We start from the raw sequence: 72,089 nt of genomic DNA, 5'->3' as shown, positions 1-72,089 counted from the left end.
AGTCAGATGGATAAGTGGGTTTTGCGAATGGAGGGTTTTATTGAGGAGGGATAATAGTATGGGGCTATTTTTTAGGGTTGGCTAGACCCTTTATCTCCAGTGAAGGAGAGTCTTAACACTTCAGCATACCAAGTCATTGTGGGCAATGCTATGCTTCCACCTTTGTGGCAACAGATTTTCCGTTTTCTATTCAAGCATGACTGTGCCCAAGTGCACAAAGCAAGGACTATGAAGACATGGTTTGATGAGTTCAGTGGGGAGGAACTTGGCTGGCCTGCACAGAGCCTGACCTCAACCCCACCTTTGGGATGAACTGGAAAAGAGATTGTGAGCCTGGTCCTTCTTGTTCAACATCGTTGCCTGAGCTCATAAATGCTCTACAGGGATGTTCAATTAGTTTGAAAGGAGTGGCAGTTCCTGATTGACCTCCTCGGCTGATGCAAGCTTACATGCCTTAATGATCACTCTTATTCTCTACAAGGCCATAAAAGTGGACCATGTCTTTGCTCCTAACACGAGGTCTGCCCCAAAATCATCTTGGGGGAAAAATCTAAGCCAAGTGGTGGAAAAATAAGTAGTCTTAAAATGCCTTCTCCAGTTGTATTCCTTGCACGCTAATATGAACTCTATGAAGAGTAAGCACATAGACCACAGAAAGCTCATTATTTAACCTGTCTGTTCCCTGCATGTCTTCTTTTAAGTAAAAAGGGACATTTTGTCTGGTTTACTGTTTTCTGCGTTTGCAGATCAGATGCCAAAATGTGTACATTCGACTTTAGACTCTGTGGCGGAGAGCAGTGCATGTGTCAGGCAGGAATAAGGAAATTTGTTTAACCAAGGACAACAGCAACACAGTGAGGTGACAAACAAATTGTGACATAAATGTGACTGATGAAAAAAAAATAATAAAAAAATCTATTTTAAAAAACATATGTGGATCATCTTTAAGCATGAAAGGGCCACTAAAAATGACCCTAGGGGCCGGACTTGGCCCCTGGGTCTCCAGTTGAATATCCTGACAATACAGAATGAATTGGCACAAACTTATTGATAACTGAATGGAAGACAATCTTAGAGTGCAGGTATCATCACTCACCTGGCCTCTTTCCATTGGGCCTTGTGACTGGCACCCTTCTGTCCTGGCCTGTGGTTCCCTGTCCTCGACCTCTGGTGGGCTTCACTGGTCTGGGTCTCTCTGTGGGGGCGGGTGGTGGTGGTGCCACAGTAGTGGTGCGCCTAGGTGCAGCAGGCTTGACTGCTGGAACCAGAGGGATCGACCTTGTACCGGCTCCTGCGTTGGTTGTAGGTATCTCAGAACCTTGTGGGACGCTGTTGTAGAAAGCCAGGAACCCGTCTGATGTCACGCTGAGGTCGGACACAAACTGGACCAGCAGCACGTTACCACTGGTGATAATGGGCCTGGAGAGAAGACAGACAGAAGATACAGTACGGTGGTCTGTTTTTATACTGACTTTGCAGGTCAACACTGCTGTAGAAAGTCACTCACTGAGGGGTTTCATCGCCGCAGTATTTCCCAATCAAGCGTGCATCATCTGCCTCTCCACCGTTAAAGAAAGCCACGTAGTCAAAGCGGCAATAGGTGTCAGCCTCCAACACGAACTTATCAAACTTTACCTGGATCACCTGTTACCCAAAGAGACACAGAATATCACTTTGTGAGATCATAAAAGAGGTTTTATCTTTTGGGTACGTAAAGACTATAAATAAAAACATTGCATGCTGGGAGTGAGTGTTTTTCTGACCATATCAGGCTCCACAGTGATGAGCCAGGAGCAGCTGGTCCCAGGTGGATACTTCTTATCAGGCCAGTTTGGGGTCTTGATCTCTCCCTGGGACTTTGTTGTCTTCCCCCCACAGAACTGTTGATCTGAAGCAAGTCATACACATTACATGAGGGTAACAAATCACTACGTTTCTCAGGAGTTTGCAAAGTACTCCCTTTCTTTTCATCTCTAGAGCTACTGTTGACTTTTAAGGTTTGATTTGGACCCACTGCTGATCACAAGTTTACATACATCTTTTAACTAAAGCTGCACAGGGAAAGCATTCTTGATCTGGATTTAATGTTGGCAACAGCAAAAGTATTTGAAGGGTGACTTCATTGTACATGTTGAGGCTGGTAGCTGTAAACTTCAGCACACCTTTCCTTATAATATGAGCTTAAAACAAACTACAAGGTCTTTACATTCTGGATCATTTCTGTGAATTTTAATCTTCTTTATAGTACAACAGTAAAGGAAAGGAGGGGAGAAACACTGCAAAAACTCACCTCTTAGCTTGATATTTGTCTAACTGATTGTAAAAAATACACAAAAATATCTACCATTATGATCACAAATGATCTCTAAGTCAGCTGTACTAACTGATTTAGATTGTATGACTACATATCAGCACCATTTTCAGTTCAGAGACAGCCAACAGTGTTGGACATGCATCTGCAAGAGGAGACCTAGCTGTCTGCAGCCAAATGAGATCCCATTCTGTGTTAGACACAAAACATGATAAACTAAATGGTCTGTTTTGCAACCATAATGATATGCATATGAGGCTAAAAAAATGCTCCAAAAAAGTAATTTCAGGCTTGAGGGCCCTCCACATGTTCAGACTCAGGGAATTTATTCCATTATTCCTCTCAGCACCACAACTAGATGCAACCAGTGTGATCCGGAGAAGTAGAAAACAGGTCTGATATCCCTCAGAGTTGAAAACACTACAGGAACTGAGGGATCAGAGGTTCCAATTCAGCTCAACACAACACTGATTATCACTCTGTTGTCACACCTTGTTGTCTTTCAGTGATTTCTTTGTAGCTTTCATAGTATGCTTCATGTCATTGTGGAAAATAAATCTTCTCCCAAGCTGGAGTTCTCTTACAGACTGAATAAGATTGCCCATAATCTGCCAGTTGTCCTATATTTTGCTGCATTCATTTTACCCTCTACCTTTACAAGCCTTCAAGGGCTGAAGAAGCATCCCCACAGCATGATGCTGCCACCAGCATGCTTCATAGTGGAGCTGGTGTGTTTGTGGTGATGATGAATTCAACTAAACCCTGGAGGATGCATGGAATTTTTTGGATCTATCCCCTGATTTATACTTTTCAATATCATTTTCTCTGAGTTGCTTGGAGTGTTCTTTTGTCTTTGTGGTGTAATGGTAGCTAGGAATACTGATTACCAGTGACAGGACCTTCTAGATACAGGTGTCTTTATACTACAATCACTTGAGACGCAGTCACCGCACTAAGGTGATGCCGATTTCACTAACTGTGAGACAACTAGCACCACTTGGCTGGACCTCTGTTGAATTATGTCAGTCATTTGGGGTCCATATTTATGCAGTCATTTACTTTACATTATTTGTATTTAATTGGCATTACTCTGTAGAAATCTGTTTTCACTTTGATATTAAAATCTGATATAAATATATATTGATATTAATATTTCGATAGGCTATCGTTTAAGGTTGTTTCCAAAGTTCTATATTGGTTCTCATCCTCTGCAGCCTGTATTTTTAGAAAATAAGGGGTCATGTAGTTCATTAAGTTATTAACAACATAACAATCCAATACGGTTTTTTCAACCACTGGTAAATGTGCCAGTGAAAATCTTTCAGTAGGGCCTCACTAGGGAGTCATGCTTAGCTGGTATGGTTTCTTAAAGTTTAAATCCTCCAGTGGAGTCAGATGCTATAAAAGAATGTAAGGTCCACTATTTTTTGGTCCAATATTAAGATCTGGTTTCTTACCTTGTGTAAAATTAAGGATTGATTTAGCTGCACAGTGGTCTGAAAGTCTCAGTTGCATATCAAAAACTTTAATAGTTGAGTGCAATTCTTTTCTGTTTGGTTAAAAATGTTTAAAAAGGAAGTTGGATGTACTACACTCTGGGTCTTGTTTATATTAGTTGTGGTATGTTGTAACCCTGTGCAGACTGAATTAAGAGGAAAAAGCTGTTTCACCACCACATAAAACACTGACCACATACCATCTACGTATGGTTTGGCTCCACTGAAGTATGCCACAAAGCCCCTGCCCTGTGTCTCCCCGTCAGTCCCCATCTCCAACATCATAGTGTTTGTGGTTGAAATGAGAGCGCCAGGCCGGAAAGTTCCACAAAAGCGACCTAGTTTTTGCACCAAGTTGGAATGGCCGTTGTACACATCTAGATAGTCGTAGCGGCACTGTGAGTCAGCCTCCAGGTCAAAGATACGGAAAGAGAGCATGACCACGTTCCCCTCTGGGACCTGGAGACATGGAGATGGATATGAGTCAAACGCTGAGAGACGCACAGATGAAGGAGTCAGTGTTTAGACATGCGGGAGGTTAAATGACTCACAGTGATACGCCAGCTGCATTTGCTGTTAGGTTTGTAGAAGCTTGGGAACCCCTCACTGCCAATAAAGCCTGAGTCTGCGACCAGGTCTCCTCCACAGTGGAATACAGGCCTGTGAGGAAGGAGACAAAGTCAGTGGGCAAATATCAGACAGTACTCTTCACAATTTAAGGCTTTGAGACAATAAAACTGTATTTATGAGCCTACAAAGCCTCAAAACACCCACAGATACAAATATTTTTAAATGTCTTCTTCAGCAGTCTCTCTGACTACTATGCCTCAGAGGAAGTGTACTATTTTGGATACATTGTCTTGTACGGAGACAATGATATTATTATTTGACAGGCAATCCACAAGTCTTAAGCCTCACCCGGATGTTACATTTACTGTTGCAATTGTTTTCCTAATTCAAGTCTGTAATTAGCAAACCACAGATTTATAATAGTCAAACCACTGTCAAGTTATTTGTGTTGACATGCACTTATACTCTGTTGCAGGAAACATTTTAAGTAGGATTACAATGATTTATCAACAAAGACCCTTGTTTCCACATTCTTATCCATGTCAGTGATGACATATTACAGCTTTAAATAGATACAGTATAAGGCCACAGTCAAATGGAGAAGACAAGCGCAGATGCTTATTGTTTTGTATGGAGGCCCTTTGTGTTCAGAATAGAGCATTGACATCAAAATAAATCTTAAGAGCTCCTTTGAGAAACTTTTAGTTTATAATGATTGTAGCGCCCCCCTGAGGACAAAAAAAATACCTCTTACGTCAGCGTTTTTGTCCTGAAAATATGGAAGCCCATTTCTGCCATATACAATAACTAACGAACTAACTAAATAAATAAATAAATAAATGTGAAAGTAAGTCAATTCTTGAAAAAAAAAAAAATCCTAGGTGATAATTATGAGATAAAAAGTCGTAATTATGAGATTCAAAGTCGAAATTATGACTTTTTATCTCATAATTTTGACAATTTCTCTCATAATTATGAATTAGGATTCTTCTTTTTTTAATTGCCTAACTTCCATATTTTTCTTTTCTAAGTGGCAGAAATGGGCTTCCATACGAACATGTGTAAGTAGTGTTTTTTCACTAAATCAATCCTGATCTATTCCAACCCTTTTTAACAGTATTCACTCCTCAAAAGTCTCTGCAGTGATTTTTTTATATCTTCTTTTTTTTAAAAAAAAGCTGTTAAAACAGCGTACCATCAACTTTATCTGACATCTACTACCCAACAACAGTTTCAGGCATAAAAAAAGACTATAAAGAAATAACAGTACTTATCACCAATGGTTATAGCGAGTTATCAATATAAATTCCAGTCTGTTTCACAACAGGCTATAAACTTCTTGCAGCACCTTTAAAATGTATGATGATACTGTGATAACTTAAAAACAAAAATGGATTAATACGTTTAAATTTGAGCTTCATTTATTGCCACCAACCTACGCTGGCTGATTTGTTATTTTTTTGATTCTAATAAACATACGTGTCATCGGTGTATAAAAAAACATGGCTAGCTTTCTGTAGTGTTGCTTAGTCTACCTAGAGCTAGCCATCCTGGCTTTAAAATCTGGCTGGGAAATCTTACCTAACAAGCTAGCCCATAGCTATCAAGATTAAAGGTTAGCATTATGAGCACAATGATGATTAATCCATTTCTGGGGATGCTAGTCCATCAGCGTGTCCCAAATCACATACTTCTGCTAGTATACTGTATAACAGTAGACTTCAGTGCCATGCACAACACATAATCATAATTTTGCCCTTTTCATGATTGAAATGTGTCATTGCTAATAACACTTTAGCTACTGAGTGGATGCTAATGTTAGCTAGCGCACTAGTATGCTAACAGTTCAGTATCTGCTATCTCACTAATATGACGTTCATTGAGGGTACTAAGTGTGTTTTGTTTCAAACTCATTTAATGGACAGTTTTGAGTGGCCTGTAATATACTGAACTTGAGTATACTTCTCTACTTTGCAGACTTCTGCATGCAAAAATTGTAATTTGGGACAGGCTTGATGATTATTTTTATCACAACAGATGAAATATACAATAGCTAACTAGGGAGAGGGTTTTTAGCTTGGTTTATTTCAGCTATCTTTCCTGGCTAATTCAAAGCCAGTTTGTTGGGTTTTTGGTTGTATGAAAAAGTTCTAAAAAGAGCAACAACTTGAGTGATTTTCTTTTTGGGACCTCAGACTGTCAGGAGCTAGTTAACTCTGACTCTTTGCTAGGCTAAGTAGCTAAAACAATAGCCTATCTATTAAATCAATCAATGAAGAGGAGTCTGGCTGCAGACCACAGATCTCAGACGCCTCCTCTTGCAGACCACTACTGTTAGCCTCTGTCAGATTGGAAGTGACGTAATTTCCCTCACAATGTATTTCCATCCAACTTTATTCATAGACAAAATATGGCATTCACATTCATGATAAAACCACAGCTTACATTACAGACTAAGTAACATTTCATAAATAAAAAATTTAAACGATTTAATGGGGGATTCATTGATGTATAGACCTATTTTGGGAGTAGTTACAAAAAACAGCTGGCTTTAGCTTTGATTGCTTTTGCTTAAGCTGACATATCGCTATGTAGTTACTATGTGAGCAAAAGTAGCTTACACTTTAGCAACGTGGAAGTATGACATGTAGCTGGAGTTCACATAGCTACGTTTACTACATAGGTAACATAGATATGTAGCTTACATAGCTACGAAGCTAACTTATGTTAGCCAAGAAGCTACATTAGATTCAGCAACATGAGCTTTTGAAACATTACTTAAGTTGATGTAGATAGCAAGAAAGGTAGCAAAAAATACATAGCTAAAAGCTAATGTAGCTAACATTGGCTATGTTTGCCTTAGCAAACATAGAAAACTATGTAGCAATGTTATCTCTGTAGCTAATGTAGCTTTGTTAGCTTTAGCCTTAGCTACATGAGCTGTGTACTGACACTGAGGTCAAGTTTTTTTTGCTGTAAGCAGCCTGTTTAGTAATTAGGTTTTGGAGATCAGATTTTTGACTTTCACTTTTGGTATCCTATTACCTCAACCCTTATCCAAATTCTCTACAAAAGTTTAATCTGATTTTTAATTGAAAGTTTTATGTGTGTTCTAACAGAGGCAGCATCTCACAGTTGTGGCCTACGAAGTCTGAGATTTGCGGTCTGCAGTGAGACTGCCTTGTGGTAAGGTTTTAAAATTGAGGAGGTATGGTAAAAGTGTCTGTTTACTGTTAATATTTACAGTTAAACTATCGCTTCTTGTTGGTGATCAAACAATTGGATGCTGGTTTCTGTTGCTAGCTATTGGTTGTGGATGTTTTTTACTGTTTGAGTCTGCTAAAAAGGCAGGTGGTAGTTCGAGCTACCTTGGTAAAGCGTTTTTTTTTCCTCCTGAAGTACAAAGAAAAACAAGTGAAATTTATGTCTGTCCATTTTTTCCTGAAACTCTCCAGGATGTTATTGACTCATGATGTCGCTTGGTTACTGACCTCATTTGACCTATCCCAAACTGCTAAGTTGTCTTTACCAGTTACTATACACACAAAGATATACAATGGATAGATATAAGAACATTTAGCCTATAAATTCTCTATAATTAATCATTAGTGATCTAATGATCATAAAACTGACTTTGTTTGACCTAAAGTTATGTCACAGCCCATAAAAAGTCAGATTAGAAGAAGAGCTACTATTGAGAGGTCATAAAGGTGAAAGATCTGTGATTTAATTTTTAAGCTATCAGCATCTGTGGAAGTACTCCAGCCTCAGAGTTACAGCGTCACCGCATGAAATAAAGTCTGCTGCTTTCCAAACATTCACAGAGCTCATTGAATTTCAAAGCTAGAATTTTCCAATAGAGGCTGTTGCTGACAGGAACACGTAAAAGTTGTCTTTACCACACTTGAGAGCTGAGAAGAAAATGCCTGTTATAAAAAAGTAATTTTACAGTCCGTCTATGTGGATTTGCTTGTTTATATGACTAAACTGTGTAGTTATGTTGTTGGAGTCATTTGAGACACTTCACAAGCTGAAAGAAAGTTCCAGAAAGATTTGTCTGTCATCCCCCAATTCTGTAGACACAAGCATGTACTTACATGCAATGGAAAACTTTTTTTTTTTTTTCACTAACTACAGGCTCAGACGGCAGATCCCCAGCAAAGTCACAAGCCTGCTGATTAGAGCCAAAATGTCCAGAACTGGAGCCAAGTTGCTCTGATTCGACCCCACAGGCAGAACCCAAAGCACTAACATCTGGTTCAGCCACTGTAGACTCAGCACGCTTCACATTGAGAGCCAAACACCACGAGGACAGCTCTGTGCCCAATCAAACAGTGAAGTGGAAGGAATGTACTTACAGAGACAGGAAAGAATTCTCAAAGTTGCAGGCTTTTGGGGAAATCAGTTAGCTGATTTTTGTTAAAGTAAGAGTCTTTATCCTTTCTTAGAAGATGCATTTTGCATACTCACCTGGTGAAGTTGCTCTGCTGAGCCTTCGTCCATCCTAAAACCAGACACAGGAATAAGGAGAGACCCCAGATGCTGCCCACATGCATCATGATGCAGCGTTCACAAAAAGCAAAGCAGACTGTTGCAGAGAGGGAGATGGTAGTGGGAGGCAAGAGGTGAAAGACAGAGGGAGAGGAGGAGGAGGAGGAGGCTGTTTGGCCAGGATGGGCGGAGAGAATAAATGAGTGGGGGAAAAATCAGAGGGGAGAGAAACAACTTTGAGAATGGATGGCGAGTCGGACAGAGATGCTGAAAGGATAACAGCGGCCACAAAGAGCCATGAGGGGGTATGACGTGAGTTTAGGAGGGATGAAGGGAGGGGAAGGCTTTAATTAGAGCCAGATGTTCCTGCAAAATAAACCTGGGTTTAGTAGAACAGAAGGGAATAGGGGGATTTCAGAAGCTGTTTCTAGAGCTTTGAATTCAGGAAGTGCATGAGAGATGTTTCTAATGTTTTACACTGTTGAAAGCTTAGGTAAAAGGAGCTTGAAATTGGGTTTGAATAGCCACATTAACTTCAATCCTGGGTGTCAGACTAATAATTATGTTTGGTGCACAGGTGGAGCCACAGCCTGAGGCTCTGTGGGCTCTATGACTTGACTAGCAGGGCTGTAAATCTTTGCATTCCTCTACAGCTTTTGAGGCCTTTCGTTATAGGGAACAAAACAGGATTATTTCATTGTCAAATCATCAACTTTAGCTCTCCAGTTGAGACAAACACAATATTAAAAGATGGCTTGCTTAAATAGGACCCACTGAGGAAAATATCATAAAACTAATGATCTCCTCCCTCTTACCAAACTTCCCCAAGCCCCAGGGTCTCCTTTGGCTCCGCAGCAACTGAGCTGGAGCACGTCTGTTGCCCCCACTATCCACCAAGGCAAGAATAACACTGCAGAGGAGGGGGAGTATTGTGTCTCTGTTAGGAACAACTGATGAACCAGCCCTCTGCACTACTTTACTGAGGCCAGTGGAGGGGATGCTGTTACATTAATAAAATAAAAACTGAGTAATTTTTACAGACTGCAGAGCTGTAGCACCTTGATCAGATTTGAGAGCCTGCTAGGATCACCACCTCATTAAAGTACAAAGCGGAGTTACATGTGGCATATGACTTTAGCAGATTGTTCACATCGAGGCTGAATTATTGTCCTCTTTCAAGTTTTTTAGCCTCCTGGAAGTAGTTTTCTAGAAAACTGTGACAGTTTTGGGGCTCCAACAGAGAAGGAGAAGACAGAATTCCCTGCTCCAGCTGTGCTGTGTTTGTGTTAAGTCCTGATAAGAGGCAGAAGAAGCAGGAATGCAGTGATGTGCAGAGTCTGCTGGGGGGCGGTCAGCGTCTGACTGAGCCATGATGTGTGGGAGTCACACTGACCTTTACACTATGCTGGAATCTGAGGGTGTAGGTTTCTGTAATAACCCCAGACGAATCCTTCGAACTCAGTGCACATTCTTCTTTAGAAAGTCAAAGGGAAGAGCAGTAGGGGAGGACATGGCAGATGGGGGAAGGCTAAAGAAACTGGAAAATGGAAAGCAAAGTTAAAATGATCTGACAGAGAGGAAGTTTAACAAAGTGAGAAGCTGTTTTTGAGCAAACCCTAGAGTTGAGTCATGTTCAGGCCTTTCTGAGCCAAGCGGATGACTTTATTATTGCACCACACATCCTGGAAAAGTTAATTCATTTGATTAATGAAAACACCGCATAATTTAAAACTTCCCTGAATTGAATTAAAGCGCATATGTGCCTCAGTTTGGCAGCATCATGACTGAGAACATGTCTGTTTGGCAGTGTGCAAACTCACTGTGTAAAATTTCATCAAACTACTTTCTCCATTGCCCATATATCATTGGGCTTTAGCTGGGAGAGCACCCAGTATCATTCCCTTCATGGAGCAAGAATGGTGTACACGATTTTCATGATACTTTTGGGGTGGGCCATCGTTCATTCCAAAACAAACAGAAGCTCTTCTACTTACTAGGGACTTCTTTTTTCTGTGGACTTAGTTTGGCCAGTATGCACAACAATATACTGCAAACTTTCTCCAGTAATCTGCAACTCCTGGGCACTCCCAGACCGACCATAAAGTGCCCATAGTGTTACTAAGGCATAAACTAGGAGGTCCTTCAACTGCACACAGCAATGTGCATATGGTGTACCCTACAGTACGCTGGGCTCCTATCCATTTGATGCTGCCCTGACCACATCCAATGACATCATGTTCATCATTTATGCTATTGTATTGAAAGCCTCTTCTAAACCTCCATCAGTTGGTGGATGAGGGACCCACCATCTACAGAAACAATCTTCACCAGCACTCAATCTTGCAAAGCACTCTTTTATCTTCTAGAAATCCAAATAATCAAGTTTTTTACTTAAATGTATTCACAACATTGATTCTGCTCTTGGTACTCTGTATTAAATGCCTCTCCAAACTGTAGTTTATTCCCTCGACACACTATGGGCACTCTCCTTCATATGGTCTGAGAGTACCCAGGGGTTGCAGAGGAGAGTTTGTAGTAGATTGCCATGGACATTGGCCAAACCTACTCCACTCTCGTTAAAAGTTATCCAACTTTTTCACAGCTCTGCTTTAAGCTTTCCATTAGACAGAAATGTGTATTTCTAGCTGGCCTAACCACTGCTAAAAAATAAAGCTCAAAGATGAAGGCCTCTTTATTTACTTTCAGTGCAGAATTGGCGGTTAGATTTAAAGAATGTTGTCAGGGGCGGAAATAAAAACAGGGCACCTGATATATGTGGTGGGGTATCAGTGCACCAAAAGCTGCAAACATTTAAAGCTGAATAGGTAAAAACTAGGGCTTTAAAAATTGACGCATCAGTGCAGATTAATCCATCATCATAATTAATCTGATTAAAAGTTTTAAAGTAATTAACCCATATACAGCACAGAATGACTCAAAATCCCTGAAACGTCTCTGGCAACGCATTTCGGGCAGTTTGTCCAAGTAGGGTTACTGTACCGCCACGTGCATGTGCAAATGGGCCGTTGATCCGGTAGTGACCAACGAACTCAGTATGGAAGATGCTAAACAGCTCGTTGGCCCTCTAGATGGGAAATTTGAGTACAACCCCCCCCCCCCAAAAAAAAACAAGACGGAACAGTCGACCTATGCACATTCTGAAGGAAGGAGTTTTCTTTTCACCGGAGCACTTCCAGCTTAAAATACCACATTAACACGAAGCATACGTTCGTCTGAGATTCTGCTAGCATAAATACAGCTCTGTTTTTGTGTTTTTATGCACTTTTTGATGTGCTTTTGTCATAATGCTAAATTTAAAAGGGAGACTATGAATAAAAGTGAACATTTTTCATCAAATTAATCTGTATTGTTTCGAAATTTGAAATTACCAGCTGCTTATTGGGTGCCAAACATGTCTGGCCCGGCTTCATTTCTTGATTTAAAAATTTGGCCCAGTTGAATTTGTAATTGGATAGCCCTGGCATATACATTCCCCTCTTTCTTGAGTCTGTTTGCTTATGCAGAATGAAACACAATTAATATAGATTTAAAATGAATGATTAATTGAAATTAATCCGCAGCAGCCCTGTGATTAATCTGATCAAAAATTTTAATCATTTGACAGCACTAGTAAAAATGCTAGCTATGATTAAATGTTTTTATTATGATTGCACCTATCAAATTTTGTAAAAACAAAACCACACATTTTCACTTTTTTTTTCAATTTAGAGGGCATTATAGAGGGAACTTTGTCATGCTTTGTCTATTTAAAGGCACAAAAGAGGGCACCAAATAGGTGGCAAATTTTGTCTACTTAAAGGCAGAAGGGCAGTTTGTCAAATATTGCCGATTTTGGTAACACTTAAAAGGGCACTTAGTAAAATATTCTCTACTTTGAGGGCACTAAAGAGGGCAATTGGTCAAATTTGGTCCGCTCAGTAGGAACTATAGAGGGTAATTCATCAAATTTGGTCCTTCTGAGGGCACTATAAAAGGCCCTTTGTCAAATTTTGTTTACCTAAAGGGCACTACAGAGAGCACTTAGTCTAATTGTCTCCACTCAGAGGGCACTATAAAAGGCCCTTTGTCAAACTTTGTCTGTTCAGAGGGCACTATAAATGGCACTTAATCAAATTTTGTCTGTCAAATTTGGTCCACTCAGTGGGAACCAAAAAAGGCCCTTTGTCAAGTCTTGTCATATGAGAACTTAATAAGGACATTGTCAAATTTCATCTCCTTAAAGGTCACTAAAAAGGACTCTGTCAAATTTGGTCCACCCTGAGGGCACTACAGAGACCACTTTGGCAAATACTAATGAACCTGGAGAGGAGACTTTGTAAAAAGAAAACTTAAACTTACGAAGGCACTTTATCATGTTTTTCTGCCATAGGGACATCTGCAGAGGGCACTTTAGCAGCATTTCTTTTCTTCAAACAGCACTGGACAAGAGATTTCTCACAATGTGTTTTTCTTCTGTTGTGACTGACAGTGATAAATTTTGTATTTTAAAAATGTGTTTATCTCAGAAGTTGATAGCTGAAACTGATGATTTCATAACAAATATAACTCTGTAATTCCCTTTTCTGCAGTTTAAAACAGATCCATCTTCCAATAACACAGTGCAGTATGATGAAATGACCTCAGCAATAAATTGAATCAGAACACAGATATAAAGATTTGACAAGAAGATTTTGTGTCTTGCTTTTAATTAGAGAAACCCTACAAGGAATTACAGATGGAGCCAGGCACTGGAAGACTCCAGACTGAGAGAAAGAAATATCAACATTTGTCATCAGTTTTTTACAACAGCTGAGTCATCTCAAGGAGCTCGTGTGTTTCTCAAACTCTAAAGAGGGAAGACAAAAAGGACACATTTAACTGGGTAAACTCCAGAATCTGATATTGTGTTTAAAAGATAGTAAAATATATTAGTGCAATAACAGGATGTTTCACTGAATATTTTTAAAATAATCCAATAAAAGACACCATGGATGGGCTTGTTTTTCTAACAAAAGCTCAAATTAAGCATGCAGCACTAATATTAGTGCTGCGATCCTGCCCCTACTTCCCATGGCAGCAGCTCAAGAGACACATCATTTGTTGTGAGTTGTCCAGTGCTGGAAACGACAAAAGCATACCTAGGAATATCAAGCCCTCTCCCAGTGGATAGACTTACTGAGCAGCAGACACAAATATGATGTGCATGTGCAAAAATGAAGAGCAAAGCAGAAATCTGAGACATTCTCACAGTCATGCATGACTTGTTTGAATACGGATGACTAATTGGACAAAAATATGAGGTCATGGAAAAGGGAGTGTTGTTACAGTGATATCATTTTGGTAATGCAAACTTATGACAAAATGTTATATAAGATGATTATTAACACTAAGTTTGTTCCATTCTCTGTGTTCACTGTAGTATTGTAGGCCACAATACATCTAAACTTAGCCACTATCTGAATAGATATGGTGCATTAAACCTCCTGAGACCTGGATGTACATTTCCATAGAAATGTAAGTAATATTCTTAGAGTGCTGAGAGAATTCACTTTAAATTTTCAGGAACTTTCAAGATAAGTTTGCATCTTTTTTTTTTTTTTTCACATTTTGGTGTGCTTGAATTGAAGTACCTGCTTTGAAATTTTTAGTTACTTTCACGGGAATTTTAGCAATTTATTTGTATTTGTGTGTGTGTGTATGTGTGTGTGTGTGTGTGTGTGTGTGGGTGGGGGGGGGGGGGTTTCCCTTAAAATCTTTCCTACATTTTCATGGACATTTTACGGGATTAATTGTTATATTCATATATCTCTCACATATATTTCACTATTCATACAATTTTCTGCTGATTGACACCCCACCCCCGCACACACGCACACCCCAACACACAAGCCTATGGCAACATTTTAGTTTTGGGGGTGATTTCATTGGTGAATTTGGAAGGAATTCCCTTTAAATTCTTTCCTCAACTTTCATGTACATTATAAGGAATTTGTTTGGATTTTGGAAGGAATTTATTTGGAAATTTTCCATAATTTGGATTTGTTAATTTGGGGGAATTTGATTAAAACCTTTAGGAATTTTCACAGAATTTATTCTTTTTACAGAGAGTTTCACTGAATCATTTGAGGAAAGTTTAATGTTTGAATTTTTTTTTCAACTGGATTTTTTTTTAATTTATTAAAAATTTCCACAGAAATTTTGGTAATGTCTGAGAAATTAAAGGGAACTTAATGTTTTTTTTTATTTGTTGGAAATCTCTTGTAACATCAAAGACAATTCTGCCTCAAAAATAAACATATTCTTCGTCAAAACGTCTTCCTTAGAGTAAGGAAATGATATTGTTTTGTATTTTGCAGTAAGACAGGTCTATTGTTCTCATATGCAGACATCACTTTTGGGGAAAAAAACTACTTCCTGTTCAAGGACAGGGCTTAGGTTTTATCAGGTCCCACTTGTTCCAAATAAATGGGAGAAACTAAAAAATGCATTCTAAACAAAAGCATGGGTCCCAGGAGGTTGAATGAAGAGGTAAAGATTCACGGCTGGCATTTTCATCCTGCTCTGTGCTTCTTTCTCTTTACAGCCAAGATAACGCCCCGTATGCTGCTACAGAAATGTTATTAGAGACGAGAGCAAAGAGCAAAGAAAAAAACGAATGCTTTAGTGTTTTTATTAAGGTGTTCATCGTACTATGAATAAGCTTAAATCCTGGCCTCAAACACTGACAGATGGCTTTTTGTCGGTGGGTTCACATCCTGCGCTCACTGTTGGTGACACCGGGTGGTGAGAACCCGGAAGTACAGCTCGGCTGTTAAACTGCTGTTTATGAGCGAGAGGTGGGTTCATTACACTTCACTGTGCTCTGTCTTCGTGTTATTTAATAATTTCAGTGGTTATGCCTCACTTCCCCTAGAAATATTCCCATATTTCAACTGACTAGTCTTCTAGACACGTAGAGGTATTAGCTTATTAGGTTAAGGCTAAAACGGATTTAGCTGGTTTTGCTTGTCGGTCAGAGTATTAATTAGTAGATATTTAGAGTAAATTAAGCTTGAAAGGGAAAATGCGGAGAGAAAACGATACAAATGTCAGATATCATTTCCACCAAGCCAAAAAAAAAAAAAGGCACCAAACGAACCCTTTCTTTAGTAGCTTATGTAGCTTTTGCCCAGTTTGCTATGACTAGCAATACATGACAAGTTAAAACATGAAGATATTTGAAACTTGAAGTAAAAGTGCAAATCACGGTAGTTTTCAGGTTTGAAGTCAATTCAAGGTTATATCAGAGGGGTTTCATGATGAGACCTTTTTAGGAGGATGGGTGCTTAGCTAAAAATAAAAAATACCTCTTTTCCAAAAGAGTTGGGACACTGTGTAAATTGTCAATATAAACAGAATGTGATTATTTACAAATCTCAAACCCACATTTCACTCACAATAGAATATAAATAATACCAGGTGTTGAAACTGAGACATTTTACCATGAAAAAACATGAAAAATTGTAATACATTGTACAAATGTACAAATACAAATGTCTGGGAAGTGAGGAGTCCAGTTGCTGAACTTCTTACTTCTCAGAGACTCTGCTCCTCTAAAATGATCTTTTAATACCCAGTTATATAACCGACCTGTTGCCAATTAATCTAATTAGTTACAAAATACTCCTCCAGCTGTTTTTCTTTAGTACTACTTAATTTAATTGTGTTGCTGCCATCAAATTCAAAATGAGCTAATATTTTTCATTAAATGGTAGATTGTATCAGTTTTGGCATCTGATATGAGCTATCGTGGATAAATATGGGTTTATGAGATTTGCAAATCATTGCTTTCTGTTTTTATTTATTTATATTTTACACAGAGCCCCAGATTTTTAGGGGGAATTGGGTTTTTTATTATCTCACAAATAATAGCCTGCATTTTGTATTATCAAGCAAATTGTGAAGAGACTCAGATTCAGTGGCAAGAAAAATCTGTTTATTTACAGTATAGTGGGTGCATTAAGCATCTTGCCATCATTCTGTTACAGTCACAGTGACTATTACCTCTGTACTACTCTCTTTACTCTCAAAAATTACCTGCATTAGAATCTAAGTTTCTATTCTCTTTTTGCTATTCTGTTAAATAATACTCGTTTTATGGTAGTCAGAGTTGTATTTTGGTCCACACTACAACATTTCATGTTTGAGTAGCCACTTTTAAATTTTTGTACTTTGAGGTATCTTGCTTTTTCAAAGGTATTGCAAGAAAACAGCCTAAACAAGTAATTTTACACACTTGCGCTGCAGGGTTAATTTTTAAAAGGATGCTGCATCATAAGGAGTAGTTAGCAAGTGAGCAAGAAGGCAGAACAACCTGAAGGAGGAAAGGTCAATCTCTTCAGCCCTTGCTTAAGTTGAACTTACAGTCTAACATTTTTACATGTTTTAATGGATTGAAGCTCACATCTGTTAGTTCTACATGATATTCAAAATGATGTATAAAGTAAAATGTTTGCAAAGTTTCTGTCAAATGTAAAAAAGAAAAAATCTGGTGGGGTATATGTGACTGTCACTGTTATTTTAGGGGTGCTGAATAAAGAGCTGCTTAAGCACACCTATAAAAAGTATTCATCACCTTGAAAGTTTTACCCTTTAATCAATTTTGTAAATCAGTCGTGGTCTATTTAATTTTGCCTCTCTGACATTTTTTTATGTCAGCGTGAAAGCAAGTTTTTTACAAAATGAGACCTATCCACACAGACTCAGTGCTGTGATTGCAGCCAAAGGTGCATCGACTAACTGACCAGAAGGGGGTGAATATTTGGGCTGTCACTTATTTTACATTACTTACTTTTGTTTAGCTTAAATTACTTTGTAGAAATCTGTTTTCATTTTGACATTAAAGTGTTTTATATATATATTTTTATTATTATAAAGGCCAAATTATATTGACCTTGATTGATTTATAAAATTAGTAAAGGGGTGAATCATCCAAGGGAGTGAATACTTTTATAGACATTGTAAGGGGTCTAAAATTGCCTCTAGGATCTAGGATGTACTGGATCTGAATCATGTTATTCAAAATAAGAGCCTTGATTGCAACCTTTTAACACAACATAGGCTATAGATCTACTTATATTTCCTTTACATTTTTACTGCTTTAGGAGTCAAATGCTTTTACCATCTATAGACATAGATCAGTGATAGAATTGACCAAGATACTGAGCGATCACATTTCTCAGGGTTAAGAGGTGTTCCTTTGATAAGTGCTCCTGCATTTTTTAAAATATTTTTTAAAATGTAAGTCTCAAAATGTTTCTCTGAAATACAACATTAAATAGAAAATAAGATTGTTTTGGCCTAAAGATTGAAATGATAAGGTGACGCAGTAGTCCATTGTGATCTCATGATCTTCATACTTGACAGAGCGGGGATTATGACAGCAGTTAGAGAGTACTGGTCACATGTATGTTGACCTTAGTGGCGTGTGTGTTTCAGTCAGTGTGTCAGTGTAAGGCAGGTGGAGGTCAGCTAATGTAGAAACACGACTGAGAAGAGAAAAATGCAGAAATATGCACTTTTATGGCTCCAGTTCTCCATGTATTTTTGAAACACACTTGCATGCCATTAGGATCAGTTAAATAAAGAGCGCTATCTTTATATTGATAATAAATTTATATGTTTTCATACAGGTCAGATAAGGTCCCAAAGTTGCAGTCAAAATTGCATCTGCCCATTGTTGCACACCCACAAAGCACATGAAGCACACACAAAAGTACAAGTTGTCACAGGTACTGTTTTTCCAATATACATATATTTCATGATGTTCATCAATATAATAAGACATTGATAGATTTACACTACAATTATTTTATGTACTTTAGTTTTTCATTCAGTCTCCTCTCCATTACGTTGAGTCAACCTTGCTTAGTTTCTTATCCCATACCAAATGACAGCACAATAAAACTATCAAAATAAAAGCAACAGGAAAGAAAAGGAGTAAATAAAACTGAGCACATTGCCTATGATCCTCCAGCCCTGTCCCTCCTGAAAGGCCAGACGACCAGGGGCAATGTGGGCCTTCATCCAAGAAACCCTTGCCCCAAAGAGAAATTAAAATCTTTCCTCAAAAATAAACAGATTTAAACAAAAAAATAGATCTGGTAGATACAAACAGCGATCTGATGTAAACTGTATAATCATTCTAAGCATTCTGGACAACTGAAGGTAAAAATTCTCATTTTCTCCCATTAATTTCCCCTTTTCTTTACCTTTTTCCCATCAGTGCTTACACACAGACAATTCAGTGACATCTGGAGTTATTACTAAATCAATGCAAAATAAAAACACAATATTTGGTTAGAAAATAAAATATACATAGAGCAAAATATTGTGCATTTATGACCATCCAGTGAATGTCCAGAGACTCAAAAGGTTCCCTCCTTTTGCTGCATTCAGCCCATTTCAGGGTGACAATAAAAGCTGAAAACTCTGTACATATTACATTACCCTTACATCAACTTTTATCTGTTTTTCTATCTTTCTGCTCTTTTCATCCAAGTTTTGATTACAGGTTTACAATTCAAACTTGGAACAGCACTCACATTGTCAACTTGTACTCTTTTTAATCGTCCCCAAATGAACTCGAATGCAGCGTTAAACTGAGATCTGTGAACAACTCTCAAGGTTGACATAAGACAATATTCTCCTCTGAATCATGTTCCCATCCCACTGAAAAAAAAGAACAAATCACAACAGAAAAAGTGCCATGATGTTAAAATAAATGCGCACTTCATTTCATACAGACAATAAAGCAACAGAAAGAGAGAGCACTCACTTAATTTTCAAAAATGTGATCAGATTGGTTGAGCACTCAAAACAGTTGGATTTATGCCTTTATAACACAGAAGTCCTACCCCAATCAGTAGTGTTATTTCACTAAAGTCCACTGTGTGGTTTACTCCTGCAGGATGGCTAAAAGGACCACTTTTGTAACCCTAGAATAATTTTCTATTTCCATCATTTTTTTTTAAACTTTTTTAATGTCCTCATCTATCTTTTGGTAAAATGCCAATGCCTTAAACCTGAGGATATAGGAACCCCTAACCCCAAAACACCCCCATAATATAACACCAAACAATGCAGGTTTTTATACAGTTGTTCTTGGTTTATGTTTGGTAACTATACCTATTTTATGTCTTTAAATTCAAGAACTTGGCAGCTCTATGGAGACACAGAAAAAGAAGAGTTGTGCTATTATTAGTTACAGGATCATGTGTCTGAAAACTTTTACTGATTAAAGAAGCTCTTCAAACCTGGAAACACATGACAACGGGGGAGACTATTTGAGATTTGGAGCATGCAATCCTTACGTTTTGGTCTAATTTGCACATGTTAGAATGGCACACACTAAAGCCAAACTGACACAAAGGTCCTGTTATTGTGGGTATGAGCTATTTTAAACAGTTTGGACAACCTGTTTCTCTCCTCTTGTTTTTGATGGCAATTGGCAGCATAAGCGTGGGAATCTGGTCTTTGGTAATCTTTGCAATTAAATTGTTTCTATTTGAAGGGAGACGTGGGAAGAGTGGGTCTCTAAAGTTTTGGGTCCTTCTTTATAGAACTAGCCGGCAGATCTGTAGCCTCTCTGCTTGTGTACTTCAGTGGTCAAGGAAACAACGTGCCCTCACTCACTCGGAGATTTAAGCGGCCTAATCTGTCGGGATAAACTGGGGATATTCCCCGAGACAGAGCTATTCTAACACATGCATGCACACACATTGATGCACTTGAACACACAGTTATGCACCGTAGGATTCAGATTCAGCAAGTTTAGCAAAGGGGGGCAGGCTGGTCGTCTCAGCTGGTGGGGAAGATAAAAAGTCATGTTGGAAAGAGACAAGGCTACGAAGGCTTTACACACTCTGTAACATTGAAGGTGGTTTCAGCTCTTTATATCTTCCTAGTAACTGTAGGCTACTCTCAGGTCTGAAAGACATTTTTTACATTTAAAGACTGTGAATAATGGCATTTGCAAGCAAGATACTTTCTGTTACACATCTATACAGGCAGGCCCTCAAATGATCTCCATAGAGCCATGTTTGTTTGAATTACCGAACCCTAAAGAATTGAGGGCTCAGATTTACTGGCTAAAATCCAGAAAATCAGGAATAAAATTCCCCTTGAAATACCATTTAGTTTTAAGAATTTGAGGTTTTATGTTAAATTCATGCGCACAAGGCCTTAACTATTCAGAGCATTAGAAAGCAAGGGCATCTCCTGCTCATAATGTAGCCACAAAAGGTAAAATACACAGGAGTAGATGCCAGAAAGACCAGACCAGCGAGCGCACCGATGAAAGAAACAGTAACAATAAGGACCGAAGCCTCTCCCTTGTTGCTTGGCAGTGTATAACGCACAGAGCTGGATTACAAAAAACACAGCAGACAGAGGTAAAGAGGTTCATCGTACTGATCGCACACCTCCTCTTTACCTGTCCGATTCACACAAAAATATACTATAATAAAAAATATAATCTATTATATTTAAAAAAGAAAAAAGGCCTTAACTATAGGGAGAAACACTGAGACAGAACCACTGCGCTAGCAAAACACTCGTCTTCAGAGTGCTACTGAATAAATTATTTTATGATTTCATGCTAAATATCTGAACCTACCCCAAACTCAACTGTGAATTAATCATGTTCATTAGCCTCTCTCCCTGTTTGGGGATTTGCAATAAGGCTAATTTGTCTCTTTTTTTCTTTATGTGCTCTTCATGTGGAGAGGTTTTGCTGCATGAGGATCTTCTTCAGGCCAGGCTATTGACCCGCAATACAGCGCCATCAAAAACAAGGTTTGTTTGTGCATTTAAAACAGATTCCTTTTTTTTCCCAGCAGTCAGCCACTCCGCTGACACAAGCTTCAAGTGTTAGGGAGTTTCTGACTGGAAATGTTCTGTAGTAACTAACAGAAGTGACTGGAGACTAAGGCTTTTACGTGTCCATGTAGTTCATGGGCCAATGAGAACTAATCAACTGTCAGCATATGCACCGGCCCCATTTAATCTTCATTTTTACAAGCCTGTATCCACAGCTTGATGAACATGACATCTGTTTACTGTAAGTGTAGGATAACATTGTTAATATTAAAAAAATAAAACAATTTGGACAGATTGAGTTTAATCCTGTCTATCCAAAACTTACCCTTACAGCTATTTACTAGAACTATTTTTTCCTATGGTTTGCATGAGTCAACGTTTTCTACACAAGTTTCATTGATGTATATTTTTTCTTCTTAAAGATACTTACACTTACATGTGCTACGGTAAGACCATTTGCACTAGACTGCAATGAAGGAATGTTTTCGAAATAAGACACTACGTAATATAGAAATAAAAAAGAAACATCTACAGACATTGGTCCAACTGTACTATGGCAGTATTGAAATTATCAGAAGAAATTGAGGTGTTCAAGCATGCTGAAAGACAGAAGAGGGATTGGAAGTTAAAGACAGATGAAAGTTAGTGAAGGAGAGATGAAGGAAGAGAAATAACACTTAGATGATTGGGGGGGTCAGATGGAAATGTTTGTGAATGATCATTTTTAGGGATTAGTTCAACGATTCATGCATTATTTTTGTTTGATCTGTGACTCCCAGAAGGCCAAAACATGAAACCAAAACTTGGATTTGATGCCATCAGGTTACAGAAATCTGGAGCTCAAGTTACAAGTACTTTAATGGGCAGTTTTGTTGATATAGTTGCTTGAATTTTTGTAACTTGATGATGTCTTTTCATAATCCAAGTCTGAGTTCTCAGGCTTATTTTGGGCTGTCTGAAATGGCAGAGATGATTATCATTGGGTATTTCCTTGACTGAATGGAGTCAACTCCAATGTGCAAAAATACACCAAAAATAGAGTAAGCAAGGGACAGACAGATGATGATAACATGCAAGATACACACTTTGATTAATAGGCAGTATTTAACGCTGAAGCATACGTAAAATTAATACAAAAATTAAAAAATACAAAATGCATACACACACGCACACACACCTACAAAACAGTATATATATCAGAATAAAACTCTACAAAGAACTATATATATCAGTTATGTAACAATTATCGCCAATCGTTGTTTCCTTTTCTGTTGTTGCATCGTCACAAGTGTTTGGTTCTCGTCATGGCAGGTTAGAAAAGCCAAGAGGACCCAGAAAGGAGACGGAGCCACACACTCACAGGACACATATCGACAGGGGGATCCAGAGGCCAGGTGGTGGAAGTGGGGGAGCCATGGGGCCCTGAAGGGTTTAGGGGTGTTATATCGAGGCTAATCAGGGAGAGATATAGAACAAATTACTTTCTCATGATTAATTTTGTCATCAATTTGAGGGTTTTTTTCTGTAGCAAGGAAGTTGGGCTTAGACTGGGGTAGGAGCGACTCTTCTTAGGTGCTGAAGTACACTGTGGAAGAAAGACATGAGGGTGATGAGGTCCATTTCATAATCAAAAGGTAGACATCAACAAAAAATGATACAACTGAGATTTGATAACATCTTTCTTAATATGTTGGAATGAATACAGTTTTAATTTTAATCTTTCTTTGTCTGTTTAACAAAAATTACAGCATTATATGTACAGGAAATATTAAACATGTCTATTTATTTAACAATTACAGGGATTCTTACCAATAATGACGATGAGAACAATCACACATATCACACCCAGGATAATCATCATCTGGAGTCAAAGATATACAGTTATTAGAAAAGTGATAAAAATAGCTCTCTTAAGTCAAACAAAGTTTATACAGCATAAATAGAATTTCCCTACAGCACAAAACTCGGACTGCCTTGGTCATTGTAACAGTTCTTACATATTACTATGTCAACTGTTACATAATCCTCAGTTAAATTAACCTCAATGACCCCAATCGCAGTGCTCTAACTCTTTTTAAACATCGCTGCAAAGCATAAATAGCCCCATGGCTGCACAGTTTGCCATCCATTACATACAAAATGTGAGAAGAATTTCTCAGAAAAATAATCAGTGACACAGTCCTATTTGTTTCAGAAAATAAAACTGCTTGCAATCTCTATACAAATCTTTCTACAAAGTATTTGACTTCAGCACGTGTGCATGTCCTCACCTTGGCATTCTTCCACCAGTATTTATTCTTCAGTTTTGCAGCGCTGGTCTCAAACTGAGAGGCTCCAGCCTGCAGGGCATCAGCCCTGTCGTCCAGTTCTGACAGCTTCTGATCACGCTCCAGAACCTTATCCACGTTTACACGCATGATATCCACCACCTGGGGAGAGAGACACAGAGCAATGTAGTGTATCAAGACAGGATGAGTCAGTGTGACTGTCTCACAGGATGGAGCTGTTAGACTTGCTCTCAAAGTTGACTTATAAGCTTCCATATAAAGGAATCCTTTTTATTTTTTTGTTGCTTAAAATTTGGACTAATAACAATTTGGTTACCAATGAGCACACTAAATGTGTTTGTCTGCAGGTGAGTCCAACATCAGGGTTTGCAGAGAGGCTGTGGTGAACTCACCTCATCCACTTGTGCCTGTGTCTGCTGCAGACGACGGTTGCTGGTGAGGTTGGGAGGTTGTTGACTCCCTCCCTCTGGTGCAGGGGCTCCAGCTGGGGCAGACCTAATGATAAAATCAGAAATGTAATTGTAAAGATTTTTTGAAAGTAAAAACTAAAATTTACTGACAATTTTTGATATTGCATACATGCATCAAGGGGCTCACAGATGAAGAAAAAAAGGTCACGTTTTTGCTTGAGAAACATCTCCCTCAATGACGATGAGAATAACAGACACTGATACTCTTCCATACTTGTACATGGTCAAAAAAAGTATTGTTCCGAATGAATACAGGAAAGTAAATGACATTTTTATGTCTGATCCTGCTTGTCTTACATGCATTAGTGAGAAAAGACCCTCAAACACAGATGCAATGTGCACCGAGGTCAAATATTTCAAATACATGAATGCTTTAAGGTCACTGTGATATGTACCCTGGCCTGAATATGTAACTTTATGTGCTGTGTTATTCTTACAATCACTAAGAAGGTAATTAAGCAAAGATATTTAATCTAAAAGTACTGAATTTGGATGACAATTAGTTGTTTATAATTCAGTAGTTTGCATATTTGACTGTGAGTGATTGTGCAGTAGATTGACATTGTGGATTGCTGTGAGCTATAAGATAAAACAAATGTGTTAGAGACTCTATTGACAGCACTCTGTGTATCAAGAGGGAAAACTGCGCACATTCATATGAGATTCAGTTATTATCAGATCTTATTTGTAGGGCTGGAACAAATCCATATGCTATCACAGGGAGTCCAGATAATTAAGTCCCATCACAAATAAAGAATCAAGTACTGCAGGCTTTGCAAAAGTCATGTAGATTTGCCATGTCATGTTGTGTTGTGACCTACATAGACTTATTCTTTTAGAGGCACTCTGCACCAATAATGACCTCGGGGAGAGACAGGCAGTTTAAGTGACAGTGTCATGTAGCACCGAAAAGTGAAAGCTTCATGATAAATGTCTCGTCTTCATGTTAACACTTAACTGTACTGCTACTCTTTCTGTTTATCTGAAAACCTGTCTAGATCAGTTGTTTCTGTTTCCTTTTTATTCATTTTTGTGATCATTGTGGGCTAACCATGTTCTTTTAAGCTGCTTTTGCTGATTGAGTATATCCTGATGGACAAAAATCTTAAAGTGGCAGCTTTAGGGTAAACAGAACTGCAGAACAGCAGTGTATCAGGCAAACTATTAGTATCAAAGACTCATTAAAACAACAAAAAAGAGCCGGAGCAAAGGCACTTCAGAATTCATAGATGCACTAGAGTCATCAGTTTCAGCATCGAGTATATCTGCATGTTCCTACTGAGCTCAGACAGCTTTTATAAAGGATGGTGCATCTGAGAAACACCTGTTTGTAAGTGTTTGCCTCTTAAACATAGTAATGCATCATAAAATAACTTTTTATAAAGATAAGAGAGATAGAGATCAATAAAAATCAGTCTATGCCCATTCACTACTGAGGAAATTTCATAAATAATAACACCAGTTATTTTTTGTAACTCTTGATGAGACTGCATTTTCCTTGATGCCCTATCTTTAAGTAACTTTTTCTACAAAACTTACCACTGCTGAATGTATATAAGGTGTTTTGTTTGCCATGTTAAATCATGGGAAAGACAGTTGTCTTATTTGAAAGAACCACCATCACTATAAAAAATGGACAGCAGGCACGATAAGAATAAAGCAAGCACAAAAAGAGTGCCACCTCTTAATGGTAAAAACTAGGCTTTTTTAAAAAAAAACATACACAAACTAAGATCATAAACATCATAAACATGTGCCTTAATCAGTGAACACTTTGCACTGCAATGTACATCAGATACACATCACGTGAAAAACACCATGAAGGCTAAAAATACTCAAATGATTGGAGCTGAGTAGTTCAGTTGCTTTATATGCAGATTAATCAATAACTTACTAAGCTTAATGAAAGATGCTACTGACGTATTATCTTGTGATGAATAAACCTTAGTTGAAAGAGTGCCACTACTTGTGTGAAGCAAAACTGTGTATAAAGGTCACCTTTACACGCTCACACACCACTAATCCTCTAACAACAACAAATCCTTTGAATAGTTGGCCTGATGGTGCTGGTGGTCTCTGACAGCTGCCAGCCAGCCGTGATGGAAAATGGCATTAGAGAACAAAAAAAGGCTTCATGTGATGCATGTAACAGCCACTTAACATGATGTGCTTTTAATGTATACATCTTAAGAGAATAATTTATTGATCTATTACCAGACTAGACTTATTATTTATGCTAAATGTCAGTTTGGCTACAAAATCTGAAGACATTTGCTTCCTTATACTAAACTGTAATGACTGTTGCCTTCTTTTCACTTGACAGCATGGAGTGTCACCACGAACACTAATTTATGCAGGGGTTCACGCAATCATCACCTCTGAATTGGCACTGACCAGAAAGATCTGTGACAAGTTTCACCCCAGCTTCCACATCTTGTGAACATTGCCTACTGTGCTCAATAGAAGACAAACTGGAAGCTCCACAACATGGTGGGACATCTTGTCTCTGATATGTCTGAAAAGATCACCTTAAATCTGCTCATTATATGCCTCCCTAAATGTGCAGTTTTAGGTGGGGCAAGTGGGACATCTGACATGTGCATAGTTTGGTGTAGTCTCACTTTTTGATTGCAAACAACCATCATAAATATGGTCATAGGGTACACTCCACCCAAAAACGCAGTTCTAGGTGGGAGAGGTGGGATGTTTGTCTCTTATTTGTGCATAGTTTGTTGCATGTTTTACTTGAAAATGGTTGTCTAACATTTGGTCATACTAAAGCAGTTTTAGGGAAGGAAAAGGTGAGACATCTCTCTCTGATTGGTGCATAGTTTAATCCATGGTTTACTTGAAATTCATCTTACATTTGGTCATAGTATACCAGTTTTTAGAGACAGAAACACTCAGTTTTTAGGGGGTATACTATGCCAAATCTAGGATGTTCCTTTACAATTAAAAGATGAAATGTGCACCACACTATGCAGTAATGGGAAACGCCTGGTTTACTACTACCTGGAGCTTACAGTTTGACTTCAATCTAACACAAAAGGCAATGTTTGCAAGAACATTTACCAAGACATATACTTCCTCATACTGAAATTCAAGGACATTCTCCTGTTTAGTGATAAACGCCTTGATTTAAGTCATGCAGTCAACAGGTACTGGTGCAACAGGATGTAGCCTGGTGTTTTATTTATCTCAAATCTTTAAAGCACATTTATATAAAGAATTGGATGATTTTTGTGTGAAGACAGTAACATTGACTTGCATCAGTTTCATCCTGTCAGGAAAGACAAACAGAAATTTCATAGACATTAAAAATGATACATGCAACTGATCTCACTCTGTAGACCGGCTAGATTTTGCATTCTTCTTTCTTCTGCTACCATCAGTATTGTTTGTTAATATTAGTTGCGTATTCAACCTTCTTTCAAGACAGAGCTTATATAAAAGTCTAGCCTTGTGGTTACTGCGACATTGGATGGTCTGTGCAAGATTTAAGAACTTCTTATACAAGAAACATGAATTTTAAAGGCAAATCTATAAACTTGAAGCTATAACAATATGTAAAATCTAAAATATATGCTCATCTGGTAAATAATACTAATATAACAAAGGGCTTGTGCTTGGGGTGGCCCCTGTCATGAATAAGCACGCTGTCTGACTTTGAGCACTGGAGAGCGACATTTCAGCACTGGACAGCGCCACAGCAGCTCAGACCTGAAGCCGTCTGATCCCAGCCTCACTAAACCAGTCTGTTTGATGTTACCGAGCTGGATCCTAACCCACAACACTCACCTCTTTCATTTCTCATCATTTACACACACTGACACACGCATACGCCAGGCCTACACGATGTCCTGTAAAGCATCACGTTTCACGACGGGCCTGTAAATACAATGAAAAGCCTACAACATAGAGGGCGGGGAGGCTCATTATGATGACAGCCATGATTTTAGTCACAAATGAGACTTGTTGTCCACAGAGGGAGTGTTAAAATCCATTTTTACGTGCGTGTCGTGAGTTGGCACCATTTTCTTTGAACGTTTTAACTGCTTGCTTTGCAAATCTGACAGAGGAGACTGACACGGCTATCTTTCCTTAGCCTCTCATTTTTTTAATATAATGACTTAATGTTCTGGTGAAAACAGAAAGGGTCAAATAGGGGACATGAAGGGGGACGTTTCCAGAGTGTATTTGTCCCTGACAAAGCAAACAGCCTGAAATATGGTGAGATATATAGCTGTCCGCCCTCGCACGACAATCGACGACATACAGTAGGAGGCTAGGCTATCCCCACCCCCCGCTGTAGGTTGCAAATATCACGTAAACTAGGCCTAAGCCTACTTCAGAGCTAATAATATCATCGTATATAAGACGGTCTGTGGAGTATTCGTCGAATAATGTCGACGCTGTGAATGTTTAACATGATGTCCTTGCTGTTTTCCAAAATGAGCCTAATCATCACCTGTTTTAGTGACACCACAACGAGGGCCTACAAATGCTCAATAAGGACATTGTAGGATTTATTCTTCGTTATATTTCTCTTCATGTGGTTTAATTAGCCTGTGGGTAATCACACAGACGGCGTCCTTTTCAAAATCAAACCAGTCCAAACTGGAAAAAATGTGTGCGTGCAGGCTCCGGTGAAAAGCACGCGACGACTAAATAATAAGACTAGAGATAAACACTGAGCTCGTACACCACGTAACCGTCAAAAATACGGCTAATTATGTCTTTAATAAGAGATTAAACCTGTTACAACCGTCTGCTTCAAGGTTAGGCCAACGCGCTAGCCTCTACAATTACACTTGAGTCATAATAGCAGTGGAAATAAGCCTTAAACAATTAATTTAAACGGTATTATATCGCAATGACAGACGAATGTGACATAGGAAAATAACCTCAGTATTTAACGGCAGAGATACACAGGAACCATTCAGACAGCGTAAACCTCCACTACCCTGCCAATATCAGTCGTGAGGACGAAATTATAATTAATTTATAAATTGGCATTAGATGAAATAAAGAGCATTAAAAGGGTGTTGTACTTACATTTTCCTGGTTGTATTGGCTAGACAGCTGTGCTGAAATCCGGACTGGAAATGTTAGCGCGTGCTAAGTGGCTGGCAGATGGATGTGGATTGCCTTCGTCGCTCCTCTCTACCCTCTGGCACCCTTTGGTTGGTTATTGTGGCGTTTCCCTGCCTCTTACAGCCCAGGAGGATGTTCTGGCTCCTATATGCCGCTGAGATATGTCCCCTCGCTTCAGAAAACCTTTCCTTCTTCCTATTTCTACTGCGATGCGGCACCTGCAGGCTATTACTAGAGCCTGGCGCTGTCAGGGTCCGTGCTGTAATGAAGGTGTAATAAACAGCCGCCTGGATTAGGTGGACAAAGATGGCTCTGTGACGTCAATGAGGCGAGTTTCATGTTGAAATGGGTGGCCGGACACTTCAAACACAGCGCTTTCATGGCCAGGACAGCGCTGTTTTATATGCAGGTGCTGGTACTGGGGCTGTACGCATGTATTCTTCACACACATTCAATGTCTGGACCACAAAAGGACTTAAAGCTTCTTTAAAAGGAGCTTATTTTGATTGCAAGTCTGTGTGTCAACAAAATGGCGTTCCTCGAAAGGGGGTGTGGCGAGCTTCGCAGTAGATGCTTGGTTATCATTTATAGGAGATATGTATAGGGATGTAGAGGAGAGTAGACTGAATGCCATTAACAAACCTACTAAAGAGGAAAAGGTTCATCTTTTAATTATAAGAATAAAATAAATTCATTCAGGTATCTCAAATTGTGATGGTCTTACATAATTAATGTGAGGATGGGGTCTTTTAAGGAACGTGTGCTCAAGCTGGGAGTTTCCTGGTCTCTGAGGGGGGTTCCCAGGCAAAGTATAATCAATTGTAATCAATAATTTAAAAATTAACATAAGAGATTTTGTTTAGATTGAATGCATGTCTATACCCACTCCCATTTTTCTATTAGAATTATGAAATCAATTCATTTTCTCAAAATATTGTGTCTGATGACTAATCAAAAATTTTTGACATCTGCCATGACACTTGTAAGTATTTACACATGGTTACAGATGATATATGTGCATGATTGTAATAGCTTAAAGGAGCAGTATGTAATATTTAACTAAGTAGCATTTAGCACAACAAACTTGGCAAACAAAAAACAACTTAATTTTTTTATATGTAAGCCCATATAAATGAGTATTTAATCACCTAAATATATAACATTGTTATTTTTCAATTAACTTGAAATAAGCCTTTTATTCAAACACGAGGAGGGTCCCCTCCATGGACTCTGCAATCTTGGATTTTTGCATGTTTATACAGTGCCACAGACAAGTGGGGATACAGAGGAGGGCTAACTGGGACCCAGCCAAATGGGATCCCCATGGAGAAAAGTAAAATCATGGTCTATTGTAAAGTTAAGCTGTGATATCTGTATTTTATTTTAAACCTAAATAATACCCACTACATATCAAAGCAACAAATAATGGGTTTTTATTTATTTATGCTATAGTACAATATAAACATTTTCAAAATGTAAACCTATTTTCTTAGAATGGAATTACCTGTTATGGTTAATACTTACAATGTGGATAGATGCGTTAAACTAAATCATTTGGAAAGTAATGCCAGACTAAATAGCTAAGCTATAATGTACACAGAAAAAAAGCAGACGGAAATGGGACAACTTGAATGGGAAATAATTAAATAATTTTGAAAGCGCCAAAATGGGTTAAAAGAGGGGAAAAAAATGGTGAAAACTGGCAACAAAAAGGTTTAAAGTGGCAGAAAGAGGTTAAAGGAGACAAAAGGCCAAGCAGAGGCAAAAAAAAAAATAGGCAGGAAAAAAAAACATTAAAAGTGGCAATATGGGCAAAAAAGGTGAAAAACTGTTAAAAAGTGGTGATATGGGGTAAAAAAGTAGGAAAATGGGTCCAAAGTGGAAAAATGTGTTGCAAGTTGCTAACAATGGGTGAAAAAGGGGAAAACATAGGTGGAAATTGGCAAAATAAAAGATTAAAAGAGGCAATAAATAAGGCAGGAAAATGGTATAAAGGGGTTAAAAGTTGCAAAGATGGGCAGATTAAATTGGTTAAAAAAGGTTAAAAAGGTTAAAAAATGGTTAAAAGGGGTTGAAAATTAGCACAAATATTTTCAACATAGACATAAAGCTTTACACACTTTTCAGTTCCAAAATGAGGTAAATGTTAAAAAGGATGCCAGCACCGCTCCTACTGATCCAACACATTTATCGATCTTATCCATAGATCATAACTGGGGCAGGCATATTCACTTGGTTTTTCAGGGGCCAAGCCAATTCTGTGGGCAGGCTTGGCCACAGAAGGGACCTTAACAGACACCCTTTTTTTCTCACAAAATGCCACTGGCTCCTATGATTACCACCAGAGGTGAGCGTCACAGTCTAGAATTAGACCGGTAGATGTTAATAATATATCCCAATTAGACCTTTAAAAGAAAAAATCCATTTTACCCCAAGCACCCTCATTGGTGGCAGTATTATATGTACAGCCAGGAGCAGAAAGGCAGAAATTAAAGATTACAAATTTTCAAGAAGTTGCATTAACCTTGTAATTATAATGTTTGCACTATGAACCAAAACAATAAGAGTCAGCTCTCCTATAGTGCAGGACTAGGCCTTTGTGAGATTTCTAATTTGCCCTGTTTCACGCCAATATATAGACCTGATTGAAAACTGCTGATATTGGTGAAAATTGCCAGCCAAAAAAACATAATTATGAATCCCTGTCTAGAGTGACTGTGATGGAAAATGCTTCATAAATCTGTTGGTGTTATGCTTTATTACATAATGTTGGAGTAGTGTAATCCCCACTCAGGTTAAATCCAATCACTCAAACATCCTGTGACATACTGAACCTGCTAAAGCAAACATGACCTCAGTTAGCACATCAATTGGCTGTCTTTGAGACATTAATCTCAAAGGTGGTTAATCACACAGACTAAAATCTCTCAAGTTTATAAATACACTTTCAATTTTAAACTCTTGTTAGACCAAAAAGACTCATATTTTTCTAAACTAGTGTCTTCTTGCTTATTTAGGGAAAACAAATTACACTGATTATTGTAGTGATTAAAGTGGTATAGTAGTTTATGAGCTGACTAAACTTCAGATCCACACATCTATTCAGTCATTAAAATAATACCTCTTTCTCTTTTTTGAAGTTTCTTTGAGAAATGTTGCTAGAAAACCTTCAAAGAAACAAGAGAAAAGACATTAAAATGACTGAAATCTGGAAAAATGTTTGACTTCTGATATGTGCAGCAATTTTGCTATGATGGGGTATTTGTCACCCACTGAAACTGCCACTACTTTAAATCATGTTGCATCATTTAAAACTCCACCTTCTGATCAGCTTTACAATCACGCAGCATTACTGCATATGCCCACATGTACACAAGCTGTAGGGTGAGTACTGCCAAAGAACCAACAAAGTATTATCTGTCCAGTGTTTGTAAAAGCCAGCTTTAGTCTTTCAGTTCCTTGCTGGTGATGCTTTGGTTAATATTCTCAAACTCCACATGGTGGTGCCATAGCACTGTTTCATCACTGACACCCCTGACAAATATTTGTGGAGGTTATGGCCCCCTGGTGTGCCGCCCTAATGGTTGTGACCTCCGTGACATTTTGGAGACAAAGGCTGGCGTGTCACATGACCATTGTCTATCTGCGACTTAAAGTGCTCTGCTTTGCTGCTGGATTTTGTTGCTTATTTTATTTATGCATCTGTAACCTTTTGAATAATTGCCTGAACATGACTGATTATACTGCAGCATCCTTTTAAAATAATTTCAGAATTAAACCTTTGTGAGTTTGACATAAGACAGAGCTCACAGCTCCAGATGTAAACAAATTAATTGTCATGTATAACTTGTAACAATTTCTCCCTCACTGTGGATGTGGTAAGAATTACAATGTGTGGGAGATACGGGTACACCACTTGTATTATACGGCTCAGACATGCACCTCTTGATCTATAATTAATCAAAGCATCGCTCTGACTTCTTCTGAAAAATTAAAGCTGACATGACGCCCTGTTGCTCTGCCATTTCTTCTGATCCAAACTCAGAGTCTTAAATGTTGTAGAGTGATTTGAAAATATTTATTTTATTTGAACAATGTCCCAAGTGCTGTGAAACAGAGCAATGACTTCTTAACACAGCTTTTCCAAACATCCTAGTTTTATTTTGGATGCCCACATTAGTTTACTTTGCACACAGAAACAAAATTATTTCACAAAGACAGAACAAAAACAACCAGGATCTAAATTATTACCCCTCCTTTAGAACTGACCCTTTTGTTGAGCTACAGCAAACACCACTGTTGTGCAATGATGTGCTTTAACTTTGTAATGCTCAAAGCTGGTCGAATCAAGTTAAACTGAGGGTTATCTTCCAATTTACACACAGTATAAAAACTTGACTAAGGGTTTGAGCTCTCATTTAAAAATGCATCATGGAAGAAACAAAAAGACATCAGTTTAGACATCAGAAAAGAATAGTTGATTCTCACAAAACAGGAAATGGACATACAACATCATCACAGATTTCCAAGTGTCAAGAACTGGAGTGAGAAAAACCATCAAGAAAATCAAAGAGAGCCACAAAGTCAAGAACAAACCTGGCAGAGGTAGGAAGAGAAAGACTTCAAAGACTCATGTGTCTAAAGACCTGAGATCAACTGCCAAGACACTAGTGAATGACTTAGCGAAGTCAGGAATTGTAGTCTCAATGAAGGGAGTCACGAGATCTCTGCACAGGAATGAAATGTGAGGCTGAAGACCAAGAAGGACTCTGCAGAGGAGACACCTTCAAGCCAGACTGAAGTATGCTAACAATAACCTGGAGAAAGATTATGATTACTGGAAGCATGTCCTTTGGTCAGATGAGACCAATCTAGAGCTCTTGGTCATAGAGATGTTGCCTCTGGAGAAAAAGGAAGACACATCACTCAAACAACACCGTCCCCTGCAGTGACACGTGGTGATGGGAGTATTATGCTGTGGGGATTCTTCAGTGCATCTGGAACTGGGAACCTCATAAACATGGAAGGAATCATGAAGAAAGTATATGGGGAGATTTTCAAAGAAAAGCTTTAAGAGTCAGCAGTAAAACTTGGTCTGTGTCGTTACTTTGTCTTCCAACACGACAATGACCAAAACATGCATGGCTCCTGGTGAAGAACTATCTGTAGAAGATGAAAGTGAACAATGATGACTTGAATCCCTTTGAAAATTTGTGCAGTGAACTGAAGACCACTGTCCATGCCAGAGGACCATCAACTATGGAGGAGCTTGAGAGATCTAAGGAGAACTGGCTGGGATTCCTCAGAAGACGTGTCTGAGATTTGTTGAAAATGACTGCAGGCTGTTGTCCAGCAAAAAGGAGACACAACTTAACTATTAGCATGAGGACAGCTAATAATTTAGACCCTGGTAGTTTTTCGGCTTTTGTGATGCAATTTTGTTTCTGTGTGCAGAGTAAAATAATACAAGCCTCCAAAAAAAGCTGTGATGGAAATTCCTTTCTCTGTTTAACAGCAATTGGGAAATACTTCAATTAAAAAAAAGAAATTTTCATGGGGGGCTAATACTTTCATCCTCCTCAGTAGCTCTACTTGAAAGAGCTCTTTTCAAACCCGAGATTTCCCACTGACATTGACTGTCATATTTTCTCATATGACTTGTGAACATGTTTGCACATGAAACAGTCAGAGAAGCAGTTTAAACAGAGTTGGGAAATTTATTTTTGTTAAAAGTGCCTTTACAGTACCTCATGAGGTATACAGTGTGATGAGGAGAGACGTGAGGTTGTCAGCGACTGACTATAAAGATTCTGTGTGGGCGACGTTAATGTTGTATGTAGTCACACATAATGTATGAAGAGACAGTTTCAATTTCATGGCACAATCTAGCAAGAAAAGAAAAAAAAGGACGATGAATCCAGAAGTAATGCTTTTTATGATAAAATCCTTACATTTCACGGTGAGGATTTCATTCACAGTTGTGGTCCTATTTTGCATTTGCTCACATTCCAACAATCACAAACACGTGCTGCACCAAAACTATCCCTTAGCCACTCAAAAACCTGAAGCATAAACATCTAAACATCCAAATAAAACATCCCTGTGAGGTGCTCCACTTCCTGAATAAACCTTTCCAAATATTGCTTTTTTGGATTCATTGGTGCAAAAACTCTCAGTGACAATTAACAAGGACCAAAAGTAAACCCACACACACCTGGGACATCACTAACTTGTTTTGTGTAAGGAGTGATATTGCACTGCTTTTCATTCAACAAAAGGTGCCACACTGACGTCTGTCAGTACACCCATGACACAGGCACCCACTGTGGGGTGGAGGTGGCCAGCTCCATGGCCTCCTCAACCCCTTTCACGCTCTCATCAACATCGTTGTTGACGAGAACCACGTCGAAGAAGTGTCTGTACGTGGCAGCGATGGCGTCTGACTCTTTCTGGATCATGGTGAGGTTTTCCGTCTAAGAGATAAAGCACAGGGGATTAGCTGTTGTTGCCAAAAGTAGTTTTAATATAAAGAAGCATACAACAATAAACTTTAAGTACCTGAGCAGCCGTGTTTGTTGGAGCAATAAACACGACAAGTGGTGCAAAGTCAGCAGTCCGCAGCACTTTCAAGGTCTGCAGTACAAAAGGAAGAACAAAATGTTGTTAGTCTGATAAATAGAGGCATTTTTGACTACGATAAAAATTGTGCTGCGCAAAAAATGCACCTTTAATTCTACACTCATAAGAAGATATTTACTAGACAATAACAGGTTATTAACAGATCAGATGCAGGTAAACATATAGGACTGTACCTTTTACTCCTTCTAAAAATAGTCTACCTAACCAACAGATTTTAAGTAAAAAATGGTACCTGCCTATCATTTATAAAGAAAAATAAGATTATCAATTTGGAATTTTTTACTCCCTATTACCTTGCATTCATCAAAAGTGATGGAAAAAAAATCATGCAAATGATGATGATTAAGTACCTTTACTTTCAACAAGGCAAGACTAATGATAACAAATAATTTAAGGTGGTTTTTTTTATCATCTTCTGAATTGTTATTATAACATTTAAGATACTCTTAAACTGCTTGATCAAGCCCTTTGATTGACTGCAACCAGTCCAGGGTCTACCCCCTCTTGCCTAGTGACAGATAGGATCATCTCTACTAATAGCAAGACTATGGGCGCCATCTCCTTTACTGACAGCCTCTAATTTGATGTTTTGTCTCCTGTACATACTAACCTGTGGTTCTACATCCAGGACAGCGATTTTGCCCTGCTCATGGATCTTCTGGATTGTCTCCATTTTGGTTCCAAACATGTTTCCCTGGAAGCTACCGTACTCCAGCAGCTCATTTCCAGTGATGCACTTGGTCATGTCCTCATTGGAGACAAAATAATATTCCTGTCCGTTCTCCTCATCCTTACGCGGTGGTCTGGTGGTGTCTGTAAAGAAGATGAAATACTTGGTATAAGGCATGTAAGGATACAAGGTGCATCAAGTTCAGTGGACAAACAGGAAGTTGGCTTACGTGGGACAGGGTAGGAAAACTTCTCTGGGTATTTGGTCAATAGTGCATTTTTGATATGACTCCTTCCAACACCAGGTGCACCTAAGAAGAGCAGAGTTTTAACTTCCAAGCATATTTTTAACCAACAATCAACATTTGTGTCTTTACTTTTGGTGGCAAAACCTCATTATGCTTCCTTTTCAGTGTCTAACAATAAACTTTCAACCTCATTTCACCAGTAATAAAATATGAAAAAAAACAAAAAAAAAACACTTAGCACTGACAATAAATGGTGATGAAAATTAAAAAGTTAAAAAGATAAGTTTAAAGGCTCACAATTTGAGAAAGTAAATTTATTAGTTCAAAAAGTTCAACACATAAAATTGAAAAATAATGTTTTTAAAGGCAAATATATTTGAAAGAAAGTCAAAATTATGCATTTAAAAGGTCAAAATATAAAAAAAAAAATGTTATCATGAAATTAAAGTCAAAATATGATTCAAAACTTTTTTTTTAAATTGTGAGTCTAAAAGGTCAAACTATGGGATTGTAAAGTCAATGTAAGGAGTTGAAAGTATGAATGATTACAAAATAATTGGTTAAAAAGGTCAAAATACAACCTAATATTTAAAATTATGAATCTTCAAGCTCAAAATATTATATAAGAAGTTAAAATTATGAGTTGAAATGCTGAAGTACAAAATAAAAAGTCAAAATCCCAAGTTTGAGTCCTAATTGTGTGATGCAAAATTGAAAATATGAAATTAAAACACAAATTAATTTCTATTACCACATTCCTGACTTCTTATATAAATATTTTTACTTTTTCAGATTTTATGACTTAACAAGGATATCTTAATCATCAAGGATAAGTTTAAATTTTTATACTTGAGGAAATCTGCAGACCTCATACTGATGGGCCAATTTTAACAGAAATATGATTTGATCTTGCGGGCCAGATTTAACTGTTCCACGGGCCGGATTTGGCCCCTGGGCCTTGAGTTTGACACCCCCGCTGTAAACTAAAAACCTCCATCCAGAGGGAAGAAGCTAAAAACCACGTTGGAAGGAGGGGGAAACGTCATCTAAAATAGAGGTAACTTTCCACTGTAAAGGTCTTTGCACACTGGGTCCATTATTTTCTGATCCGTTTTTTTCGGGCTGTAATTTGAAAAAACGTCACGCGCTTGGACCTTGCACACTGGGCCCGATGCGTTTTTATTTGCCTTGAAAGTACAAGATTTTACCAAGTTGTGGCCGACATAAGATGTAACTGGAGCACTTACCAATTAGCACCAGTGTTTTCCTGTTAAAGGCAGGGAGCTGAACAACCTCCTCGTAAGAAATCACATCCAGTTGGTCAAAAACTGTTAAGAAATAAAGTTTGCTTTAGGCAAAGAACTACTTAGAGGTAAAACATGATGAAAACTTGATGGTAAAGCTGAACTCACTGGAGCTGTGTTTGGCCAGGTACTTGTCTTTGCACTTCTTCTTCTTTCCAAACGGGCTGCAGGACTGGCTGCCCTCTCTGGCCTTGCTTTTACTCGCCACCCTCCTGCAGAGAGAGAAGAGATTTGACAGAAATTCAGTTCTGTGGTCTGAGCTTCAGGACAAGATGTCAGTCTCGGTTATGTTGGTATGACATGTATGACGGATGTGTTTACCATTCCTGCAGCTCTGGAGAGGGGATCAGCCCAGCAAAGTCAGCAACGCTGCTCTCCACTCGGCCCTGCCACCAGTTTGGATCCTGCTTGTTGATGATCTGAATGATGTCACCGGTTTCAAACTTCAGGCCGGCTTCTTTGCACGGGATGAGGTCGTCCTTGGTGGGGTCATAGTCAAACTGGGCCCTCATGTACATCTGCAGAACAGAAGTACATACAGTATAAAAGCATTTAAGGGGGCTAAACACTCGCAATCTGTATTAAGAGTTTGGGCAGTATGTCCTAAAATATCCATCACTTTTTTAGTCTGTGATACTCATGTATTTAGTACTGAAACTAACTCTTAAACTAAAAAAACTATCCTACAAGATGGCAATATAGACCTTGCACAAAAAGTAAGGAAATGTGTGTTTGGTAGGATATTTCTTTGTTGCAACAATGCCTCTTGGCAATAAATCGTTTACTGCAGGAAAGCCTGTTTATTTCACTTTTAAATTGTGCCACATTTGTAAGAACACACATTTGTGGGATGAGCAGCAGAGCTGTGTATGTGGGTTGAGTATGAACAAATTTGCCCCTCCAACAGGTGGCCTGTCTCTGACATTCCCCATTATTTGGGACTTGGCTTTCAGTTTGGTGATGGTACTAGGGTTCACTACAGGGTACTAGGGTTCACTAGCAGGGCCCATGCTCACAGATGCTGACAATCAGGCTCCTGACTGTCAGCACTTGGGGGTACCTGAAGCTCAAATCAAAGGTCAATAGAAAAAGCTAAATAAACAGTTTGGCAGTAAAAGAGAAGATTTGGCAAATGTGTTCATGGGCGCAACCCACATACTCAGCTCTGCTGCTCATCCCACAAATGCATGTTCCTTTAAATGTTGCATTTAAAAGGGAAATAAACAGGCTTTCCAACAGTATAAGATTTAAGAAGCAATGGTTACAAAAAAGCAATAATCTACCAAAAATATATTTCCTTACCTTTTGTGCCAAGTTTAATCTATTGTCCTTAAACTATACACTGAACACACCATTATGTCATGGCTCATAGTCATGAGTTATTATTTTCTAAAGATACTTATGGGCTTTTATGCCTTTATTGTAAAAAGGACAGTGTCTAGAGCCTGAAACATGGAGGAAGAGGGAAGGGAATTAAGGGAGGTAGAACCCTGCCTGTCTGCTTTGAGGACTATTGCCTCTGTATATATGCATGCAACATATACACTATATTGCTAAAAGTATTTGCTCACCTGCCTTGACTTGCATATGAACTTAAGAGGCATTCCATTCTTAATACATAGGGTTTAACATGACGTTGGTCCACCCTTTGCAGCTATAATAGCTTCAACTCTTCTAGGAAGGCTTTCCAAAAGGTTTAGGAGTGTGTTTATAGGAATTTTTGACCATTCTTTCGGAAGTGCATTTGTGAGGTCACACACTGATGTTGGACGACAAGGCCTGGCTCTCAGTCTTCGCTCTAATTCATCCCAAAGGTGTTCTATCGGGTTGAGGTCAGGACTCTGTGCAGGCCAGCCTTGCTGGGGCCTATGGACCTTGCTTGTCCTGTTAGAACAGGAAGGGGCCCAAACTGTTCCCACAAAGTTAGGAGCATGGAATTGTCCAAAATCTCCTGGTATGCTGAAGCATTCAGAGTTCCTTTCACTGGAACCAAGGGGCCAAGCCCAGCTCCTGAAAAACAACCCCACACCATAATCCCCCCTCCACCAAACTTTACACTTGGCACAATGCAGTCAGACAAGTACCGTTCTCCTGGCAACTGCCAAACCCAGACTCATCCATCAGATTGCCAGATGGAAAAGTGCGATTCGTCACTCCAGAGAATGCGTCTCCACTACTCTAGCGTCCAGTGGTGGCATGAAGCTCTCTACACACTGTTCTTGAGCTAATCTGAAGGCCACATGAAGTTTGGAGGTATGTAGCGATTGACTCTGCACAAAGTTGGCGACTTCTGCGCACTATGCGCCTCAGCATTCGCTGACCCCGCTTCATCATTTTAAGTGGCCTACCACTTCATGGCTGAGATTCTGTCATTCCCAGTCACTTCCACTTTGTTATAAAACCACTGACAGTTAACGGTGGAATATTTAGGAAAAAGGAAATTTCACCACTGGACTTGTTGCACAGGTGGCATCCGATCACAGTACCATGCTGGCATTCACTGAGCTCCTGAGAGCGACCCATTCTTTCACAAATGTTTGTAGAAACAGTCTGCATGCCTAGGTGCTTGATTTTATACACCTGTGGCCATGGAAGTGATTGGAACACCTCATTTCAATTATTTGGATGGGTGAGTGAATACTTTTGGCAATATAGTGTACGTTAAGCTTTCTGGTGCTCCAAATGGTCTATTTTAAAACAAGGGTATTCTGAAAATTGCAGCTATCACCCTAATCTCTTTTGTAGGAAGAACAAGCATAAAGCCATAAACAAAACAGTACCTGTCTAACCAGCATATCTGAATTTTCTAACATACATTCATACTTTAATTTTGAAAATTCACCCTTAAAAAGAATTTACAAGCCCACAATGTGCTCTTGGACGGCTCATCACTCATTGGGAAAAGAGCCTTTTCCTCCCAGGACCATGTTAAAGGCCTGATTAATCAAATCTGACTTACATACTGCAGTGATTTACTGAAGAAATACAGGAGGCTTTGACTAATGATACAGAACAGATCTCTGGGAAATCAATACACAATACAATTGTGTGTGCTGTATAAAAAAACAGCTCGATACAGCTTGTTCATGACACATTACCCTGCCTCTTCTTGAACTTATGTGTTTTAAGCTGCTTATTCACCAACCCGGACTGTCAAAGATCACAGCAGGTAAAGTGTGTTTAGGGTGAACTATAACTATTGTTAGTAGAGTTTGTGAACATTTATGGTTTCCCAAAGTCACTCCAGTTTTTGTTTTCATGTAGTAAATCTAAAATAACCCCACTGAGGGCATACCGAGAGAATACTGGAGGGGTCTGGGTCACCAAAAATGATTTTCTTCAAGCATTAAAATAAGAAAGCATATTAACTAAGTCTACATATTAATGAACTACAAGCTTTTAAAGACTGCCATCACTGACCACAACATAAACTCAAATGTAGTGATAAAACATCACTGGGTGTTTTCTTATTAGCTATTACTTTTACTGCTTATGTGTTGTGACATTAGAGCTTAGCCAGCAGCCATTTCAATGACACAGAAAATGTCACTGACTGCCCGAGAGCATGAGATAGGTTGTGGCCAGCAGATGGCAGAAAGAAACACACTACCGAAGTGTTTCAGGTCAAACTAGCAGAACTAATGAGAATGATGTTCTTTGAATTTAAGCTAACATTATAGTCACCTGGGTTGTTCATTGACTAACAGAAGATTCCCCTAATAAAGAACAAAAAGCTTCAACAAAATAAGTTATGGAGGAAAAAAATGCAATCAAAACCAACTATGCAGAGCAAACCACTGGAATCAAACATTAGATCTGAATGTAAAGCTATTTTTTTTTTTTTTTTTGCATGCAGATGAGAACAAATATGCAACACAAAAATCACTCACTAAACAAGTACAACACACCACAACACCCAAGCTAAAAGCACACTGTGCCGGCCGTGATTTTACCTCACAGGCTCTGGATCGACTCTGCAGGTTGGGAATGATCTTCATCGTAACAACTCCATTTGTTTCTTTCTGTATGAAAAGATAAAACCATTTTACTGACATTAAAGGTATAGATTAATGACAGTGCTTTACAACTGTGTTAAAACAAGCATCAACCTACCAGGATCTTTTGTAGCTGATCCACAGTGTGGTTGGTCACACTTTTACCATTGATTTCTGCTATTTCATCCCCTTCATGTAAGGACCCTGGGGGGAAAAAGAAGACATGTAGAGACTCTTAATATGTTGTTCTGAGCTTCTGAGTATACCCTTAAAATGTGAAAGAAGCATGTAATAGTGATTCTCCTGTGACAGATACTTAAAAGCTTCAAAAGAAATAAAAACCTACTTGATTTCTGATTAAGAGTAATTTAATGCAAGTTTAGTTTTAGCTGTTTCTTACCCTTTTTTCTGCACTTTGTGCTGAATTTTATGTATTCAATCCCCAAGATTTTAATTTGTTGGGGACTGTATTGGTCTTTTTTTCTCTGGCAAACTGTTACTGATTCTAGTTTTAATGTTTGTCCATCAAAAATATTCCCCATGAAACACTTTTGGCTGCGTGTTTGTTTATAGGTGATAAATAAACATAAACATGAGTTGATTTTGTAGACAAAGCAGCAACAGCAACAACTCAGTTTGTCAAAATTACAATACTTTGACACTTATCAATACCACCACATGATATGCATTATTTTAAAGAATGGCAGTATCAAACCATAAAAGACTGCAATCCTATTCCCAAAAAAGTTGGGGCTCTGTGTAAAATGTAAATAACAGAATGCTATGTACATAAAGAACATATCAGATGTTGTAACTCGCCAACCAAAGCGACCTCAGGGTATTAAAAACTGTTAGTTGTCAAAATGGTTTAAAGCATCAATTAAAGAGCAGTCATTTAATTTGCAGTTACATTTTAAAGAACTATGATGCTCCAACCTTATCTGACCCATTTTAGCTGAATTCACCTACTGCTCACTGGATGTCATCTCTTTTTTAGTCATTCTCTGTAAACCCTAGAGATGATTTTGTGTGATAATCCCACCAAATCAGGAGTTTGTGAAATACTCAGATCGGCCTGTCTGGCACCACCAACAACAGCATGTACAAAGCCCCTTTTGTCACATTTTCTCCCCATTCTGATGCTCGGTTTGAACTCCAGCAGATCATCTTGGCCATGTCTATATGGCGAATTGCATGGGTTGCTGCCATGTGTTTGACTGATTAGACATTTGCAATACTGAGCAGTTGGACAGGTGTACCTAGGCCTTTGGCTAAAGGTTTTTCTCAGCAATCTACCGACAAACGGTTGAATGAAATCAGTGAGTGATTAATCACCTTGTCTGTGGATCATTCCCCCGTGTAATATTCTGGCCACTGTGCACCTCTGTCTGTCGTTCAGCTTCAGAGTGACTCCCTAAACACAGAGAATCACAGTCAATGATGAGGAAAAGACAACATAAATCAAAACCTGTAACACTGTGTTTCTATAAAGGCAGATAATGTGTTTACCATTGGCTCTGAAGGATTCTTTTCAAACGCTACTTCTCTCATCTTGGTCAGTTCTGTGCCGTTCATGTGTTTGGCACTGCCATTGGTGTAAACCTCAGCACCTTTATTCTCATAGGTTTGCATGGTGGCCTGTTAGGGAAAGGAAAAGCAAAAAAAATGCATTAAAAATGTACATCTTATTGTCTTTGTCACATGAAGAATTACCTCAGCTTTACTCCCCTTAATGCTAATAAAGTCTTCCTTATGATTGAGAGTTTAGATTGTTTCTCTTTCCAATAACTGCACTGAAAGCTTTCACTAATGTGTGCTAACAGCCATGTTTCATTTGCAGTTTCAACATATGTTCAAGGTTGAAAATTAACTCGGTGTTATAACAGCTCATTAACCACATCTAGTCATCTGGTCCACCAGGTTCATGTGGTCATGGAGACCACCATCCGTGTCATCAGGTGGTCATCATCACAGAACAGTAATGTAAGGATGATAAATACTTTGACGGTATAAAGAGGGGCCTTTACAGACAAAAATCTGAGCCTGAGGTACAGAGAAAGACACCAGAGATCAGATTTATGCCACTGTTTAACACACAGATTAAGTCACAGAGTGGTCTAAAGGCAGAACAAACCCCTAACCCCCACAAAATTTCCACAAGTCTTCCATATGTAAACAAGGAGGTCTCTGGTCTGGATCACGTCAGAGAGGGCATGCACGTGTTTTAAGGCTCCTCAGTCTAATAAAGACAATGTAGTTGTTGCATAAGCACAAGAACTTATTAGGAACAAGATAAGATAAAGATTCTTAGTGGTAACTTGGCAGAAACTCAAATATATTGGTACAACACACAACAATGAAGGACAGTATCAAAAGGTTTATAAATTGGTCTCTATACTGGCATCAGAGATGGGATTTGCTGCACCAGCAAGAAATTTCTGAAACATCAGCACTGCTTCAGCAAAAAAGAAAGAAAATATTATCTGTCCTTCAGAATCAGCACTACGATAAAACAATAAATATCATTACAGCCCTCCTCCTCCTAACCCTCCAAGACTGTAACCTCAGCTCAGGAAGTGGCCAAATGTAGCAGCAATTTTAGCTTTTTTATCTAACAACATTTTCTTTAAAACAATGATTTTAGTCTGAGTAACTTTAAAATGTAGGAGCATGCATGTGCATGTTCCATTTTATCCTCCTATAAAAATCTTAATGATCTATGAGTGAACTGCTCAGTAGGATTTTTCATTATAATGATGGTTGTGTCAGTCTAATGAGACTGTTAGTAAAAATAATGACAATGTTTTATGTTGTCAAAACTTTTATCTAATAAGGGAGTCAACGATTTCCTTACAGTGATCATTTGAACAGTGCATGTTTAACAGATATAATTTTCAGTATTTTAATGGTTGTAACAGGGGCGTAGCTAGGGATTTTGGGCCCTTAGAAAGAATATTACCCCCTTAACCGGCTAGCCCAACAACAAATTTTGCTTCATCTTTACAAATGCTTATGCATTTTAATGTACTTTTGAACCATAATTTCCCCATTTATGAGCAATATTTTTTACTATGGTTAAATTAAATTTACTTGCATTATTTTGCAGCGCTGGACAACACCATTTGGAAATTTTTAAAGGGAGGAGCAGGGGGCCCTCAGTATTTTATTTTACTGTATCTGGTACCACTTTCAGTCTGTTGATGGATTCATTTCTTTTGATTCAATAATGAAACTTTTTACTAAGAAAAAATAAATAAAAACGTACTTTTCATTGCAGACCCCTTCATACTGTGGGCTCAGGTAATCAGTACCCTTTTCCCCCCCTGTGCTACGCCCATAGTTGGTAATGTTGAAAAAAGCAACCCTTCACCAATGCCACAGGTCTTTGGTCATGTTTTCACCCAAAAGCAGCAGTAAAAAAATGATGGAGAGCAAGTTGCACAGATATGATTCATCCACTCATTCTGCTTTAGTCATGCAGCCCTCTGATATATAAATGTTGAGTTTGCAGAATTGAAATAAAAGAACAATTTAATCTTAATTTATCTTCAGTCTCATTTCTTTACAAAAACTAGAAAATCTAATTGTCAAAAAATGGATCATGAGCTCAGCATTGTGATATTAGGCTATTAAATAGTGAGTTCAGGGAATCATAACATCACTAATTTAGGTCATTTAAACCAAATTGACCCATTAATGTGTGCCAGGGACTTCTAATTTTGTTGTATCTGAACAGGTGCTGATATCATTTGGTTTACTGTATCTAAATTTAAAAATCAGATTTAATGAAAACCCTAATATGTCATGGCTCGGAGTTAAAAAGTCAAACTAAATGACACTCTTTTTTAGAGATGCACCATTGAGAAAATTAGGACCGATACAGATATTTTTAAATAACAATTTAGCTCACAGCTGATACCAATGTTTTTTTCCAATCAGTTATTTTGATGCAACACTCCCTACAGGCAAAAATACAGTATATGGCTCAACAGTTTGTTTCCGGAAGTATAAATTCCCATTCATTTTCTCCATAGCGGCTCTGATTATATAAGCTATACTATCAGAAGTATCCAAGTTAGACTGACCATGAGCTACCTGAGAGTGAAATGATGCTACTTTACAAGACAAAAATTGTAAGATATCAACCTCGTTTTACATAAAAAACAACACCCTCAATCTTTGAGTGAAGTCCACAGCGAGGTCTCTGATTGGTAGAGCTGTGAAAAAATATCGATACGGCAATATATCGCGATACTTTGACATCCGATACAATATCGATACTTCAACTCTTAATATTGATTTTTTTTTTTGTAAAAACTAAAAACTAAAAATTCATATTTTAGCCGAGTTGTTAGTAAGATACGACTTCCGCACCTCCACTGCAGTAGATGGCGCCGAAGAGCTACTCTGCTGTATGTCGCCGCGGCATTTCCTGTAGAAGCAGTCAGAGTGCATAGGTGAAAGGAGCGAACATGGCTGACAAAATAACAACACCTGCACAATTCAAAGCAGACGTTTGGAAGCATTTTGGCTTCAAAATGAAAACGGGTAAAGGTAAAGGTACAGTATGTACACCGTCTTGTACCTTTGCCTTTCTATCTATATTTGAACGCTGTTTTTGTGCAGAATAAAATTTTTTATAGTCATGAGCACTCAAGTAGTTTAGCTTGGTTCATGTTTAAAAAGCGTTCTCCAAGGGGAATCTGAATGGTGAATTTCACGTCGGGAACCAGCACCACTGAAAAAGTGGGCCAACACTGTTGAGCTCTATTTTCTTGCGTGTGAGCCAACGGGTGACTTTTTCTGCCAGGTCAAAATCTCTTATTTGATTCAGGGTAGGTGAACCAGAGCTAGCATTACAGATAAACACTGGCTGCTAACACCTGTTCTCACCACATTGTTTGATTGGTGTTTTTCAGTAGGGCCGATATCTGATGCTACCAATGTGAACTGATGAATCAGTACATCCCTAGCTGTTTTTTATGTGGAATATTAATACTTGGGTACCAGACACTGTGCTCACAAACATGATGAAAAAATCACTGTTGGTCTTGAAAGGTGAGACATAAACTTAAGCAAACATTTCCCTGACTCGTGTTTCTCATATGTAGAGACTGTAAGTCTGACTACAGCTTGTTGTTTCTGTGAGCAACCTGATAGTTATTTACCCACTCTGTGCTGCTCAGTGTGAGGACTGCATAGCTCCAGGAGGGAGGATTTGGATGAAGTCCCACAGTGAACAGATGAAATTACATCCTCTCAGGAGAAGAATCCGTGCTGCGGATAAAAATCACCTAAAATATATCCATCCTGAAACAGCTAACACTGATTTAGATCTCTAAAACCCAAAGGGTGTCTGACTCATTGTTTAGTGTCCTCGAACAAACAGTTCATATTAAAGGTGCTCTGAAAACAACAGGAAATTAATTTGTGATTGTGTATTTCTGTAGTTGTATCACTAACTTGACAAAAGAGAAGAAAAGTAACATATAGTTCTAGTTGTGAAAACTTTTTTCCTAAGATATAGACTTTTGTGGTACACCTCTATTTACAAAATTATGGTATTTCTTTTTAACATAAAGATGAAACAGCTCAGCTTGATAATCAGTTTAAGCAGAGAATCGGTCAAACAGTGGACTATTCCTTTACTTAATCCTGGAACAAAAGAGCTAATTTCAATCACTAAATGCTAAAATATATGATTAGATTAGGTATTAGCATTACAAAGCAGGTTTAATGTTTCATCATGATGACAACAAAGAGGTCCACTGGCTCATATCACTCACAGTATCAGGCTGTAAATGGATAAAAACACATGATTAAGTGGGTATTCATCACAATGACTCCCAATCAATGCTAACAGTCGACACGTGTTGCTGTAGCCAGGGTCAGGAAGCCCTCACTGAATGCCAGTTTTGGGTGTGGAGGAGCAACAGGATAAACAAACATGAGCGTGGAGAAAGGAAGGAGCAGGGCGCTTCCTGATCTGGATAGTTACTCGTCACGTCTACAGAGGAGGTTAAACGTCGTTTGAGTGGATTAAAACAAGTATAATGGGCCGATTTTTGAGTCTATACCTACTGTTGCACCGGTCTATGTCTAATTACATCACAGTAGAATATGGCTCTTTGTCATCCACACTTTCTCTGAAGATATTTAGCCTTTGAAGGCATAAGCATTAATAATTCAGGCTTTCCTCTCTGTTGGATTTAGGGTGGATCTATTGAAGGAGCACAGCAGAAGATCAATATTTGACCTTAATGAACCTTTGTCTTTTAAAAAGGAACAGAGAGTCAGACAAACTTAAATGACCCTTGCAGATTAAGGATTGATTGTGCAGAAATACAATGAGGGGATTTTGATAAAACGATGTTAAAGCAGGGTAGTCAGCCCTTTATGCCTGTGGCTCATCAAACATGCTTAAACTCGTTTGGAACGTAACATTTCACCTTAAATCTCAAGTTTGAAGTGAAAATAGTGCTGAAATACCAAGCTGAGCAGTTTAAAGGCATGACCGGCTGTCTTTGTTGGGCGAGTGTAGAGTGAGCTGAAGTATGTACTCAGGTTAAAGCAGGAAAACCACCCTGAGCATTTTCACTCATTTATCACCAATATCCGGATAAAGCAGCCATAAAATGCAGTAAATCAACCAGACTTTATGTGAAATATCATAACCAACTATGATATCATAGCAGCAGCGGTCTGCACTGGGAGATAATGGACCTTGTGACCTCACTAAGAGTCACTGATTTCACAAGTAGGAGAAGAAGAACACATCAGGCGAGATTGCAGCTCAAGGCTACTGAGCCGCAAACTGCTGATGTCAGGAGAGGAGTTTCCTCCCTTCACCGTGGCTCTGTGCTGACTTTTCACATTCACTGAAGAAGTTAGGAACAAAAAGCTCCCTCGATACCAACGACTGCCAAACCCAGGCTCGCAGTTTGAGAGGGATTTAAAGTTTTAGCTCCTCCGTGGTCATATATATATATATCAGGTTTTAAAGGGGGGTTTCAGGACACAACCAAGCCTTGAAAACATGTTTACACCTGAAAGAAAGAACAGCCTGAGCCTGGTACAGTGATGGAGTAAACATGTCAGGGATCAGCTGACTCTAATTCTTCAGCAGAAGTCCAGTATGGCCTCAGGCAACTTCACACAGCATTGTTTAAAATGGACTGTAACTTTTTCCTGTCTAAAGCTTCTTAAATTGCAAAACATTGTCCCATAAAAAAAGCATACTGGAGTGACTTTAAGACAAGTTTACTGCCTCATTTAAACAGGTTTATAGGACTTTTATATGATAAGGAAGGATGGTTGTCACTAGGGCTGTACAAACATAACATTACAATTAAATGTGCAGTTAGTTTTAAAGTTCTCATCTTATGTATTTTTTAAACAAACACAAGCAATAAATATATCTGTATCATAACCAACAGAATATTAAGTAGATTAAACTCAAGCTGAACTAATTTGGAAAAAAAAAAAAATTGTGTTCGCAACCAGTGCAGAGTGCTGCAGCACAGCAATGAGTCCATAGCACTTTCTGTATAAGACAGTACTGCCTGTCAACAACAGGTGGCTTTATGAAAAAGGATGTACCTGACATGTACACATGATCGGAGCAGAACCATTATTTATCATGTAAAACACAAGGAAGATGGGACATATGGAAGAGTTGTTACTGCACCCTACAGTAGGTGGCGCTACAGCAAAACCATTAAATTAACATTTAAATGTGTAAAGAAGAAGACCCTGATCTTACATGTGAAATTTGAATCATATCAGATGTTCATTTTAGAATGAGGCCAACTTCCTGTGAAACTGGCGAGATATTGAAATGCTCACCACTGGCAGTGAAACATCCTGTAATGAAGCGTGTCAGTGTTCTGGACCATCATTGAGGACTTCAGCTGACAATCTGAGCTTGATACAATCGACTCAGTAACAGGAATAAAGGAATTATCAAATTGTGTTACTTCCTGTTGCCAGTAGATGGTACAACAGCAAAACCACAACAATGAGAAAAAGGATTTTTGAAAAAAGACAAGAATGATTGTATGATGTGTTGCAAAAAAGTGAAACTAGTATTTTAACACTTACTTCTGATTAAAGCAATATTGCACCCTCTGCGATTTGAAAGTTGATGCTGGCCGTACTGCTATTAAATCTGATTTTCAATTAATTTCCCAGCCCTAGCTGTCATAACACCAATATTTAACTTTAATATGATTCTTTAAAATAACTATAAAAAAACATATTGTTACCGGTTCCAAAGCTATAGACACAAAACAAAAGTCATTAACTTCCAATATTGAACAATGTAATGGTTTAACTAAGAGAAGAGGCAAGTTACAAGTCTTCATGAAAATGTTGGCAACATTTTTTTATTAGTGTGCCGGAGTTTGCTTGACATTTCTGATGAATAAAAAGAAAAAGTCTTATTTCTTAGCTTTAGGCTGCTTTACAATACCACTAAGAGACATTTTATTGTTTCAAAACACTGTAAAGGTATTGATCATTTTGACAGTCGTATTGTAGATAATTCAGTGTTTTTGAATCAGTCATTGTCATGTGATCACAGCTACAAATATAGACTCCATGACGTCTTTTCCACCACTTGTCAAGTGGTTCCTACGTAAAGTTTGGTAGGAAATGCAGAAGTGAAATTGTCAATGCAATGTCTACAAAGTCCCCTCTTAAGCTGACTGAGCAGTCCTGAGCATTGCAGTGGTTTCTAATACAGATCTGCTGATTTAGCCTGTAAGGGCACTTCTTCATGTAGCCTAGCTTTAGGTCTTTGTTTGAACAGATTGACACACTCGGTTGTTGTAGGTTAAAACATAACGGGGTCTATTTTTAGAGATAGTCGGGGGAACAAACAAACGGTCATGCGCCCCATATCTGCCGCTGCTTCCCGGAAGCAAACATGAACACCAAAATATGGTGGGCAAAGAATAAAAATGTGTAAAAAAAAGACACCTTACCTTGTCAGACTTTGGTTTGTTTTGGAGAAGCTGCTCCAGGTACAGATCGGAGAGGGCTGTCCGGACGCTGCACACGGGCTCCAGTATGACAGCGGCTTCGTTTTTATTGGATTTTAACGTCATCTTTCCCCGTTAGCTAAAAAAAAAAAAAAACTGTGAACCCGACGTGCCCTCGCTCAAGGTCCGCAAGAGGGCTGGCCACAAAAAAGAAATCTGGAAAGAGCTGATAAGGAAGCCTGACGGTGAGATAATCTGTGTGAGATAACAGTCCAAGGTTTGATCAGCAGCAGGTGAGGAGCATGAGATGTGTGCTGCGGGGACACCGCTGACAAAGCAAGTAAACATGTAACTGACTGCTGCTCACGGGGGCTGGCTCAGGCTGCGTTCAGGGAGTCAGCTCGAGCTCCGAAATCACACCACTCAGATTGTTTACATTGCTATACATTCAAGTGTTCTATACGCGGAAGTGGACGAACAAAGAACTACTAAAAGAGGCGCTGACACATCATTTCTGGCGACAATTTTAACTACTTTAGGCAAAATGCGTTGGTAGCAGTAAGCTACTAGGCTGCTGTATTTATATTGCTAACTTTTAAGTACATTTTAACGTCGGTTTTTGAGTTTAGGGTCCTGTTCTTTGTTCTTATGTTCTTACAATTTCTATGTCAAAGCACTTTCTAAATAACTGTTTTAAAAGTAGCCTACTGTGCTAACAAAGTTGTCATTATAATTATAAGGCCTAGCCTATTATTTGAGCGTGGACTAAGTAGTGGTTCTTCTTTCAAATTGTATTTAAGGTACCCATTTTTGTAAAAATATATGCATACTTTAGTTGAATTTTTATAATCCTCACTGTACAGGACTGGTACTGGCAACTTTTCGAACATTTTAGCATTTACGTCATTTTTTTTTTTTGAGAAAAAAACTGCTTATCTGTAAAAATGTAGTCAATGTAATTTAATTCTCCTCATAATTATCGTACAGTGGGACAGTTCAAAATGAAAAAAAAAAGCATATGTACATGATTGTATTTTTCTGCATGTAGTTTGATTTTGGCAAAGTTATACATCATTTTATATTTAATTTGCACTGTTTGAGATTTGCTCACAGTCTTGTAATGCAAAAAAAAAATGCAATAATGCATGCAAAAAAATGCAATATTGTTCTCTGTATACTTAAGTACAGAATTATTTTAAACTTGGCCATTGTTTAGTGTCGTGGTTTTCTACCGTGGGTCAGGACCCCCTTGTGGGACCACAAGACACAGAGACAGGGTCACCAGATTCCTTCCAAAAATAAAGCATATGATTTCAAATAATATATTTTACCATTTTATAGCAATATATGCTTAAAGTTAGTTAAATGTTTAAAAAAACATAGTCAATGGTGAGATTTACGCTGAAACCAAAGTAATGTTAAAAAAAATCCTTAAAATGTAAGTCTATGCATGACTATTCTTGAACGTGCACTGCTGTGTTCAACTATGTTTCACCCCTGACTATAAGAAATGCTACATAGTCTAAGTCAATCAAGAAATTAAACATGTTAGCACTGAAAACATAGAAAATGCAAGCATTGCTCACATTGTTATCATACCAACATACACATCTCTGCTACAAATAAACACTGGAATTGTGCATTTATGTTTAACCACTTTTTGGATCATTGCATGGAAAGTGACTGAAGTGAAAGAATTAACTCCTTAGACGGCGTTAATTCTCACACCAACAGGGTCGGTGGCAAAACTTGACAGAAAAGTCAGTTCAAACACAATTTAATACAGTTCTCATCATATACTGTGTGTAGTTGAGGTAAATAATGTTTCTGGATCTATGATAGATACATATTGACATGTCTATCCAAAACAATCATCTATGGATTAAAACACTAATGAATATTGTGTATATCTGGTTATTACCTTTTTACTTATAAAATATGTAAAAATATAAAAATATAGAGAAAATAAACATAAATCAAGAAAATATATTAAAATGTATTCATTGTTATTATTAATTTTTATGATAATATCAGATCAATATTATTTTATAAACTGATATAAAACACAGTTGAATATATTTAAAGGCAATATGAAAAATTGTTTTAACTTTGATGCTATTGCATTTCTATTTTTTTATCCTTTCATACTTGTTCAACATGAATGGGGTTAGTTGTGACACACCGTTAAAACTAACCCTTTTTTAACTTTTATAACAATCGCTGTGAGGCAGATGTATATTTCAGATCATGTTTTAGATAATACAGTGGTTATTAAAGTGATACAAGTTGACTTTTACATACAAATCATTAACTAACAAACAAGCATGCTGAAGAATTTTACTCTGGCTTTCCCAAAACACATCCAGATCTGACTGAAAAAAAGTAGCACTGTTACATTTTACCGTGTTAGCTTGTGCCACACTCACCCCATATCACTTCGAACGATAACTTAATTAGCTAGTCAGTTTTGTTTCACTAAAAACCTCTTTAGTGATGATTTTTCAGTCTGCTTCAATAAACAAAACAATCACGAGCTTGTTTCAATAAACAACGGCAGAACAGTGAAAAATAAATGAAAAGAATGAGGTTTGACATGTCTGACAAAGACGTGTTTGTGTGACTCATCAAAATCAACCCCTCTTGCATTTCCAGTTACTTTGGCGGTTCCTGCACATGAAAAGGAAATGTCTCTGATTTCCAAAGGTCCTTGAACGCCGCAGTACTGCAGTTCTCAGCAGAGCAGCTATATCAAGCTGCTGGAGTGAAAAATGACGGAGGGATCCTGACTGACATCTAAGCAGCTCATTTATGAAAGATGCCAAAACAACACGTGTGCTTATTTTACAAAACGAGTTAAAAAGATATTCAGTGTGAGAGCAGAGGCTGTTAATTAATTTCCGGATTGACAGACACCCTTGAGCAATGGATACAGTGTTGCAACATGCACGAGCATATTATAAGGTTAATTTAGTGCAACAGTGTAGTCAACAAGAGATCATGTTACAGAGGATTTACAGAGATGCTTCTGCGTCTACATCAAACTAAAGGCACATGAATAAGTACAAGAAATCTTAGACAAGTATAAGTAGTCCTGTAAAGTATGTAGCATTTATTCCTGTGTGCAGTAGCCTATTTATGTTTACAGCATGAAAAACCTCTTATTAAATTAGCTTAAACTTCCATTTAGGGTTAGGGGAGGGATCAAAGTAATGGATGGGATACCAAAAGTAGTAAACAGTTTGCTTGCAGGAAAAAAGCTTGTCCTCCACGAAAACATTCTGACAAAGCTAAAGCTAAGCTCACAAAGCAGCTATGCAAGCTAGGCATCTGTGTTATCTGTGTAGCTACGTTAGCTTTAGCTATGTTTGCTAAAGCTCACTTTGCTAAAGCTAACTTTGCTACATTGGCTTATGTCATTCAGCCCTAACCTTGAATCAGGATGTTTACTTGTCTTTAGGCTACTTAATGCTCCAGACAGGACCCACAACAAACTTATCATAATCATTGATGGTAAATTTTTTAAAGACATGTCACACAGAGGGGCTACACGGTGGCGCAGGGGTTAGGGGTTTGCCTCACAGCAAAAAGGTCGCTGGTTCTCTTCCCTTTCTGTGTGGAGTTTGCATGTTCATGCTTATTAGGTTAATTGGTGACTCTAAATTGGCCATAGGTTTAAATGGTTGTCTGTCTCTATATGTCAGCCCTGTGAATGACTGGCGACCAGTCCAGGGTGTACCCTCTCGCCCAATGACAGCTGGGATAGGCTCCAGTCCCCCACGACCCCCAACCGGATAAGCAGTTAGAAAATGGATGGTTGGATGTTACACAGAGCAAAGACCAAATCATCCACAAGTATCTAAGAATCCTACCTCACTGGGAGATCTTTTAGAGTATCATGGAGGGGAGAAGTGTCCAAACTGCATGGCTTGTCAACAGGGGTGCCTCAAGGGTCAGTGCTTGGTCCCTTACTTTTCTCAATATACACCACCTCACTTGGTGCAATCATCCGCTCCCATGGCTTTTCTTATCACTGCTATGCAGATGATATACACCTTTACTTATCATTTCCACCAGATGACACAGCTGTCTCAGCTCAAATCTCATCCTGCCTTGCTGATATTTCTAAATGGATGATGGAACGTCACCTTCAGCTCAACCTGTCCAAGACTGAGCTTATTATCATTCCAGCCAATCCCACTGTGGAACCACAGATCAGTATCCAGCTTGGATCAAATAATCTCATGCCCACTAAGTCTGCCCAAAATCTGGGTGTCAAGATTGATGACCAGCTAACCTTCAAGGTTCATGTGGCTTCGATTGCTCGGTCCTGTTGATTTGCCCTCTATAACATCAAGAGGATCAGACTTGGAATAGCATGCAACACAGCTCCAGGCTCTTGTAATATCACCCACTGACTACTGCAACTCATTACTGGCAGGCCTCCCTGCACGCACAGTTAGACCTCTGCAGATGATCCAGAAAACAGCAGCACGTCTGGTCTTCAACCAACTCAAGAGAGCTCATGTCACTCCTCTTCTCATTGCTCTACACTGGCTCCCAGTTGCAGCTCACATTAAATTCAAAACTCTAATCATTGCTTACAAAGCGGTGACCAAAACTGCTGCTGTTTACCTGGACTCCCTCATCCAGGTCTACACTCCCTCTCAGCCAGTGAAAGGTGCCTGGTACTTCCAGCACATCAGGCTCCTAAGTCACTAGCCCGACTCTTCTCTTCTGTAGTCCCTGAAGGGTGGAATGAATTACCCAACTCCATTCGATCCGCAGAGTCCCTCTCTACCTTCAAGAGAAAGCTAAAGACCCAGCTCTTTAAAGAACACTGTGCACTTAGCTAGACTCTTCTCCACTGCTGTCCCCAGTGGTAGAATGAGTCTCCCAACTACAGTTGGCTTGTGCTGTCCTGCTCTACTTCTGGGATTTTTCGCCCAGCTCTTTGTGAGTGACCGAACACTTGGTACTTTTGTCATAGTGTTGTGAAGACAATTTAATGGATGGTGATGATGAGAAATCTCACATTTTGGTTGTTTATTGTTGATATTTATTAAAAAGAAAAAAAAAGTTACATTAGGTGCTTTGGCAGCACCTGCATCCAATTGGACTTGAAGCACTTGGTGGCACCTACTGATGTTGTTTCTTCTTGTCTAGATCTTTGCTTGTGTTGTTCTTGCTCTCGAATGTACGTTGCTTTGGATAAAAGCGTCTGCTAAATGACATTGTAACATTGTAACTTTGTAGCATTGTAAGTACAGGAGTAGAGAATAACTGTTGTGCAATATCAGGTTAAATCTCCTGTGTGAGACTTTCAGCTTAGGGTGATTTTGGCGCCTCCTGTTGCCAAAGCTAAACATCCTGTTTAGTGCATGTGTAAGGGATTTTCCTGATGGAGCATCTCAGTTGCTGTCTTTAAACAGAACTTGTATCGCTCACCGGAGATTTCGGGCAGTGCGAAACGTATAAATCTGTTTCTGCAGCAGGTTGACATGATGTCACTAACACAGAGTTTAAATGGCTATTGGCAATGATTAAAGGGGACATATTTTACCCTTTTAAGACAAGTTTATATTGTTCTCAAAGGTCCCCAAAACAGGCCTGTGATGTTTGTTGCTCAAAAAACACTCCAGTGTAGGATTTTTGCATGTTTAAATCCCCCTCTGTTTCAGCCCTGCTCAGAACGAGCCGTTCCTGTGTCTGTGGCTTTAAATGTTAATGAGAGGAAGATCAGGAGAGGAGGGCAGAACTTTCTTCTGAGCGGAAAGGGCCAACCAAATGTGGGGGCGGGTTCTTACTCCCCATATGAGGTCACAACAGGTAAAATCTGAGAACGGCTTGTTTCAGCCCACATTTTCTGAAAGTTGAAGAAAGAGAAGGTTGAAGGGAATTGATTTTTCTGGTATTTGAGGGGGTTGTGGACAGGCCAGGGGCACATACTTTTGTTACTAAAGCCTGAAAAAGTGATTTTTGCATAATATGTCCCCTTTAAGCTAAAATGTACATACCACAGATGACTGTTGTCCTCCTCATAAGCAATTTTCAGAATGGCCACCAGAGGGAGCCAGCGTGTGTGATTGATCCAGCCTGCTGCCTTGTTAAACTCTCCTGTTACTTTATTGAACATAGTTGAAAAGCAACACATGCAGAAAGATTTTTTTTTTTGGTATATTCCCTCTTGAAAAATTTTAAAGAAATGTTTTGAAGGAATTTAGCTATAAAGGGGTATCAATACTGCAAGTTAAACTTTAAAATTACTGACTTTGCTTGTACAACACAGAATGTTTTTTTTTCAAAGATGGTTCAATAAACATAACTGCAACTGCTCTGTTTCAAAAATGACCAACTGTGCCAGAACATCTGATGTACTTTTAATTATAGGTCCCAAAGCAAACATGAACTTTAAAACAATATTTTTTTTAAAAAAAGAATGTAGGCAGATTTTTATGCTTTTAACACTGACTCAGACCATTTTACATTTGTATTTTAAAAGTATATCGAAACAGAACAGACCATGTTGCACCAGTATAATCACATCATTTAACTGAGTCATACAAATAGAAATGGTGGAATAGACGGTATTTTGGACATTACAAAAATATTGTGTTCATGATGGGTCTATAGATAGGATTAGGGTTAAACTAGCCCCTTGGCTCTTTATTAGGATGGCTGATTTAGTGGCAGGAATATGTCCATCAACAGTGGAAGCATAGTCAGAGCACCATGTGACAGTAGCTGTGGTGTGAAGCTTTGGGTCATTTACTCCAGGCCTCTTATTTTGTCAGTGGAGCACAGACAATTTCACAGTTTCCCCTGATTTACCCTCTAGATACTCTCTTTTATCAGTGTCTTGCTGAATCAATCACATCTCCTGTCATGTCACACCCACATACTCCTCTTCTACACACTAGCTGCTCTGAGGTACAAGCGTATCCTGCATTATTTTCTCACTGACATCATAAAACACAGCTATAGCCTTGTATCTAACACCAACCTTCAGGGGAAGAAAGAGCTGAGGGGGTTTTTCACATGAATGTACAATGATTTACTTAAAAAATTAAAGAGATTCAGGTTCATTGCTGCCTCAGTTTTTAATAGCACTCATGCTATTCCAGATTTGATGAATCATAATGTCTTAGGTGGAAATAAACATTTAAGATTTGAAGCTGAATTTCACATACATTTCCTCTTGGTGTTGAAGTAAGACCAAATATTTATGCATGTCTGTTGGTTGTGGGACTGTCAATGATGTCAAAAGTGTTTGTGGAGAGATGGTGGATTGTGGCCAATCACTGTTTCTGCACAGCAGATGATATGCTGCAGCCTCTTCTAGTCGCTGCGGTGTCCCAGCCTGTGATGGAGGCTTTGCTTTCATGATGAGAGAGCTGATGCTGCACTCCCACTTCAGATCCTGGGTGATGAGGGTCCCCAGGATGCTAAAAGAGTCAACAGTGGAAACTGGGGAGTCAGAAGGAAAAAGCAGTATTTTTTTCTGGAATCCACAACATTTCCAACGTCTTCAAGTTCAGCACAGTGAGCTCTAAGTTGTCCTGACTGCATCAGGTCACCAGATAGAAAACCTCCCACCTGTAGGTGGACTTATCCCTACCAGAGATGAGCCCAATGAGAGCGGTGTTGTCACTAACACTTAGGAGCCTGATGAGCTGGTAACTTGATGTCAGCTGTTGGTATGAGGGAGAACTATGGAGCTATTATTGTTGCAAAAGTATTTGCAAATGCTTACAGAGATCTGCGCACAAATCCACAAATGGGTGCACAAATCCACAAATGTGTGTACAGATCCACAGATGTGTGTACAGATCTGCAAATGCGTACACAAATCCACAAATGTGTATTTTTGTATGTGTATAATTGTATTTAACAGAAATCCCCATTATGACACTGTATGAGCCGGGTGATGTTAGCGGTAAGATCGATAGAGTGGTCTGTAACATTTACATTTATATAAATAACAGGGGAAGAGAAAGATTGTTGGTTTTGCACAGAGCTAAATGGCACCAACCACTGTTGATGTTTAAATCATATTACTCCGCTAACAGTGGGTGTGTTAATCAAGCGGCTAAGTGGCAATATCGTGGACTTTCAGTCACGTAGGCTGGGGTTCGGTTCTTGCAAAGCTAGCAAAATATCAGCGCTCAATGTTTTTGCTTTAATATCTCATCCATTTTTCCATCACACTAGTCTGAAGTCTAGGCACAGGGAGATGAGATTGGTATCAGAATATCTCTGTTATTTATCCATTCAGGATTCTGAACATCTTCCTACTGGACTTTCACTCACTCGTCTGTACGGATTATCCTTCAATCAGAGCCGAACCTCTGGTTTTCTTTCTCCATTTCCTCTGAAAACTTGGGCTAAAGCATCCATTCTGCAGCTCACAGTCGGTCCCCAAACCTGGACCTGGACCCACATTGTACTGCAATAATATAAAGACTAACCCCGAGAACTATGCAGTGTCATAACGTCATGATGCAAGGTTTGAGCTACAGTACAGTCTGCTACATCATTGCTTTAGTGGAGGATTACTGTGGCTCCTAACCTTGCAAAGCAGATGGATACGCCTGTTTCCTTGTTTTTCACTGGCGAATCCATCTTGCAAAGCTCCCATCTGAACCGTTTGGGCCTGATTAGAAAGTGACAGGACCAATCAGCGATGAGGGGCAGTACTTTCAGGCACAGCAGAGTCGTGACGTAAACAAGCAGCAGCAAGAGCTGGAGCAGTTATGGAGGAAGAGATTAGCGTGGATGCTGCTAAAACGCCAGTTTTATCAGAACTTTTCGACATTTCTCCGTTAAAAGAAGAACGAAGAACAGCATTGAGTTGTTTTCTTTTCAAAAATGTCAAAAGTCGAGTGCTTTCATGTCTATAGTCGCCATGTTTCGCATTACCACTTTAAACCCAAATCTGCCACTTTTTATGTCATGATTAGCCCATTTTTGCAGCTGTTCACTCTTTCAACACCTTTTTTCCACTTTTATCCTATTTTTTACTAACTTTGCCACTTTTGACCTGATCTTGCAGCTTTTTTACTGCTAATACTCGCCCATATTTTATCTATTTCGACACTTTTTAGCCATTTTAAACAATTAACACCACTTTTTGGCCTTTTAACTGCTTTATTGCCACTTTGAATGTATTTTGACCAAGTTTTTTGCAACATTAAACCTTTTTTGCCACTTTTCATCCAGTTTTTGCACTTTTACCACTAAGCCCATTGTTCTCATTTTTTAATGACTCCAGACATCTTTTTGCCACTTTCAACCAATCTTCACCACTTTCTGCCATGTTCAGCCCATTTTAACCACTTTTTATAGCCTCTGATAACCAGTTTCAGCCATGTTTACCACATTTTGTTGCTTTTGGCCATTTTCAACCAATTTTTGCCCCCTTTTACCACATTTTTACTACGTTTTTATCAACTTCACTCCCCTTTTTGGCACATTTAACACATTTCATCTTTACCACAGAAAGACCATTTGTGCAGATTTCTTGCCAGTTTTTTCTTTTTTCTTCCACTATTTATGTCATTTTTATGCCACTTTTAACCACATTTGCTCTTTTTTGCCATTTTCAGCAAATTTGAATCCATTTCTGTCACTTTAAATCCATTTTCACCACTTTCTCCCACGTTTTTTCTACCAGTATTGGCCCGTTTTCTCCCCTTTTCTTCTTTAACACCTTATTGCTACTTTCCATCAATAGACAAAATTTTGCATTTTCTAACCATTTTTGGCCCCATAATTCCCATAATTAGCCCATCTTTGTCACTTTTTTGCAACATTTTTGCTCTTTCAACCTCTTTTTATGTCACTTTAACCAATTTTAGCCACTTTGTCCTCCACTTTTGGCATTTTTTGCCTCTTTCAACACCTTTTTCTACTTTTTACAAACTTTGAACCCATTTTCACCACTTTTTTGGTCACTTTCAACCTCTTTGTGCTACTTTTTTAAGCAACTTTTAATGCACTAAAGCCACTTTTTGGCCCTTTAAACACATTTCACTACTTTTTTGCAACTTTAAATCAAGTTTTCCTCTTTTTTACCACTTTAACTCATTACCACCACTTATCACTCACTTTTGCATCATTCTGCAAACATTTGATTGTTTTTCCACTAAAGATGTCAAAGTGTCTTCCACTTTGTGTTTTGCATCCTGATGTCTGGCATTACTTTCCAAGTGGTTGAGCTTAATGTGCCTGTCCATGTTGTTATCATTATACATATAAAAAAGTAATTCCATATCAAGTAAAGAGGTTTACTTTTTGAAAATGGCTTCATTGTACTACAGCACAAATAAATACTAATTTTGTTGCGCTGAGTGATTATTATTTAGGTTAAAATAAAATAAGGTTATCACAGCTTGACTTTATAATGGATCATGATTTTCTGACCTCCATGGACCCCTGTTTAGCAGGGCCCCAGAAGCTCTCCCCTTTATCCCCCTGATTTGCTGGCCTTGCCTGATGGTGCACTCAGGTGGGTTTACCTGCCACATCTACGTCTGACGTCAGCCTCAGTTTTTGACACAAACATGCCCAAAAGTTCTGCACAGTACTACGTTTTAAAACGGACCATTCTTAATAAAGCATGTCTGACATCTTTATCCAAACATTTCTGAAAACAGCACACCCTTCATAATGTTTTCATGCAAATTTAAACTCAGATTTATGTTTAGATGAGTCTTTATTGAGCAACTTAACACACGGCACAGACATCTGTGTGCACATACTGCATCAGTAACTTTCATTTAATATGTAAATGTTTTTATTCTCACTGTGATGTTTAAAGAATCATGCTTTTGAAGTTGATTTTTATTTTTTATTTTTGCATCATATATTGTCACCTGTTAAGCTGCTGTCATGTTTTTAGTGTTTGGGAGGAAGCTGGAGCACCCGGAGAGAACCCACAACTGCACGATAGATGATGATAACTCCACAGAGAAAGGCTCCTGTCCAACAAGGAGTCGAAGCAGAAACCTTCCTCCTATGAGGCGTTCACCACCGTCCCACCATGCAGCCCTTCTTTTGTTCTAGTTTCATGACCGACAGTTAACAGGTGACAGGAAGGAGGGTTTGGAGTCAGGAGTCAGAGGTTGAGGCTCCTGAACGTCTTCAAAAACAACTCAGAAACCCTCCCCTCTTTTTCTCCTTTTTCTTCTTTTCCTCCCCCAGCTGGAGCTCCAGTCGGTCCATCCTCTGCTGCAGACTTTCTGACGTCCTGGCTCTCTCGTCTTCCTTCCCCTCCAGAGTCTGCGTGAGGACAGTCACAGGACTTTTCCTCTGCCCACTGTCTCCTCAGGTCCTCGTGTTCAAAGTTTTCCTGGTGGTTTGCAGCTTTAAGTGCTTCTATTTTTCCCACCAGCCTCGTCTTATTTCGCTCCCACCTCTGCCTTTGGCTCTGCAGGGCCATGTTAGCCCGGGACAGCGAACCCTTCAGTCCAAGATTCTCCTTTCTGATCTTGGCAAGGCAGTCCTCCGTCCCCTCCTTCACCACTTCTGCCCGTGCTGTGGCCTGTTTTGTCGGGACCTCAGCATGGAGCAGACGCAGGTCTGAGGAGACTTTGGCTGCCTGACCCTGTGGCTGCTGCTCACGCTCCTCTGTCCCCATTTTCACCACTTCTGCCCATGCTTTGGCCGTTTTTTTCGGGACCTCAGCATGGAGCAGACGCAGGTCTGAGGAGTCTTTGGCTGCCTGACCCTGTGGCTTCTGCTCACGCTCAGGGAGTTGAACCGGGGCCTGGTTGGTCTCCTGATACTTGTTGTCTGCAGCCGCAGACTGAACATCTTTAGGAGTCTCTTCAGATGGTGGTTTGTCTCTGGGCTCTTCTCCAGTAACCTGCTGAGCCGGGACAGACTCCCCGAGCTGCGGCATTACTGTACGTCTTAGTGAGAACCTGAATCCTGGATCTTGGGGATCTTCACAATCGAGTTCAGTTTCCAGACCCGAAGGAAACCCAAAGCTGCACTGGATCTGTTTCCAGGGGTCGTCTTCTTCCTCCCCATATTTGAGCGTCTTCTTTTTCTTCTTCTTCTTCTTTCTTGATGGCTCGGGGGTCTTGACACTCAAAACAAATGACTTATTTTCGTCATTTGACCATGATTCCTCATGGGTGTCTGCAGATGTCTGAGACACCATGGTGTCAGACGTCATTTCTGCTGAAAAAGTTTGTTTGGCGTTTTTCACCACGCCGCATCTACTAAAACTCTCAGTTGTTGGCACACTTCTCTGCATTTTTGTTTGTTTGTTCAATCCAAAAACCGTTGAAATGACCGAATATCTCGCTGTGATAGCTCGATACAAACAAGTGCTGTCAGACTGGCGTTACTAACAGGACTAAAGAGGTCTGCTGTTTGGCAGCCTATTTAAGGGTTTCTGAGAATGTTCTGTGTTGTCATGTGATCAGTCAGATTGGGTCAAAAGACACGGAATGTTCACAACATTCCAAAAAAAAAAAAGTGTGCCCAACATTCCACCAGACAGGAAGTATCCAGTGATATATTTTCAAATTAAAATGCAGTAAATAGCAGAAATGTTCCAGTAGGTTGTTTTGCAATCCTGAATATCCACTGGGGATCAGGAAGTGACGGACAGCCTTAGGAATGAATGGGAACGTCGGAAAGTTGGCACTTTAAAGCTCAAAGTGGAGCTGTACTCTACAATTATCATCAGAGAATGTCGACAAGGTTAAAATAGTTTTGGGTTGTTCATTAGTTTTTATTTCTATTTTGTTTTTGCCATTTTAGTTTTAATTAGTTTTTCCTGTTGGATTGCTGGTTTAGTTTCTTTTTTATTTTGCAAAAAAATGCTTCATTATAGTTTAGTTTTTATTAGTTTTATTTTTTTGGCACTATCAGAAACCTGTCAGGGGCGAGACCCTAGACAGGGTCCTAGACTTAAGACAAAAATGACCATTGTGTGAAGTCTTCTCCAGTCAAATCAGGGGATTTAACTCTCTCCAGGCTTGGGCATACATGTCAGTCAGTCTGCTGCTGTCAAAGACTTAAACTAAGGAGATCTGTCTTTAATCTTATTTCATTTAGTTAATTTTTTAGCACAGAATTTAGTTTTAGTTAGTTTTTGTTTGTTTTAAAAGCTTCATTTTTATTTATGTTCACTTAACTAAAATGATTTTTATGTTATAGTTTTAGTTAGTTTTAGTTAACTATAATAATCTTGGTCTACATACACTGAATACGACCCCTGCACTTTACAAATCTGTGATTTATTTTCAAAGCATAACAGATTTACCTGGCGTTGAGGAAATCAATATCACAATTTACTCAGGCCTTCAGACCTCCTGGTTAGGGGTGTAACTATCCAGTTATCCAATCAGATCGATAGAAAGTCAAGACATTGATTTATCTGCCACCTTTAGGCTATGCTTTTATTTTGAAATTCCATCTGTAGCATATCTGTAGACAGTTTCTGCTCTGAGGGCATGAGGAAATAAAAATGTCTGGTACTTAAATTGTTTGCTGTTATGAAATCAGCATGCTTTCCTACAAATATCCTAATTAGGGAAATAAAGATAATAGAGAAGATAATCAGGGCCCCCAATCTTTTAGTAAAAAGACATTTAAAACATTAAAAAATAGTACTGCAGTGAAATGCTTGTCTTTGTTCTTTCTGTTAAAATTGAGCTTCTTCTAAATGGAGAACTACTTTTTTCTGTAACTGCACTGTAAAAAAAAGATCTAATAAGATTAATTTTGAGTGAACAAATTAAAGTATTGGGTGCACTATTGATAACTGAACCAGTTGGTACAACACATTATACTGAGTTTCTTAAATTATAGGCCGTATATACCAAGAACATAAAGATCTTACATGAGCCAACATTTTCTGGGGAAACTTGAAAAGTTTGCACAACTATTTTTGGTTGAGAACACTGGAATACATATTTAATTTTCTAACCCAATGAAGCTCAGCGTTAGTTCATACAGGACACAGTTGTCATACATCCAGCTGATCCTAGCTATTGACTCCCAGCTCCCACAGACAATCACAGCTCTTTCTCTCAACACAGCAGCGTATTTAATATGACATCCTTCTCACTGAACACTGCTTGTATTCATATTGACGCACCTCACTGCTGCTGCTGCTGGAAAAGCTTAACCTCCTCCACCCCAGCCTCCTCCTTTATAGCATAAAACTTGTTGCACCCTCATATTCAGATTCATGGCTATCAACATGTGAGAATAAATTCATACTATTGTTTAATTGCTTTTCAAAAAATGTTATTGTATTCAGAATGCACTGTTATTTATGTATCTATTCATATGGGGGCTTCTAGCTATAAGAAAGCCAAAGCAAGCTGCTTCATTAACCCAGTAGTGGGGCAGCTTAACTAGAAATTCCATAACAGTTGTTCATTTTGTGATACAAGCATGAAATTTGGTACAGTTAAGCCAAAGGCATTCCCAAAAGATGTGGATATGGAGGCATCAAGAATTTTCTACATGGCGCCCAAGGCAGCCATTATGATCGTTTTCTTATCAATTTTCTTATCAGTAATGGATATTTACTGATATTAAGGACCTAATTAGTTTAATTTGTCTACCATACCATTGGAGAGGCTGGAGGTTAGGTAAGAAATTGGCTGGGCTTAGATCAGAAATGGGTGTGGCTTAAACAGGAGTTGTTTTATTTTTGCAATTTCATATGACACATAGAAATTGAAAAGATGGAATGGAAATTGAGTTTGAGGTTGTTGTTTTTTTAGCCTGAAATTTATACAGTTTGAACAAAAGTTGCTATCTGCTATGTTTTGTTTATTAGAAATTTAGAGACATCTCAGAATTTAGCTTCAGGTCAATTCTTTTGATCTGAAGAGTAAAAGAGCCATTTCAAATTTAAACTAGGTTTTATATGAACTTGCAACTTGAATTAAGTTTCAGATCAGTGTTTTTTATTACAAGACTGACAGAACTATTTACATTTTACACTAAGTTGTCTAATCTACTGTTAGCGGAGTAATATGATTTAAACGTCAACAGTGGTCGGTGCCATTTAGCTCTGTGCAAAACCGACAATCTTTCTCTTCCCCTATTATTTATATAAATTTAAATGTTACAGACCACTCTATTGATCTTGCTGCTAACATCAACCGGCTCATACAGTGTCATAATTGGGATTTCTGTTAAATTTAACACAATTAACCCCTGTCTTGTAGAGATGGCAATTCAACCACCACTGTGATACGATTTTGGAGACAAGGAAGTCATTATTTTATTCACTCTTTCAATGAAAATATGAATAATAACAATAGCAGTATAAAACGATAACATTTCTCCTTTCACATTGACGTTATATAGAGCCGTTACTAGAGGTTACTGCTGCTCCTGTGTGATGCCTCCTGTGTGATGAGAAAGGCAGCCTTGCCTGTGAGCCTGCGCTGAGGGCAACAGACCCAGCCTTTACGCTTACAGATCTAAGGACACGCTTACGGATCTGAGTACAAATGGTGCGTGGTACAAGTGTTGCAAAAGTCACGTGTGTATGACGGCCAATTGAGAGGCAGATTCTGAACCAAAATGAACTAAGTCAACATATTTGCAGATTAGTGCACGCATTTGTGGATTTTTGTACAAATTTGCAAAACTTGGCACACATTTGCAAATCTCTACACAGATTTGCAGATCTGTACACACATTTGTGGATTCATACACTCATTTGTGGATTTGTGCGCAGATCTTTTTATGCATTTGCAAATACTTTTGCAACAATAATAGCTCCATACCGAACGGGGTTGGTTGTCACACGGGTTGGTTGTCACACTCATTATATCTCACCACTAGAGGGTGCTCACATTGGGTTTATAACAAAACAATTGTTACCCATAAAAAGGTTAAAGGGAAAGCTACAGTTCAGATTGTTGTTTGCCTCGATTCTAGCAAGAAATTCTCTTTGAGGTTGGTCGCCACAGCCATTCAGGGGAGGTATGGGAGAAGTGTTGTATGTGCAACCAGTGGGCACACAAGCTCTGCTTCATTGGACTGCATGGAACCTACATTTGCCATCACTGTATCTCAGATAATGAATGCTTGTAGCCTAATTAAGTAGGCTATTATTGTTAGGCCTACTTGTTTTTTTCTTTATGTTGCTATAGGCCTAGAGGCTGGCCTAAAAACATTTATGTTCCTTGCTCATTTTGTGTTAAGATGCATTAAGTTATTTGTCACTTTTTCGATGTGATTAAAGTTTCTGCCATCTGGTGTTCTTTTTAAGATTTTTTCCCATTAAAATAACATTGTGACAAACAACTGCTTAGAGTGTGACAACCATCCCCCTGATGGGGCTGGTTGTCACAATGCGTCAGAGTGTCTTTGATAGTCAATTACCTCTTTGTTACAATAAGTTGGAAAATGAAAGGGGTACACATTTTAAGGCAAGTCCTTAAGCTTCAATTTAATGTAGGAATGACTAGTGAGAGATGTTTTGATGAATTCACATTATAGCAAAAAATGTGACAACAAACCCCTTTCTCCCTCACAGACAGAAAAGCAGAGGATAAAATATTATTAAAAATCAAAAATTACTGATATATTTTCTTATACTAATGCGACAAAAACAGAAGTAAAACAAACCCTAAATATTCTGGTTCCCATTAAAGGTTCTTCAAAAAGCTGGAGAGGTTCCATCATGTCCTGAGCACTGTTGAAGTGCCCTTGAGCAAGGCACTGAACCCCCAACAGCTCACGGCAGCGCTTAGCAATGAGCAGCAATGAGCATCACTGTATATGTGTGTAATGTGTAAAAGCAACTAAACAGTGTAAACTATAATTTCCCTTTGGGGATGAATGAAGCACGACTTTACTTTAAATATATCAAGAACTAGGGGCCCTTTCTCCTGCACCAGCTTATATTCTAGCCATTAGGAATTTTAAGGGATTAACACACTCAGTAAAATACGAATTATAAAGTAAACTTGGCCATGTTATAGACCAGTGGTTCTCAACTGGTGGGTCAGGACCCAAAAGCAGGTCGCGGAGCCATTTTCTGTGGGTCACGTCTAGGTATCTGGAAAACAAAAAAGGCAGCAAAAGTCTTGAAGTAGTTATTGGACATGCATCGATACCTTTTATTTCACCCTGTTTTACTGTGAAATTGGGTAAATTTAAATGTTTGATCAATATTTCAACTAATTTATCTCCTTTTCTTGCATTAAGTGGCTACTTTGCCCAAGATAATGAAGTAATTTCACAAGTTCTTTGGAAAACTGGAAACAATTGACACATAATGATGGGGAAAGAGGGTATATGACTGGTCAGTTTTATCCATTTTCTTATTTATATCCGGTGTTTTGGTCCAATCATGTGCCAAACTGCAACATATTCAATTAAAAAAAAAACATGCATTGTTAAAAATTCTTTTGGAAACTTGGGTTGCGATCTGTCATAAGACAGACTGGTGGGTCCTGAGGCCGGACCAGTTAAGAACCAGTTATAGAATCTCAAGGTTCTAACAAAGTCCAGAAGTAATGGCTCACAGATACACACAGAAAAGAAACTAGCCCTTTAGTGTGAGGAAAACAGGAAAAAATCAAATTTACAGCGTGTGCTGCCTGCCTTCTGTATCATATAGTCCAAAAATCAGAACAAATCCTTTTAATTCTGGTATCCAGATGAAGGCAAGGGCCAGCAAATAAAACAAACAACTTCATTTAGTCCAAAAAACACATTAACTTACAAAAAAAATATCGATTTCACAATACACTCCTTATCTCCGACATGACAGTGCATTTGGTTCACAATAAAATAAAGAAGTTCACCCTCTCTGTGTGACACAGACTCTAAGGAACAAAATAAGATACCAGGTTCTAGCTGAGTAATGTTGGCCACTTTTTGGGACATTTTGATTACTAAATGGAACAAATGTATTTTTATTTGAGTAAACTGTGTGTTTTTTTTTATAGAAACGAATCAGCAACTTTTGTATTCATATAGCTCTAATGTCATTTGGTTAGAATGTCATTTTTTAGTCTTGAAATAGACATTTTTTAAAACAGCCTGGATATTTCTATACAAAAACATTGCTTGACAGTCATTTTTGAGTCATTTTGCACCAAATTATAACTTGAATTTGATCAGATATGATCAAATATTGAACTTGAATATTTATATTACTGTAGATTATTAGGTCAAAAGAAATTCTGGAAATTACATTTTTATAGTTTCTATCTTTAGTGAATTTAACTGTTTAGCTCATAGGTTTTTTGACACAGTCCCAGATATCCTTAGATCATTGTTGTGTTAAGACTGATTGAAAGAGGAAGTTACAAGTAGTTATTTCTTTGATTAATAAGAATTTTAAAAGGGGAGAACAATGATGGTTGAGGGCCCCAAGGCCTATGTTCACCTGGGGCCAAAAAATGACTGAAAAAAATGATCTGACATAGGTATATAAACTGAGTCTAAACTGAAGTTTTCATCCAACATGGTTAGGCAGGATGCTTATCTTTAACATAAAGCCAGTCTGACTCTTGGTGATCTTCGTCCATGCAATGTGTCACAATGACAAATCAGCTTTCTCCACCTATACAGCTTACTCACACTCAGCCTTTTCAATAACATTTATCAAAATGTTAAAGGGATACTTCAACATTTTGGCAAATTCACCTATTACCATAATTCCTATAGTCTTAGTAATAGGTTCGTTTCCTTTGGTTGTCGGTGCAAGCTGTTTCTAGATCTGGGGGGACCGTTAAACCAGCTGCACCGCGAACGTTATTTTAGCAGATGGAATTTTTGTTTTTCCTCATCAAACTCATCAAATACACAATCCAACAACTCCCAAACGCTCTTGTAGACAAGTTGTGACCTGTACATTCACCACGGGCAAATTTTCCAAAATGTTGAAGTATACCTTTAAGGCTAAACAATTAAAAAATTATGTGAATAATGTTTCACAGAGTATGAGTTCTTGAAAGTTATTTTTTTAACATTTATTTTGGGCTTTTATTTGATAGAGGAGGACAGTGTATAGAGGGGCCACAGGCCGGTTTCAAACCTATCCCGCGTACATGGGGTGCGCCTTAAACCACTAGACCATCTACAACCCAAGAGTCTTGAAAGTTTAGAACATTAAAGATTTAATGCTGTTTCCAGGTGGCACTATAGAGTCAACACCCTGGAATCAGCCACCGTTTAACTCCTACTGTCACCTGTTCTCTCACCTTCCTGCATGTCTGTCATCAACCAGCCTCTCCCCTCTTTTTATCCAGTCTTGACAATCTCTGTTAACTTGTTGTTGTTTTTGTTTCTGACTCAAGCCTGAGTACAGAGCAGCAGGTTTTTACCTCTGCTGCACTGTTTGATTTGTTGACAACTCCAGCACCACACCTACTATGCAAACAGGTGCTTCTCTGATGTTGGCTGCAGAGGTGACCCCATTAGTTGACTGTGAGGGAGGGAAGAAGGTAAAACTTGTTTTGCTAATACTGGTATGTGTTTCAGTCATTTTGCCCTCTCTGATCCTCTCACTGTGGGAGGATAAAGAACACAAAAATCTCCCTGCACAACACACTGCAGATCAACAGTGCCATAGACTACAGCATTTAGAATAATCATACAGTTTAATCAACATCTTTAAGAATTAATTTCAACAAAAACTGGACATTATAAACCTTAAAAAGGAGATTTTATGTTTTTTGTTTTGAAACAGATTTGTTTAAGCTGGTTGTATAGCACATGGACATCATGACAGCACCAAAAATGAAGCCAATACATCTGGACTTCTCTGAAGCCCTACTGGCTAGCTACAGATTTAATACATTTCATGTGACATCACACACTTAAGGAACCGAAAACCGAAAAGCTCTCTACTGCTGCACACTTACGGAAATTGATTTGTCACGCCCTATGTATTTTTGGCCCCATTTTACCTTAAACTTACTAAATTACACAGAGAAACTATACCCGTTTACTTCGCTGTATAGCCTAGCTTCTCTAGGCCAGGCTATAGCTAGGCTAAGCTTCCTGTTTGAAGGGGCATTGCTCACTGTAATCACCGGAGGCTAATGCTACAACTATCCCTAAGTACCTCATACAACCAAACTTCAAAAATATTGAAATATCCCTTTGAGAAGTAAAAGTAGGAAATTATGCTAAGGAAAGCAAGCTAATAGAAAGTCGTGCATTCTGCTCTGTTTGTGTCACTAGATATCCCTGAGAACCATAAAGTATGACCAAGCAGCAACCTCCAGTCCTCAAAAATGAAGCCAATGTGGAAGTGCAAAAAATTGCAATACGTCGAGAGTGCACTTGAGGCTGGCTGCAGGAAAACCGTAAGTCCTGTCTGAACACCTGTTAAAAAGCCGTTTTTTACGCTAGAAATAAACTGGTTTACAGCCTGGTTCAAAAAAACAAACGTGTCTTATAAGCTAGTGTCTTCATGTTCTCTCAATGTATGGGGGGGTTGTACCACGATGGTTAAGATTAACCTGGCATGCCAGAGGGATTTCTTTCACACATCTATCTGGTAAACCTCTAATAGACAGCAACTTAGAAAGGGCAGAGCCTTTGAAAAAAACTTGGAGGGTGATTGGATGAACAGTCTGTCACATCTTTACGGGCCAATCAGGGCAACAGAATACGTGACGCAGCTGCTACCAAACTGCGCCCCTACTGAAGGAGTAAATTCCATACAG

At 38.7% G+C, this 72,089-nt stretch overlaps 3 protein-coding genes across 3 annotated transcripts in view; all 3 read right to left on the bottom strand.

The window, feature by feature from the left end:
• Positions 1-9,021, bottom strand: part of pcolcea (procollagen C-endopeptidase enhancer a) — an 11,234-nt gene extending 2,213 nt beyond the window's left edge. Inside the window, exons 1-6 of the mRNA XM_041800701.1 lie at positions 8,848-9,021; positions 4,359-4,467; positions 4,008-4,266; positions 1,764-1,888; positions 1,508-1,644; positions 1,097-1,419 (exon numbers count right to left, since the gene is read on the bottom strand). Coding sequence (XP_041656635.1) covers positions 1,097-1,419; positions 1,508-1,644; positions 1,764-1,888; positions 4,008-4,266; positions 4,359-4,467; positions 8,848-8,936 — 1,042 coding nt within the window. The 5' untranslated portion in view covers positions 8,937-9,021. The remainder of the gene's footprint in view (positions 1-1,096; positions 1,420-1,507; positions 1,645-1,763; positions 1,889-4,007; positions 4,267-4,358; positions 4,468-8,847) is intronic.
• Positions 9,022-18,427: 9,406 nt separating this feature from the next.
• On the bottom strand, positions 18,428-29,869 carry vamp2 (vesicle-associated membrane protein 2). The gene is made up of 5 exons (XM_041800541.1): positions 29,540-29,869; positions 24,407-24,509; positions 23,997-24,155; positions 23,536-23,587; positions 18,428-23,311 (listed from the first exon to the last, which is right to left on the bottom strand). Coding segments are annotated over exons 1-5 (333 nt in total). The 5' UTR covers positions 29,542-29,869; the 3' UTR covers positions 18,428-23,294.
• Positions 29,870-35,281: 5,412 nt separating this feature from the next.
• Positions 35,282-51,754, bottom strand: mpp1 (membrane palmitoylated protein 1). Its single transcript, XM_041801509.1, has 12 exons — positions 51,418-51,754; positions 43,943-44,071; positions 43,769-43,847; positions 42,552-42,637; positions 42,392-42,460; positions 38,760-38,956; positions 38,547-38,650; positions 38,382-38,462; positions 37,117-37,197; positions 36,828-37,030; positions 36,137-36,211; positions 35,282-36,051 (listed from the first exon to the last, which is right to left on the bottom strand). Exons 1-12 carry the CDS (start codon positions 51,538-51,540, stop codon positions 35,875-35,877), a joined length of 1,404 nt encoding a protein of 467 aa, XP_041657443.1. The 5' UTR covers positions 51,541-51,754; the 3' UTR covers positions 35,282-35,874.
• Between the last annotated feature and the right edge of the window lie 20,335 nt (positions 51,755-72,089).

The sequence above is a fragment of the Cheilinus undulatus genome, linkage group 12 (assembly GCF_018320785.1).
Source record: "Cheilinus undulatus linkage group 12, ASM1832078v1, whole genome shotgun sequence".
Lineage (NCBI taxonomy): Eukaryota > Metazoa > Chordata > Actinopteri > Labriformes > Labridae > Cheilinus > Cheilinus undulatus.
Note: the sequence above shows the minus strand (reverse complement) of the source record. Positions and strands in the feature narration are given on the sequence as shown.

What these genes read in the sequence shown, in the direction of transcription:
- vamp2 (XM_041800541.1), bottom strand. An exon ending in CACAGGCACAAGTGGATGAG is followed by an intron (nt 24,156 to 24,406) that starts GTGAGTTCACCA and finishes CTCTCTCCCCAG; the next exon opens with GTGGTGGATATCATGCGTGT. An exon ending in ACTGGTGGAAGAATGCCAAG is followed by an intron (nt 23,588 to 23,996) that starts GTGAGGACATGC and finishes CTTTGACTCCAG; the next exon opens with ATGATGATTATCCTGGGTGT.
- mpp1 (XM_041801509.1), bottom strand. Translation starts at nt 51,540, where the DNA reads ATGACGTTAAAATCCAATAAAAACGAAGCCGCTGTCATACTGGAGCCC. An exon ending in GGGAATGATCCACAGACAAG is followed by an intron (nt 42,638 to 43,768) that starts GTGATTAATCAC and finishes TTTTCCCCCCAG; the next exon opens with GGTCCTTACATGAAGGGGAT. An exon ending in TCCTGGATGTAGAACCACAG is followed by an intron (nt 36,212 to 36,827) that starts GTTAGTATGTAC and finishes TTTGTACTGCAG; the next exon opens with ACCTTGAAAGTGCTGCGGAC.